General features: G+C 36.5%; 1 long non-coding RNA gene and 1 other non-coding gene across 2 annotated transcripts; both read left to right on the plus strand.

Moving 5' to 3' along the window:
* Positions 1 to 1,579: 1,579 nt before the first annotated feature.
* Positions 1,580 to 44,971, plus strand: LOC112786841 (uncharacterized). The gene is made up of 4 exons (XR_003194349.3): positions 1,580 to 1,825; positions 1,908 to 2,046; positions 2,221 to 2,389; positions 44,480 to 44,971. It is a non-coding gene; the product is annotated as an uncharacterized lncRNA (long non-coding RNA).
* LOC112787164 (small nucleolar RNA R71) lies at positions 28,088 to 28,195 on the plus strand. The gene has a single exon (XR_003194593.1). It is a non-coding gene; the product is annotated as a small nucleolar RNA R71 (small nucleolar RNA).
* Positions 44,972 to 72,089: the final 27,118 nt, after the last annotated feature.

Here is a 72,089-nt window from a genome sequence, read left to right on the forward strand (position 1 = left end):
AAACGGTAAAAATTTAGATGCACATGTTTTTGTGTGAAATTTACATATAAAAATTTTTAAATAATAATTTAGTTAAATATATTAAATTATTTAATAATTTTTAACTATAACTTTATATGAAAATGATGTATTTGTATGTAAGTTTTCACCTTTTAAAATATAATAAATTAAATAATACATATTTTAGTCTATTTAATCACATTTTGATAGTTATTATAATTATATATAAAGTAGTGATAATTATCAGATTGATTAAAATAATAATATAAAATATATTTTAATTTTTTAAAAATATTTAATTTTTTATATATTTTATGATTAATAATAAAATATTAAAAATAAATAAAATTTATTACATTAACAATAAATATATATTTTATATTATTATCAATATTATTATAATAGGTAAAGCCGTAACATAACATATGATTATTATTATTATTATTATTATTATTATTATTATTATTATTATTATTATTATTATTGGTACTTTACTAATCAAGAAATATATAAAAATTTTAAATTGAATTTTTTGTAACAAGTTAAAATATTTTATATTACGTGATATTCATATAAAATATATATCTTTATTGTTATGGTAAAAAAGTTTATTTATTTTTAATATTTTATCTTTAATCGTCGTGAAATATATAAAAAAAATTTTAAATTGAATATTTTTTCTATAAGTTAAAAATAAAAATCAAATAAAAATGAATAAACTAAAAATGAATATATATTTTATACTATTATTATTATTATTATTATTAATATTATAAATAATTATAATAATTATTAAATAGTATTTTAATCAAATAGAGTAAAGTGTATATTATTTATTTTTGTAGGGGAGAAAAAGTATAGAAAAGAGTCATTTAGCCATTTCATTAAAAAAAAGTGTCATTCTTGTTAGATACTCCAAAAATATTTATATATGAAAAAGTAAACCATTAATAATGTCTTTGAATTGTCAAATTTTAAATAGGAATATCCTCCAAATTTATTAACAATAAATATATATTTAAAATATTTTAAAATATTATAAAAATAATTAAAAATATAATAAGTATCAAAATACTTTTATATTTGGTAAATCACTCGTTCATTTGATCTGAAATTTTGAAAATATATTTTAATAATAATTTAAAAAGTTTACACAAAAAACAAAATGGATGAAATTTGATCTTTAAATTTTTTATTTTTTAAAAATATTTTTGCTCATTTAAAAATATATAAAAAATATAGTTAGCACAAAATAATTAATTTTAAATATAAATATTTTATTTTTCTAATTATATTTATAAAAAATATATCAAAATTTAATCTCTAAAATTATTTTTAAGAATATATATATTTAATAGTTGAAGATTTTTATGGCGTTTTATAATATTTTGGACATATTTTGTAGTTAATAAATTTGGAAGATCATTAACCAATTTAATCATTTAGAAAATCTTTAGTAGTTTATTTTATATAAAATATGTTTTTTTTAACCTGGACCATGCCCAACAACCTGACCCTACCCGCTTATAAGCCCCTGATTAGCTTCTTAATCTAATCACACACCTAAGCCTATCTCCCTCACTTCTGCTGCGTCACTGTCTCACTGAACCAGTACCCAAAGCCACCAAGCATTCCTCCTAGTTGATGTAGAAACTAGAAACCCATCCTTTGTGTGGAAAGCTTCGGCAAGGATGTCGAGATATAGGTGCAATGTATCAATGTCCGATTAGGCCTCCTCCATCGACAAAGAGCTCCACCATTCTTCCATCTAGGAGGAAGAAGAAGATATCCGGCAACGACCGACAGTGTTTTCAACTGTTATCAGGTGCTCTATTATCTTTTGACTTCTTGTGATATGAAACTCTGTAATTTTCTTCTGTTTTACCAGCATTTTTTTCTAATACTAGGTACTCTCTGAATTGCATCCTTTTGAGGACGGTTGTAATATTTGCTGGCGGTTTAGTGCACAATTTATTACCAAGGTTGTTAGAAACTGCCAAGGATGCTACTCAATGAGCAAGTTGATTCCCTTCAAGTGGAGCTCAGGTAAATCCACATTCTTAGATTCTTTCTTCTAAGTGAAAAATATCTTGAAAAATGACGTTAATCTCTGCCATTAATCCTTTAGATTTGATTGCATGCACCAACATAAGAGAATTTGGTTCAATTAGTACTTTATTCAATTGTAAATTATGGGCTAATACAAAGCATTTCTAATAGCCAATGCTTCTGCTACCTGGATGGACAAGGTTTGAATATTGTTAACAGTCCCAGCAAGAAACTTTTCAAAATTATCTCTAACAACTGTCGCAGTGGCTCCTATCTCCTGTCCTTAAAGAATGCTGCGTCAACACTGATCTTAATCAATCCCCTAGGATGAAGTTGCCAGGTAACCCTTGGAACTCTAGCTCTATTCTCCTTTGAGTTGTTGTTGGCTACTTGTTCTATTGCATGAAAGAATTTTTTTTCTAGAGTCTTAGCCTTTATGATTGTAGTTGTGGGATTAACCTCATAGTTCTTATAGATTGCTTGGTTCTCAAAACTCCTATATTAAGATACAAATACTGCTAATTATCCTTCCTATATCCCTTCCTTCTTCCCTCTTTAATTCTCTAAATTTTTTTAAAAAGTCAATTTTTAAAATTAGAGATTGATTCATGTGTAGGACAGCATTGCCATTGCATTCCAAACCAAGTTGTCCTTGTCTGTTGACATAGCATGAGAACATGTTCTATTGTCTCTATATCCCTTTCACATATTTGGAAAATAGGAGATTTCACAATATTTTTCTTGAAAATATTTTCATTTACCAGAAGGATGTTATTTACTGCCCTCCAAATAAAATTTTTTATCTTCTGAGGAGTTTGAAGCCTCTAAATCTTCTTCCATAGGTCCCTAAAATTCGCACTAGACGAGGGGTTATCGGAATCTTTTGCGAAACTTTCTTTTTCTTTTGCCACTTGATATTCTGTCATCACATTATATACTCTATCCTTAAATAGAGTCAAACCAAACTATTCTCCTTGTTAAGAATTCTGGTTGGGGTTCTAATAATATTTTCTATTAACTCTTCTGAGAAAGTCTTTCGTATCTTTTTAATGTCACACCTTTCATTTTCTCTCATTAACGCACTAACTCTGGTCAATGATGTCTGACTTGTTTCTTAATTAATCTTTCACTCATGATCCATTGATCCTTCCATATCTTGATATTCTTCCCATTTTCTATACTCCACCTTCCATTTCTTCGAATAAAATCTCTTCCCTGTAAAATACTATTCTAAATAAGTAGTTTTCTTTTTCTCTTTAGCTTCTCGAAAATCACAATCTGAAAAATATAATGCTTTTAAGATCTGAACACATAATGCATTAGAATTTTCCTTTATCCTCCAAGTTTGCTTAGCTAAAAAAGTTAAAATTTGATTATGAAAATCCTTAAATCCTAATCCTCCATCTTTTTTATTGACGCACAATTTGTTCCAACTCTTCTAATAAATCCCCCTTTCTTTTCTTGAGCATGCCCAGCAGAATCTCACAATTCGTGAATTTAGCTGCTGACAAAAGATTTTTGAAAATTTTACGGCATTCATGGCTTAACTCGGGATCACCTGGATAACTTCTTTGATAAGGATCTCTTTACCTGTTTGGTTCAACAATTTTCCTTCCACCCTTCTACTTTCTCCATACCTTTTCCTTTATCCATTATAATGCCTTAACCTTAGATCTTCCCCATTGATAAGCTAGCCCTAGATACTTACCTGGATTATCCTAGGTTTTGATGCCAAAGATATCTTTAATATTAACTCTTGTCTATTAAGGCATCCAATTTTCAAACGTTATACCCGATCTCTCAAGGTTCATCATCTGTCTTGGATGCTTTAGTGTAATTAATTAAAATTAAATCTCTAAAAAATAATACAATCATCATAAATAGAAACTAAGTTATAGGAGGTGCATTTAGAGCCATCTTTAGACTTGAAATCTCTTCCTTCACTCTAGCCTCCTCCATTAATACATTGAAAACTTCAGCCACAATGATATTGTTAGACAGACTTCCATTAATTTTCACCTTATAGTTAGCACTCCTAACACAGCTCTATGTAACTGCACCCAATACTGATTAAAGCTAATATTTTTATGAATTATTCTCCACATACAAGCGTTTTTACCATACAAGTCTTTACAAGTCATTTATATTCACGCGCTTTGTGCTGTTACTGCACGTTCTTCTTCTTCTTCTTCTTCTTCTTCTTTTTCGTTATCGTCGTCATCAATACCACCTCTTCCTCCTTCTCCTCTTCCTCCTTCTTTTTTTATTGGAATTTATTCTCCTCCTTTTATTGTTTTGAATCTAATCAAGTGGTTGAGGTGTGGTTCAATTCATAAGAAAAAAATGTAGCATTAAAGGAAACATTTTTCTGTATTTGCAGCAAATTTGGATGTAACACTGAGATATTTGGTTATAACACGAAGATATTTGGGTATATTTTTAAGAATTTTGGGTGTATTTTTATTCCGATAAGTTCTGCATAATTCAAAACTCTTCCTCTTCCTCTTCCTCATCTTCTACTGCTTTTTTCTATCATCATCACCATATTCTTCTTTTTTTCTTATTCATCTTTTCCTTTTTGTTTTACTTTCTCAAGTTTCTTCTTGGTTTACTCTCTTAATAAAAATAAAAACAAAAAAATCAAACAAATAAGAAGAAACACATAATACTACAAAATTACTTGGAAGAGGATGGACTTACATTAATTTAACTAAAAAAAAGAAAGAAATAAGGAAAAAAAGAAAAAAAAATGCAGCATTAGAGGAAACATTTTTCTGTATTTGCAGTAAATTTGGGTATAACACGAAGATATTTGAGTGTATTTTTATTCTGATAAGTTCTGCATAATTCAAAACTCTTCCTCTTCCTCTTCCTCCTCCTCATCTTCTACTGCTTCTTCTTTTTATTTTTATCATCATTACCATCTTTTTTCTTTTTCTTATTCATTTTTTCCTTTTTTTTACCTTATCAAGTTTCTTCTTGTTTTATTTTCTTAACAACGATAAAAACAAAAAAATCAAACAAAGAAGAAGAAGAAACATATAATGCTGCAAAATTACTTGGAAGAGAATGAACTCACATTCATTTAACTAAAAGAAAGAAAGAAATAAGGAAAAAAAGAAGAAAAAATGTAGCATTAGAGGAAACATTTTTCTGTATTTGCAGCAAATTTGGGTGTAACATGAAGATATTCGAGTGTATTTTTATTCTGATAAGTTTTGCATAATTCAAAACTCTTCCTCTTCCTCTTTTTTATCTTCTACTGCTGCTTCCTCATATTTTTATTTCATTTTCTTATAATTCTTCTTGGGAGAAAAAATCAATCAAAGAATAAAAAAATACATAATGTTGCAAAATCAATAGAAAGAGGAGGAGGAAAAAGATGCAGCAACAATAACAACAATAAAAAGAACCACGATAAGGATAAAAACACGAAGGAGAAGAAGGAATGCAAAAAAAATGAGGAGGAATGCAAAGAAGAAGAAGAAGAAGAAGAAGAAGAAGAAGAAGAAGAAGAAGAAGAAGGAGAAGAAGAAGAAGAAGAACGTAGAATACAAACGTTGAAGAAGAACCGTTTCTCATTTTGCGCTATTCAAAGTTGAGAAAATGCGTGTTTACACGCTCTTTAAATTGAGAGTTGTTTTTGTTGGAGTTAGGCTGACTTGTATAAACTTGAATGCCGAAAAGACTTGTATGCGTAGCAAGTCTCTATTTTTATTATTAGATTATTAGAACAATTTTTTTCAATGCTATGAAAGATTTTCTAGACAATAATAATATTATCCTGGATCCTCTTTGTTATTGCATGCTCTCCTTGCCACTAAACTATGTTATTCTTTGTTACTTTATATGCTAATTATTAATTATATAGTAAAAACATACAATAATTTTGTTAATATTATTTTAATTTTATATTCATCTATATTTAAATTAAAAATATTTTTTATTATTCATAATTATTAATATAAATGTTATTAAATATGTATAAATAAAAATATCAAATATTTTTATTAATTACAATATCATTATTCTTTTTATAATTATATGATATTTATTAAATATTATTTTTCGATTGACTTCAAAAATCAGAAATGGTCACCAAGACAGTTTGATTGACTTCAAAAATCGCTTGACAAATAACCAGTCGAACCGGTGATTAACCGGTGAACGGCAGAACCAGCCCGTTTTTTAGAGGTGTTCCGATTTAGTGACCCTCCAAAACGGCATCGTTTTGACCCTTAAAAAAAAGCACCTAGATGGCTACCCAACACCCGTCCCCAGTCCCATTCATCTCCTCTCCTCTCTGAAAATTAAAAGTAAAGAACAAACTTAACAAAAAAAAAAAACCCTAGTGGCGTAGCCCCCAGCCCTGGAGCCCGCAGCCACCGCAGTCCCACAGCCCCATCTCCTCTCTTCTGTTCGAGCTCTCTCTGTGTTTGCCGGTGTCACCATCTTTTGCCGCGATCACTCCCCCTCCTCTTCGCCGCTGTGTCCCCTTCCTCCCTTGTTTGAGCTCCCTTTGATAATAGTTAATTTTGTTTGCTAAGTTAATTTTATTCATAATTTTATGTGATAATAGTTAATTAGTTTGCTGAGTTAATTTTGTTGCTGATTTTTTGTGGAGTTTGTTGATATTACTGCGGAGTTTGCTGAGTTAATTTTGTTTAAATTTTCATTGGAGTTTGCTGATTTTATCGTAGAGTTTGCTGATTTTAGTTTTACTGTGGAGTTTGCTGATTTTTTTGTTGATTTTAATTTTTCTTTATTGTATGTTAAAGATGGAATAATCACAAAGGATTAATTATATAAATTAATCATTCTGTTTTGAATTTTGAATTATATGAATTAATCATTCTGAATATTGGATTCTGGATTTTAGATTTTGTTATATATAATTTGTAATTTAGATTTTTGGATTTTGGATTCGGATCCACTTCTGAAGCCATGGCAAATCTTTCACCCGATTTAATCAATCATGGCATCTTCAGACATGTTCCTGCATTGTTCGGCCATAAGCATCCTAAGCTTAATGATGGTTTTTAGTGGCTAAGAGAAGGGGGGGAGTTGAATCTTAACCCCCTTTTTTTCTTGACAACACTTGCTGGTTTTTGAAACAACTTCTAGATACTTTTTGTCTTTTTGTCTCGTAACCAGCCACGAGACTTTTTCTTTTGTCTTGTACCCAGCCACGAGACTTTTCTTTTTGTCTCATCGAACAGCACGAGATATTTTTCAGTTTTATCTCCTGTGTAGCAGAAACAGAAATGGAGTAGAGGAGAGAGAAAATTACATCCAGATATATCCTGGTTCAGCTGCTAAGTGCAGTGCAACCTACATCCAGTCTCCATCACAAAGATGATGGAATTTCACTATAATCATTCTTGATTACAAACACCAATTCTCCCTAGGAACTACCATTCCAATCCGGGACAAGTCCAGAACCTAAACCCAATCCTGAACTTGACTTGGTTACTGCCAAGCTTTCACTGCTAAGTGCTAACACAACTTGTAAGGGGATTTCCACAGAATCATGAAACACAACACAGATGTACAAAGGACCTCTAAGGACATCTATGGCTTTTTCTTTTAATTTTGCACTCTCTGCCTTTTTCCGCTCTATGGCTTTTTCTTACAAACCTCACTGTTTGCCTTTTTCCATGAGACTCAAGATAGAAAAAATTAAACAGAAAAATTACAAAACAAAATACATTGAAGGAGAAGAAATTCTGTTAGCTTAGGTAGCTCTGAGAATCCTGTACTTAGCACTCTCACTCTTTTCTCCTTAAATCAAACCCTGACTGTTCACCCTTACTTATAGGGAGAAGCCTCCAAGGTTGAAACCAAACAAACCAAGCTAATCTTCTTCTTCTTCAAAATAGAACCGGTTCAGCCAGAGAGAGAGAAGAGATAACCCATGCAAAACCCAACATGCAATTACCTCTAGTCCTTCCTTGGTCACCAATCTTCATCAATCCGAGCCCTTTATCTTGCCTTGCTCTCCAAGATGAACTCCTGGCCCTTGATGCTTCATGATGATGATAGCTTCATCTGCTCCAATCTCTGCCTCCTCCATCACGTAGCCACTGTAGCTACCTCCTGTGGTGGTTGAGCAGAATCAGAGACAAGCCATCCCTCCAAGGATCTTCTTCTCTGACCAAAATCTTCTTCTACCATTTTTGATATGGAGAGGCCAAGATCTCTTCACCAAATCTTACCACAAGTGATGAGAATCTTAGCCATAGCATACTTTTAGTTTTCTTTTTCTTGCCATCATTGTGATGATCTTGTGGTGTGCTTCTTCTTTTCTTCGGTGGCTAGCTTTAGCTTCCATGGTTGCTGCTGTGATATGACCGAATAGAGAAGAGAGATGAGAGAGAATAGAGAGTTTGAAAGAAAAGCAATTAAATGAAATAGAAAAAATTAATTAAAGTGAGTTGATTTTACTTCCCTCTATGCTGAGTAGCGTGTAGCATTAATGCAATCAATCATATCAATTAAACTTTCTCTCTCATGGTTCCCAATGTAAGTTAAATTCAAATTAATTGAATTTGAGATCCATCACATGATGAAAGGTGGGATCCATTGGAAGTAATGAAGCAAAACATTTTGCTTTCTTTCTCAATTAGATTCGGACCAAGCATTGCCTTCAAGCAATTTAATTTTGGGCTTAGTAAAACATGGTTCTGGCCCAATTAATAACAAATTACTTCAGCCACTTAGTATACCATACTTTGAACAGAGCTAGATACTTAAAAGCACATTGGGCTTGCAGTAATAAATCAAACTGACCCAATAAAATAATCCAGCCAAAATAATCATATTTAACATCAAGGCTGAAGGTAAGATACATATATGGGCTTGCAACAGTTTTCCTTTATTTTTGGCCAAACAGAACCTGCATAGCAAAAATTAATTTAATCAACATATATGAATTAATATTTTTGCAATTAATCAAATTAATAATGTTTAGTCATCACAAATGTTAACTTAGAGTTTTCCAAAGTCATCACTTAAAAATGGAAGCTAGTAAACAAACAAAACTGATTGTGTGCCCTTCCTCTCAACGCATTCAAATTTTGTCACCAATGCCAGTTTTATTTGAATGGTAAATGATAGTGCTTTTTAATATGTTATTCGAATTTGAAATTTGGCAAAGACCAAATAGTAGATGGAAATTTTAAGAGTTTAAGTGGTGTATGTGAATGAGTAATATGCATGAATTTGTGATATTATAATATTTAGGATTAAGAGTTGTCCAATTTATTTGACAAAAACAAATTTGGTCACCAATTAATTTCAGAGTCAAAACTTTTGTCACATGTTGGGTCTAGTAGGTGGGTCTATGTAACCACCCTTAACATGGGATAAATGTTTTGCTAATGAAGAGATTGAAGGATCTTATGCTGGGATTAAGGAAAAACGTGAATTGAGACATTGAGGTGCATGGGAGCTTACAATGGGATAAAATAGTAATGGCTAAATCAGTTTTTGAAAGCAACATTGGACAATGTTAGGAGAAACATTGGGAGTGTTCAACTCTGCTCAAAGAGTGCATTAATATAATAAAGTGTCATATGTTTTTAGTTGTGATTCATACATGTTTCGGTGTGTTTTTAATTGGTTGTTAAAATTTGTAATTTCTATTGCTGTGACTTTGTACTTTGCATAATTTCTGACTATTTTTGATGACCATGTAGAAAAGAGTAGCTTACAAATAAAAAACTGGAAGCAGTTATGGTATTGTGCTGTACGGAAACGGAACTTTGTTGTTTCGTTCAAGATAGCCATTAAGATATATTATAAATTAGGTGGGAGATGTCTTTTGTGTCGAGATGGACAAGAAGCTGGCTCGCCCTTTGTTACTTGTCTCATTGTGTTGGTATAAATTTTGACTTACCAAGTAATTCAATTACAATTCGTCGAAATTTAAGGTCGATAGATCAAGTCTTTGCCTATTAGGGAACAACACTTTCGACTACAATAAGAAAGATAGTCAAGGTCAAGGGTATAAACGATAAGAAATGGGTCGAAACTAGGGTAAATATGGACACAGTGCAATAACGTAGGGCTTGAAGGACAAGGCAAGATAGAATGTGGGGGTACCACGATGAAGATTCTTCAGGGTCAAAGCAAGGTCATGTCCTGAGAAAAAGGAAGAATCAGGTCGTGGTCAGATTGTTTAGGGACAAGTCCATTCTTGCAACCTATAAATAGGGTAAAATAAGAAGGACTCAGGGACTTCAATCAACAACACTAGATAATCACGTAAGCTCTATAAAAATATTAGTCTTAGCAACACAACAAAAGAAGCATGGAGTGATAAGATGCCATATCCATGAAGCTACCTAAAAAGATGCCAGATTCAGGAAGCTTCCTGGTTTTATATACCATTGGGAATATTACTTTTGAGAAAGCACTGTGTGACCTTGGTTCAAGCATAAATCTGATGCCTCTGTCCGTAATGAAGAAGTTGGGAATCCAAAAGGCACAGGCAATAAGAATAGCACTGGAGATGGCTGACAAATCTCGGAAGTAGGTGTGTGGGCTAGTGGAGAACGTATTGGTCAAGGTTGGAGAGCTCTTCCTCCCTGCTAATTTTGTGATACTTGACATGGGAGAGGATACTGATGACTCCATCATCGTAGGAAGGCCATTCTTAGCCACTGGAAAAGTCCTAATTGACGTAGAGAGATGTGAATTAGTGTTGAGGTTATATGAGGATTGGATGGTTTTTAAGGTTTTCAAACCTCCACCACTCTCTGACAAAAGAGGTACCTGCTACAGAGCTCAATGCTTAAGCCTTCTCACTTGGTGGAAAGCCATACAGTCCCCCTTGACATCAAATCTAAGTTTGGTGTTGGGCATTCACTACCACCCACCAAAGATGGAGGATGTTCCGAGAAGAAGGTATCCAAAGGTTAGAGGAACAAGAAGATTCCTACTGAGGACTTCTCATCTGGTATGAAGGTGGTGTTCACTAGAAGTCCAGTCGTACCACATACTGTGAACAGAATCATGTCTCTAGTGCATGTTGAGCTGATTCATGAGAGCACAGGAAAGAAGTTCACAATGAGGGGTAAAGATCTGAGCCCCTATGACCCTCCTCCTTAGAGGAGCTGACCGTCAAGCTAGTGACGGTAAATAAGCGCTTATTGGGAGGTAACCCAACCATAAGTATCCTTTAGTTTTTTGTTTTATATCATTTTCGTTTTAGTTTGATTTCATTTTATTTCCATTGATCTTCATAGTTTTCCTAGGTTTTCTAATGTTTGTGATCATGTACAGCACTTAGAACAGCGATAGAAAGACTTAGACAGAAAAACATAACACCTTGGAGAAAACATGCTGGGGCGCTAAATGCCAGGGAGGGCGTTTAGCGCCATGCGGGGAGTAGGAGCTTGGGCGTTTAACGCCCACTTTGGGCGTTTTCAAGTGTTTTTAGCCCCTCCCCCCTTTGGGGCGCTAAACGCCAGGGATGCCCATCCCAATACAAAAAAAAAAGAGAGGATGATCTCCTCCTAGTGTTAAACGCCAGAACCGGCGTTTAATGCCCAGGGAGCAGATTTCAAGTTTCGAAGGAGGTCTTTTTACCATTAGTTAAACACCAACTACCACCTACTTCCCCTTTCAATCCTATCCATTCTCTCTCCTCCCTACCCACTTTTCCATCCACATTCAACCATCTCATCACTTCCCTTGATTCTCTCAACTCACCTCCCACTCTACTCAATCCACTCTCATCTATCCAATCAATCTCTCCTCCCAACAACCCAAAATTCAAATTCAATTTCCGCCACCCATACCCTATAACCGAACCTTCCCCCTCTCCACCTATAAATACCCCACTTCACTTCCATGTTCACCACACCTCACACTACTCTCCTTTCTAATTTTTCCTTCACCATACACACTCCCCCTTTTCCCCTCCTTCTTAGCCAAGGCCAAAGCCCCTTCCCCATTCTCCTCTATCTCTTTATTTCTTTTCATTTTTCCTTTTCTTAGTTCTATTTTCATTTTGGTCGGGGATGAGCAACTTTTTAAGTTTGGTGTTGGGCACTCCACTTTTTTTTCTCATATTACTATCCCCAAAGCACACAAGATTGGAGAATCCTCCTTAAGAAAGAGGAAAGAGAAGGCTCCTACTTTCGACCCATAGGACTTCACCTAGTTCTCCTCTAAGACACATACAGATCATTTTTATGAGGTGGTCCACAAGAAGAAGGTGATTCTCGAGGTCCGCTTCGATCTGAAGCCGGATGAGTACCCGGAGATCTAGTACCAGATTCTGAGACGAGGTTGGGAAGTTCTGGCCAACCCCATAACCGAGGTTGGAGCATTGATGGTGCGAGAGTTCTACGCCAATGCTTGGGTGACTTACAAGCATGTTAGAGGCGTGAACCCAGAGCCAAAGAACTGGCGCACCATGGTCAGAGAGCATATCATGGATTTCATCCTAGAGAGTGTGAGGGTGGCAGTGCAATTACCACCATCCGGAGAAGACCCTCATTCATACACTCGGAAGGTCAACACTGACCAGAGCTTGGATCAGATTCCTGCTAAAATTTGTTGGTGCACGAAATTAGAACTCGCACAACTTAACCGGCAAGTGCACTAGGTCATCCAAGTAATACCTCAGGTGAGTGAGGGTCGATCCTACGAGGATTGTCGGATGAGCAAGCAATAGTTATCATGTGGGACTTAGTCAGGCAAACAGTAAAAGGTAGTTGTTGCTGTAAACGCATAAACAGTAAAATAGCAAGTAAAGAGAGCAAATAAAACAGGTTTGGTGTAAAATAATGATGAGAAAATAGTTAAGGTCTCGGAGATGTTTACTTTTTTGGATTAAAATGTCTTACCAACTATTTTAACAATGAGTGATTGATTCTATGAAAAACCATAAGTGATTAAACCCTAATCTCTTAGTGATTTAAACTCCTCTAATCCTCATCAAAAGCCACTCTCGTGGTCATTCAATTCAGATCAGAGGGTGAAGTTCATAAAACTAGTTTAGCTCCACAAAAATCTCAATTACCCAAAGCTAACAGGATTTTATGTCACATATCCCAATTAGTCCAGGTAATTCACAATTTAGGAGGAGTGTTTTCAAGTTGTAGCCCAAGGGAGATAGCTCTCTCGAGAATTGGTGCGGTAATTTACAACCACACTTACTAACCGGCAAGTGCACTGGGTCGTACCAAGTAATACCTTACGTGAGTAAGGGTCGATCCCACGAGGATTGATGGATTAAGCAACAATAGCGTTTGATAGGCTTAGTTAGACAAACAGAAAAGAGTATTTGAATATTCAATCGTGTAGAAAATAAAATAGTAAAATAAATAAGTTGGAAATAAAATATGGAGAAGGCAGTTAAGGTTTCAGAGTTATCTATTTTCCCGGATTAATTTTTCTTACTAACTATTTTAATCATGTAGGATTTAATTTATGAAAAACTATATGTGACTAGACCCTAATTCCTTAGACCTTCCTAGTCTTCTCTAAAATTCATCAACAGCCAATTCCTTGGTCAATTAATTCCAATTAGAGGGTGATAATCAAATTCCAGTTTATATGCCACAAAAACTCTAATTACCCAAAAATAAAAAGATTATATGTCACGTATCCCGTTAAGTCCAAATAATTAAAATTTAGGAGAATATGTTTTCAAGCTGTTGTTCAAGTAAAGAGCTTTTCCAAGTTTTACAGGAACTCAAATAGAAAGAGGGTCATACTTCCGTTCCACCCAAATTTATAAAATAAAGAGCGAAAACAATTCTTAAATTATAAATCCATACATGAATTAAAATAGAAAAAACAATAAAATTAATCCATAGACAGAGCTCCTAACCTTAACAGTGGAGGTTTAGTTGCTCATAGAAAAGAGAGAAAATTAGGATTGTCAATTATGTTTCCCTGATGGGATGAGGTGGAATCTCCCCCAGACCTCTCCAAAGGAAGGAAAGCTTCCTCCTTTTATAACTAATCATAATAAATTTAAAATCTAATATCTAAAACCAAAAATTAAAATAATATCTTTTCCTAGAATTAAAATTTGAATTTAAATTTGAATTAATTTAAATAATCAAATATTCAATGGATGGATGGGGACCACTTGAATTGTCCATGCTGCAGCTTCTAATATGTATTTTCTAGGCTGGAAACTGGGTCAAAATAGATCAGAAATCGCCCCCAGCATTTTTTTGCACGTGGCACATGTGACGCGTCCGCGTCGTCCACGCGTTCGCGTCATTTGTGCAGATTCCAGTCCACGCGTTCGCGTCAGGCACGCGATCGCGTCAGGCACGCGATCGCGTCATTGCGATTTCCTCTATTCTGCGCGGTTGCATGAGCCATGCGTCCACGTCGGTATTCGCTGGTCATCTCCTTGACTTCTTCTCTTTCTCTGCAGAAACTCCATCAAATTCCGCCAAATGCTACCTAAAATAAATAGTATTGTACAAAACTCAAAATAGCATCCATAGTGGCTAAAATATAATTAATTCTTAATTAAATTCAACAACTTAGATGCAAATTCACTAGGAAAAGATAGACAAGATGCTCACGCATCACAACACCAAACTTAAACTGTTGCTTGTCCTCAAGCAACCAATACTAATATAAGCTTAGGACGTGAATTTGCATGAGAATGAGAGTTCGATTAAGCTCATGTCTCTTCTTATAGTGGGGTTTACAACTACAATCCTGAATAGTTTTGGCATCTCATTTTATCCTTTGAAGTTCAGAATGATTGGCATCCATAGGAACTCAGAATTCAGATAGTGTTATTGACTCTCCTTTTTCAGTATGTTGATTTTTGAACACAGCTACTTTATGAGTCTTGGCCGTGACCCTAAGTATTTTGTTTTCTAGTATTACCACCGGATACATAAATGCCACAAACACATAACTGGGTGAACCTTTTCAGATTGTGACTCAGCTTTGCTAGAGTCCCCAGTTAGAGGTGCCCAGAGTTCTTAAGCACACTCTTTTTGCTTTGAATCACGACTTTAACCACTCAGTCTCAAGCTTTTCACTTGACACCTTCACGCCACAAGCACATGGTTAGGGACAGCTTGATTTAGCCGCTTAGGCCAGGATTTTATTCCTTTTGGCCCTCCTATCCATTAATGCTCAAAAGCCTTGGATCCTTTTTACCCTTGCCTTTTAGTTTAAAGGATTATTGGTTTTTTCTGCTTGCTTTCTCTTTGTATTTTTTTTTCTATATTTTTTTTCGCAAGCTTTGTGTTTTTCACTGCTTTTTCTTGCTTCAAAAATCAATTTTATGGTTTTTCAGATTATCAATAACATTTCTCTTTTTTTTTCATCATTCTTTCAAGAGCCAACAATTTTAACATTCATAAACTTCACTATAAAAAATATGCACTGTTCAAGCATTCATTCAGAATCACAGAAAATACCACCACATCTAAGTAAATGAGACTACTCTAAAAATTAAACTCAAATTCTCATGCACTACATCTGTTCTTCTTTCTTTTTGATTTCAAGCTTAGTGGACAATACATGAGGCATCTTTTAGAATTAAAGCAATAGAAAAACTAAACTAGTCCTAGGATTCTAACTGATAAAGGATCATGCAACAAACAAAGCAAAATAACAGGAAACCGGAACATAACATAGAAAAAGAAGGGAGGAATAAAAAATGAAAGGAACTCAACCACCTTAATTATCCTAGCGGTCTCTTTATTCTTCAGGTTGTGCTCCTTCGCGAAGATGATTCACCTCCCTTTTGTACTAGAAAACCTATAAGCGCAGCGTCAACACCAAACTTAAAGGTTTGCTTGTCCTCAAGCAAATAAGAACTGAAAATAGAAGAGACAAATATTAAAATGAAAGAAAAAATAAAAGGATAAGAAAATAAGAGAGAATTAGGATTGGGAGAGAAGGAACGAAAACTGGGCGGCGCAAGCGACGCGGCCGCTTGGGGCACGCGGTCGCGCAAATTGCGCGTATACTGATTGACGCGATCGCGTTGGTCACGCGGTCGCGTGACCCGTTTCATGCTACTGGCGTGAGGGAAGCCTCGCGCTTGCACAACTCTCTGTTTGAATTTTTATTTTTTTCCAAATCTTGGGTGACGCGATCGCGTGGGGCATGCGATCGCGTGAGTGACCATTAGAAGGATATGACGCGAACGCGTGAGCCATGCATCCGCATGGGAAGAATTGTGCGTTCAGCGTCCATCCAGCACCACTCTAGCACAACTTTCGGTCGTGCACCCTTTTCACGTCGAATTCCAGGGCACGCGACCGCGTGAGTGACGCGGTCGCGTAGGAGGCCAATGTTCCCACCTGACGTGGACACGTCAGCAACGCGATCGCGTGGGGCGATTTGTGCCACGGGCACGCCTCCAGCCACGCTCTCGCGTGACTCTCTGTTCGTTTTATTATTTTCTCCAATTACCTGCGGCGCGGACGTGTCAATGAGGCGGTCGCGTCGTTTTTTTTTTTTTTTTTAAATATAGCTTGAGGTGTTCGGTTCCTGGAAGAACATAGCTGCATGTTCAGAAAATTAGTAAGAACTCAATAAAAATAAAATAACTAAGAAAACTAATACTACGAAAAATAGCTAAGGATACGAATTTATCGGGTTGCCTCCCGACAAGTGCTTCTTTAACGTCACTAGCTTGACGGTCAGTTCTGCTAGTTCAGCAGATGAGTAGACTTCTGGCGGTCAATCTCGCCTCCAAGATAGTGCTTCAACCTCTGGCCATTCACTGTAAATTTTCTGTCAGAATTCACTTCCTGTATCTCCACATGACCATATGGTGAAGCTCTGGTAACCACAAATGGTCCTGACCACCGGGATTTCAGCTTCCCGGGAAAGAATTTGAGCCTTGAATTATATAGAAGCACTCTCTGTCCTGGCTCAAATATTCTGATGGCGATCTTCTTGTCATGCAGTAGCTTGGTTCTCTCCTTATAGAGCTTGGCATTCTCATAAGCCGAATATCTGAATTCATCAAGCTCGTTCAATTGAAGCATCCACTTTATTCCTGCAGCTTCTGAATTAAGATTCAGGTACCTGATTGCCCAGTAAGCCTTGTGCTCCAGCTCAATTGGCAAGTGACAGGCTTTGCCATAAACTAACTGATATGGGGACATGCCAATGGAAGTCTTGTATGCTGTCCGGTATGCCCAGAGAGCATCATCAAGCTTCCAAGACCAGTCATTTCTTGAAACACTGACGGTCTTCTCTAGAATCCTTTTGAGTTCCCTGTTGGAAACTTCAACCTGTCCACTTGTCTGAGGGTGATAGGGGGTTGCCACTTTATGACGGACTCCATATCTATGCAGAAGAGAGTCCAGCTGTCTGTTACAGAAGTGGCTTCCACTATCACTAATGAGTGTCCTTGGGACACCAAACCGGCTAAAGATATATCTCTGAAGAAAGCTCATTACCACCTTGGCATCATTGGTGGGTAGAGCTACAGCTTCCACCCACTTGGACACATAATCAACCGCCACTAGAATATAGTTGTTTGAATGTGAGGGTGGAAAAGGTCCCATGAAATCAATACCCCACACATCTAACAACTCAACCTTAAGAATCCCCTGCTGTGGCATTTCGTGATTGGCAGGGAGATTTGTGGCTTTTGCACATCTGTCACAGTGCTTCACAAAATTTCTTGAATCTCTGAAGAGAGTAGGCCAGTAGAACCCGCTCTGAAGGACCTTTGTAGCTGTCCTTTCACCACAAAAGTGGCCCCCATATTTAGAACCATGACAGTGCCAAAGAATTTGCTGTGTTTCTTCATCTGGGACACATCTCCTGATTATACCATCTGAACATCTTTTAAAAAGGCATGGTTTCTCCCAGATGTAATACTTGGCATCTGTTAATAGCTTCTTTACTTGTTGCCTGCTGTACTCTCTTGGGATAAAATTCATGGCCTTATAATTTGTAATGTCTGCAAACCATGGAGCCTGTTGAATGAGGAACAATTGCTCATCCGGAAATATCTCAGTCAAAGCTGTGGGTGGTTGCACTCTTGCTTCAGGCTCAATTCTAGAGAGATGGTCAGCCACTTGATTTTCTGACCCTTTCCTGTCTTTTATTTCAATATCAAACTCCTGAAGGAGCAACACCCATTTGATTAATCTTGGTTTAGAATCCTGCTTGGTTAGAAGGTACTTCAAAGCAGCATGGTCAGTATAAACAATAACCTTAGAACCAAGTAAATAGGATCTAAACTTATCAACAGCATACACAACAGCTAATAATTCCTTTTCTGTAGTTGTGTAATTCTTTTGAGCATCATTTAACACACGACTGGCATAATAAATGACATGTACAAGCTTACCATGCCTTTGTCCTAAAATAGCTCCTATAGCAAAATCACTAGCATCACACATTAATTCAAATGGTAAATCCCAGTCAGGGGGAGCTATAATGGGAGCAGAGGTAAGGTTTGCCTTCAGAGTTTCAAAAGCATGCAGATAATCAGAATCAAAAACAAAAGGAACATCAACAACCAACAGGTTGCTCAATAGTTTAGCAATTTTAGAAAAATCCTTTATAAATCTTCCATAAAATCCTGCATGACCCAAAAAACTCCTAATTACCTTAACATTAGTTGGTGGTGGTAATTTTTCAATTACCTCCACCTTTGCTCTGTCAACCTCAATTCCCTTACTTGAAATCCAGTGTCCAAGAACAATGCCTTCTGTAACCATAAAATGGCATTTTTTCCAATTTAAAACAAAGTTTGATTCTTGACACCGTTTCAAGACAAGAGATAAATGTTTAAGGTAGGATTTAAAAGAATTTCCAAAAACAGAAAAGTCATCCATAAATATCTCAATAAACTTTTCAACCATATCAGAAAAAATTGAAAGCATACACCTCTGAAAAGTTGCTGGAGTATTGCAGAGTCCGAATGGCATTCTCCTATAGGCAAATACGGTAAAGGGGCATGTGAATGCTGTCTTCTCTTAATCTTGAGGGTCCACTGTAATTTGATTATATCCAGAATATCCATCTAGAAAACAATAAAAAGCATGACCGGCTAACCTCTCAAGCATCTGATCAATGAAAGGGAGGGGGAAATGATCGTTCCTTGTAGCAGTGTTGAGCCTCCTGTAATCTATGCACATTCTCCATCCTGTGACTGTTCTTGTAGGAATAAGCTCATTCTTTTCATTCTTGATCACTGTCATCCCTCCTTTCTTGGGAACTACCTGCACAGGACTTACCCAAGGACTGTCAGAAATAGGGTAAATAATACCTGCTTCCCATAACTTCATTACCTCTTTTTGGACCACCTCTTTCATAGTTGGATTGAGTCTCCTTTGTGGTTGTACAACTGGTTTAGCATCATCTTCAAGACGGATTTTGTGCATACACTTGGTTGGACTAATCCCCTTCAAATCACTAATGGTCCACCCAAGAACTGTTTTATGACTCTTGAGCACTGAAACAGGTGCCTCTTCTTCTTCAGGCTTTAGAGAAGAGCTAATAATCACTGGGTATGAATCATTTTCACCCAAGAACACATATTTCAGAGAAGGAGGTAAATGTTTGAGCTCAAGCTTGGGGGCTTCCTTCTCTTTTATAGGCGTGTTCATCAGCTCCTTTTGGGGTGGTGAATTATCAACTTCAACTAATTCACACTCAGAAATAGGATCCAGAACATCATTAAGTACCTCAGTTTCCAGTACTTCTTGAACAAGTGGTTCAATAACATCTATTTTCATACACCCCTCAGAATCATTGGGATGCTTGAGGTCTTCAAAAACATTTAAGACCACTTGTTCTTCATTGACCCTCAGGGTTAATTCACCTTTTTGCACATTTATCAGAGCTCTACCTGTAGCTAAAAAGGGTCTACCAAGTATAATAGAGGGTTTTACCTCCTCTTCTATGTCTAATAGAACAAAATCAACAGGGAAAATAAATGGTCCTACTTTAACAAGTAAATCTTCAACCACACCCACAGGTAATTTAATAGAAAGATCAGCAAGTTGAAGAGAAATACGAGTGGGTTTTACCTCCTCAATTTGAAGCTTTTTCATCACTGAAAGTGGCATGAGGTTGATGCTAGCTCCAAGATCACATAAAGCTCTCTGAATGCCGACTTCTCCAATGGTGCAAGGAATGATAAAGCTCCCTGGGTCTGGCATCTTCTCAGGAAGGGTGTGTTGAATAATAGCACTGCATTCCTTGGTTAGCACCACTGTTTCTTGTTCCTTCCAATTCCTCTTGTGGGTCAACAATTCTTTCATAAATTTAGCATAGAGAGGCATTTGCTCCAGAGCCTCTGCAAAAAGGATGTTGATCTGCAGCTTCTTGAAGACATCTAAAAATTTAGAGAATTATTTTTCTTTGGACGCCTTCTGAAGCCTCTGAGGATATGGAATTTTTGGCTTGTATTCTGGGGCCTTTGGTAAAGTGGGATAAGTGTCAAGAGAGTCAGGAAATGGGTTGTCTGCACGTTTAGGAGGGGCGTGCTCTATTTCTTCCTTCTTCTCCTCTGGAGCTTCCTTTTCAACTAGATCTTCATTGACCTTAGTCTCAGAACCAGCTACCTTACCACTTCTCAATTGAATGGCCTTGCAATCTTCTCTTGGGTTCACCACTGTATCACCAGGGAATGTATTTGAAGACCTTTCAGGTAATTGCTTGCTCATTTGACCCATTTACACCTCCAAGTTTCTAATGGAGGCTCTAGTTTCTTGTATGAAATTCATCATCATCTCCCATTTAGAATCTTCTTGGGATTTTGAATTTGTTTGCTGAGGTGGTTGTTGTTGCTGTGACTGAAATTGGCGGTTATTATAGTTGTTCTGTTGAAAACCGCCCTGAGAACTATTGTTGAAGTTCTGAGGTCTCTGAGGTTGATCTCTCCACCCAAAATTTGGGTGATTCCTCCATCCCTGGTTGTATGTCTTAGAATATGGATCATTGTTAGGATTTCTAGGAGCACTTCCCATGTAATTCACCTGTTCAGAAGAAGGTTGAGCATAATCATAATTATCATTTTGCATAATGTTACCTGTCATGTCATAGGAGGTATCTTGGGGTGGATTTTGAGTGTTGATAGCTGAGACTTGCATGCCACCCATCTGTTGAGTAAGTAGATTTATCTGCTGAGACATAAGCTTGTTCTGAGCAAGAAGAGCATTAATAGCGTCTACTTCCAACACGCCTCTCTTCTGAGTGGCCCCAGAGTTCACAGGATTCCTGTTAGATGTGTATAAATATTGGTTGCTTGCAACCAATTCAATCAGCTCAATAGTCTCTTCTAGTGTCTTCTTCTTATGCAATGAACTGCCTGCAGAAGTGTCTAGGCTCATCTTTGACATCTCTCCTAAGCCTTCATAAAAGATATCCAGTTGGGTCCACTTGGAGAACATGTCAGGAGGGCATTGCCTAGTCAGTAGCTTGTATCTCTCCCAAGCTTCATGGTGCGCAGAAATTGTGATTACACCTTGATTATGTAAATTTCATTGCTCTTTCTTTCCCTGGTAATGGCACCAAAAATATGATGCCAATACCATGGTTCACAACTTCGCACAACTAACCAGCAAGTGCACTGGGTCGTCCAAGTAATACCTTACGTGAGTAAGGGTCGAATCCCACGGAGATTGTTGGTATGAAGCAAGCTATGGTCACCTTGTAAATCTTAGTCAGGCAGAAATAAAATAGTAATGGGGTTTTCGAAATGTATTAATAAAATAAGGATAGAAATACTTATGTAAATCATTGGTGAGAATTTCAGATAAGCGTATGGAGATGCAATCGTTCCTCTGAACCTCTGCTTTCCCGCTGTCTTCATCCAATCAGTCTTACTCCTTTCCATGGCTGGCTTTAAGCAAGGGCATCACCGTTGTCAGTGGCTACATCCTCTCCTCTTGTGAAAATGGTCCAAATGCTCTGTCATAGCACGGCTAATCATCTGAGGTTCTCGATCATGCTGGAATAGGATTCACCCTCCTTTTGCGTCTGTCACTACGCCCAGCACTCGCGAGTTTGAAGCTCGTCACAGTCATTCAATCATTGAATCCTACTCGGAATACCACAGACAATGTTTAGACTTTCCGGATTCTCTTGAATGCCGCCATCATTCTAGCTTACACCACGAAGATTCTGATTAAGAGATCTAAGAGATACTCATTCAATCTAATGTAGAGCAGAAGTGGTTGTCAGGCACGCGTTCATAGGGAATGATGATGATTGTCACGTTCATCACATTCAGATTGAAGTGCGAATGAATATCTTAGAAGCGAAATAAGATGAATTGAATAGAAGAACAGTAGTACTTTGCATTAATCTTTGAGGAACAGCAGAGCTCCACACCTTAATCTAGGGAGTGTAGAAACTCTACCGTTGAAAATACATAAGTGAAAGGTCCAGGCATGGCCGAATGGCCAGCCCCTCTGATCTAAGAACCAGGCGTCCAAAGATGATTCCAAAGATTCCAAGATGTCTAGTACAATAGTAAAAAGTCCTATTTATAATAAACTAGCTACTAGGGTTTACAGAAGTAAGTAATTGATGCATAAATCCACTTCCGGGGCCCACATGGTGTGTGCTTGGGCTGAGCTTGAGTGTTACACGTGTAGAGGTCATTCCTGGAGTTGAACGCCAGTTTTGGTGCTAGTTTGGGCGTTGAACACCACTTTGCAACTTGTTTCTGGCGCTGGACGCCAGAATTGGGCAGAGAGCTGGCGTTGAACGCCAGTTTGCGTCGTCTAAACTTGGGCAAAGTATGGACTATTACATATTGCTGGAAAGCCCTAGATGTCTACTTTCTAAAGAAATTAGAAGCGCGCCATTTTGAGTTCTGTAGCTCCAGAAAATCCATTTTGAGTGCAGGGAGGTCAGAATCCAACAACATCAGCAGTCCTTCTTCAACCTCTGAATCTGATTTTTGCTCAAGTCCCTCAATTTCAGCCAGAAAATACCTGAAATCACAGAAAAACACACAAACTCATAGTAAAGTCCAGAAATGTGAATTTAACATAAAAACTAATGAAAACATCCCTGAAAGTAACTAGATTCTACTAAAAACAGACTAAAAACAATGCCAAAAAGCGTATAAATTATCCGCTCATCACAACACCAAACTTAAATTGTTGCTTGTCCCCAAGCAACTGAAAATCAAATAGGATAAAAAGAAGAGAATATACTATAAATTCCAAACTATCAATGAAACATAGCTCCAATTAAATGAGCGGGACTTATAGCTTTTTGCCTCTTGAATAGTTTTGGCGTCTCACTTTATCCATTGAAGTTCAGAATGATTGGCATCTATAGGAACTCAGAGTTCAGATAGTGTTATTGATTCTCCTAGTTCAGTATGATGATTCTTGAACACAGCTATTTTATGAGTCTTGGCCGTGGCCCTAAGCACTTTGTTTTCCAGTATTACCACCGGATACATAAATGCCACAGACACATAATTGGGTGAACCTTTTCAGATTGTGACTCAGCTTTGCTAAAGTCCCCAATTAGAGGTGTCCAGGGTTCTTAAGCACACTCTTTTTTTGCTTTGGACCTTGACTTTAACCGCTCAGTCTCAAGTTTTCACTTGACACCTACACGCCACAAGCACATGGTTAGGGACAGCTTGGTTTAGCCGCTTAGACCAGGATTTTATTCCTTTAGGCCCTCCTATCCACTGATGCTCAAAGCCTTGGGATCCTTTTTATTTGCCCTTGACTTTTGGTTTTAAGGGTTATTGGCTTTTTGCTCTTGCCTCTTGGTTTTAAGAGCTTTTGGCTTTTTCTGCTTGCTTTTTCTTTTTCTTTCTATTTTTTTTCTGCAAGCTTTGTTCTTTGCTGCTTTTTCTTGCTTCAAGAATCATTTTTATGATTTTCAGATTATCAAATAACATATCTCCTAGTCATCATTCTTTCAAGAGCCAACATATTTAACATTCTTAAACAACAACTTCAAAAGACATATGCACTGTTCAAGCATTCATTCAGAAAACAAGAAGCATTGTCACCACATCAATATAATTAAACTAAGTTCAAGGATAAATTCGAAACTCATGTACTTCTTGTTCTTTTGAATTAAAACAATTTTTATTTAAAAGAGGTGATGGATTTATAGGACATTCATAACTTTAAGACAAAGTTACTAACTACTAATGATCATGTAGTGAAGGCACAAACATAGATAAGCACATAACATAGAAAACGAAAAACAGAAGAAATAAGAACAAGGAATGAATCCACCTTAGTGATGGTGGCGTTTCCTTCTTGAGGAACCAATGATGTCTTTGAGCTCTTCTATGTCTCTTCCTTGTCTTTGTTGTTCCTCCCTCATTGCTTTTTGATCTTCTCTTATTTCATGAAGGATGATGGAGTGCTCTTGATGTTCCACCCTTAGTTGTCCCATATGGGAACTTAATTCTCCTAGGGAGGTGTTGATTTGCTCCCAATAGTTTTGTGGAGGAAAATGCATTTGAGGCATCTCCGGGATCTCATGGTGATGAGCTTCATACTCCTCTTGAGTTCCATGAATGGGCTCTCTTGCTTGCTCCATCTTTTTCTTAGTGATGGGCTTCTGTTCCTTAATGGGAATGTCTCCTTCTATGAAAGCTCCAGCTAAGTAACATAGATGGCAAATAAGATGAGGAAATGCTAGCCTTGCCATGGGGGATAACTTTTCGGCTATTTTGTAGAGTTTATTAGAGATGGCTTCATGAACTTCTATTTCCTCTCCAATCATGATGCTATGAATCATGATGGCCCGATCCACAGTAACTTCAGATCGGTTGCAAGTGGGAATGATGGAGCATTGGATGAATTCCAACCATCCTCTAGCCACAGGCTTGAGGTCCAATCTTCTTAGTTGAACCGACTTGCCTTTGGAGTCAATCTTCCATTGAGCTCCTTCCACACATATGTCCATAAGGACGTGGTCCAACCTTTGATCAAAGTTGACTCTTCTTGTGTAGGGGCATGCGTTCTCTTCCATGTTTGGCAAGTTGAACGCCAACCTCACATTCTCCGGACTAAAATCTAAGTATTTTCCCCGAACCATTGTAACATAGTTCTTTGGATCCGGGTTCTTACTTTGATCATGGTTCTTGGTGATCCATGCATTGGCATAGAACTCTTGAACTATTAGGATGCCGACTTGTTGGATGGGATTTGTTAGAACTTCCCAACCTCTTCTTTGAATTTCATGTCGGATCTCTGGATACTCATTTCTTTTGAGTTTGAAAGGGACCTCGGGGATCACCTTCTTCTTGGCCACAACATCATAGAAGTGGTCTTGATGGGCTTTGGAGATGAACCTTTCCATCTCCCATGACTCGGAGGTGGAAGCTTTTGTCTTCCCTTTTCCTTTTCTAGAGGATTCTCCGGTCTTAGGTGGCATCAATGGTAATGGAAAAACAAAAAGCTTATGCTTTTACCACACCAAACTTATAATTTTGCTCGCCCTCGAGCAAGAGAAGAAAGAATAGATGAAGAAGAAGAAGAAATAGAGGAGAGGAAGAAGGGGTTGTGTTTCGGCCAAGAAGAGAAGAGAGGGTTGTGTTGTGTTAAAATGAGGAAGAATGGAGGGCTATATATAGGGAAGGGAGGGGGGTGAAGGTTCGGCCATTTAGGGTGGGTTTGGGTGGGAAATTGATTTTGAATTTCGAAGGTAGGTGGAGTTTATGAGGTAGGTTTATGGGGAAGAGTGGATGGATGTGAGTGGTAAAGAGGTGATGGGGAAGAGAGATTGAGGTGATTGGTGAAGGGTTTTGGGGAAGAGTGTTTATGGGATTGTGTGAAAGAGGGGTAAGAAGAAGTGAGTGGAGGTAGGTGGCGATCCTGTGGGGTCCACAGATCCTGAGGTGATTCTGTGGGGTCCACAGATCCTGAGGTGTTCAAGGATTTACAACCTTGCACCAAATTAGGCATGTAAAATGCCCTTGCACACAACTCTGGGCGTTCAGCGCCAGGTTGGTGCCCATTTTGGGCGTTCAACGCCCATTTGTTGCCCATTTCTGGCGTTGAACGCCAGAACCATGCTTGTTCTGGGCGTTCAGCGCCAGCTCTTCTCCAGGGTGCAATTCTGGTGTTCAGCGCCCAGATGATGCCCATTTTGGGAGTTCAGCGCCCAGATACTGCCCATTTTGGGCGTTCAGCGCCAGAGCCATGCTCTGTTCTGATGTTGAACGCCAGGCAGATGCTTTCTCCAGGGTGTGATTTTTGTTCTGCTGTTTTTGATTCCGTTTTCAATTTTTATATTTATTTTGTGACTCCTCATGATCATGAACCTATAAAGACATATAACTAAGAAAAATATAGTTAGATAAATAAAAATTAGGTTGCCTCCCAACAAGCGCTTCTTTAATGTCAATAGCTTGACAGTGGGCTCTCATGGAGCCTCACAGATGTGCAGAGCTTTGTTGAGACCTCCCGACACCAAACTTAGAGTTTGGATATGGGGGTTTGATACCAAACTTAGAGTTTGGTTGTGGCCTCCCAACACCAAACTTAGAGTTTGACTGTGGGGGCTTTGGTTGACTCTGCTTTGAGAGAAGCTTTTTCTGCTTCCTCTCCATGGATGCAGAGAGAGATCCTTGAGTTGTAAACACAAGGTTGTCCTTATTTAATTGAAGGATCAATTCTCCTCTGTCCACATCAATCACAGCTCTTGTTGTGGCTAGGAAAGGTCTTCCTAGGATGATGGATTCATTATCTTCCTTTCCAGTATCCAGGACTATGAAATCAGTAGGGATGTAAAGGCCTTCAACCTTTACTAACACATCCTCTACTTGTCCATAAGCCTGTTTTCTTGAATTGTCTGCCATCTCTAATGAGATTTTAGCAGCTTGCACCCCATAGATTCCCAGTTTCTCTATTACAGAGAGGGGCATGAGGTTTATTCCTGAACCAAGGTCACACAGAGCCTTAAAGATCATGGTGCCTATGGTACAAGGTATTATGAACTTTCCAGGATCCTGTCTCTTCTGAGGCAGTGTCAGTTGATCCAGATCACTTAGTTCATTGGTGAACAAGGGAGGTTCATCTTCCCAAGTTTCAATGCCAAATAATTTGGAATTTAGCTTCATGATTGCACCAAGAAACTTGGCAGTTTGCTCTTCAGTGGCATCCTCATTCTCTTCAGAAGAGGAATACTCATCAGAGCTCATGAATGGCATAAGGAGGTTCAATGGAATCTCTATGGTCTCTAGATGAGTCTCAGATTCCTTTGGTTCCTCAGAGGAAAACTCCTTATTGAGCACTGGACGTCCCAGGAGGTCTTCCTCCTTGGGATTCACGTCCTCTCCTTCCCTTACAGGTTCGTCCATGGTGCTTATGTCAATGGCTTTGCACTCTCCTTTTGGCTTCTCTTCTGTATTGCTTGGGAGAGTACTAGGAGGGATTTCAGTGATCCTTTTACTCAGCTGGCCCACTTGTGCTTCCAAATTTCTAATGGAAGACCTTGTTTCATTCATGAAACTCACAGTGGCCTTAGATAGATCAGAGACTAAATTTGCTAAGCTAGATGGATTCTGCTCAGAATTCTCTGTCTGTTGCTGAGTGGATGATGGAAAAGGCTTGCTATTGCTAAACCTGTATCTTCCACTATTATTAAAGCCTTGTTGAGGCTTTTGTTGATCCTTCCATGAGAGATTTGGATGATTTCTCCATGATGGATTATAGGTGTTTCCATAAGGTTTACCTAAGTAATTCACCTCTGCTATTGCAGGGTTTTCAGGATCATAGGCCTCTTCTTCAGAAGGTGCCTCTTGAGTACTGTTGGATGCAGCTTGCATTCCATTCAGACTCTGAGAAATCATATTGACTTGCTGAGTCAATATTTTGTTCTGAGCCAATATGGCATTCAGAGTATCAACTTCAAGAACTCCCTTCTTCATAGGCGTCCCATTACTCACAGGATTCCTCTCAGAAGTGTACATGAACTGGTTATTAGCAACCATGTCAATGAGTTCTTGAGCTTCTGCAGGCGTTTTCTTTAGGTGAATGGATCCACCTGCAGAAGTATCCAATGACATCTTTGATAGCTCATATAAACCATCATAGAATATATCCAGGATGGTCCATTCTGAAAGCATGTCAGAAGGACACTTTTTGGTCAACTGTTTGTATCTTTCCCAAGCTTCATAGAGGGATTCACCATCTTTTTGTTTGAAGGTTTGAACATCCACTCTAAGCTTGCTCAGCTTTTGAGGAGGAAAGAACTTGGCTAAGAAAGCCGTGACCAGCTTATCCCAAGAGTTCAGGCTGTCTTTAGGTTGAGAGTCCAACCATATTCTAGCTCTGTCTCTTACAGCAAAAGGGAAAAGTATGAGCCTGTAGACTTTAGGATCTACTCCATTAGTCTTAACAGTATCACAGATCTGCAAGAATTCAGTTAAGAACTGAAAAGGATCTTCAGATGGAAGTCCATGAAACTTGCAGTTCTGCTGCATCAGAGAAACTAGCTGAGGTTTCAGCTCAAAATTGTTTCCTCCAATGGTAGGAATGGAGATGCTTCTTCCATGTAAATTGGAATTAGGTGCAGTAAAGTCACCAAGCATCCTCCTTGCATTATTGTTGTTGGGTTCGGCTGCCATCTCCTTTACTTGTTCGAAATTTTCAATAAGGTTGTCTCTAGATTGTTGTAATTTAGCTTCTTTTAGTTTCCTCTTAAGAGTCCTTTCAGGTTCTGGATCAGCTTCAACAAGAATGCCTTTTTCCTTGTTCCTGCTCATAAGAAAGAGAAGAGAACAAGAAAAGAAGAGGAATCCTCTATGTCACAGTAAAGAGGTTCCTTATTGTTAGTAGAAGAAAAGAAGAAGAGAAAAATCTGAACTCAGAAAGAGAGAGAGAGGGTTCGGATTTTTGGTGGGTGAGGGAGAGATGTTAGTAGATGAATAAATAAATAGAATAAGATGAGAGAGGAAAATTTCGAAAATAATTTTTGAAAAAGAGTTAATGATTTTCGAAAATAGTTTTAGAAAAAGGTTAGTAATTTTCGAAAATTTTTAAAATGAAAGATTAAAATAATTAGTTAATTAAAAAGAATTTTTGAAAAAGAGGGAGATATTTTCGAAAATTAGAGAGAGAGAGGGAGTTAGTTAGGTGGTTTTGAAAAAGATAAAAAACAAACAAAAAGTTAGTTAGTTAGTTGAAACAAATTTTGAAAAGAGAAGAAGTTAGGAAGTTAGAAAAGATATTTTGAAATCAAATTTTTGAAAAAGGTAAGATAAGAAGATATTTTTGAAAAGATATGATAGAAATTAGTTTTTAAAAAGATTTGATTTTTAAAATCACAATTAATGACTTGATTCACAAGAAATCACAAGATATGATTCTAGAACTTAAAGTTTGAATCTTTCTTAATAAGTAAGTAACAAACTTGAAATTTTTGAATCAAAACATTAATTGATGATGTTATTTTCGAAAATTAGGAGATAAAGATAAGAAAAAGATTTTTGAAAAATATTTTTAAAATTTTCGAAAATAACTAAGAAAATGAAAAAGATTTGATTTTTGAAAAAGATAAGATTTTTAAATTGAAAATTTGATTTGACTCATAAAAACAACTAGATTTTAAAAATTTTTAAAAAAGTCAAATCTAATTTTCGAAATTTTAAGAGAGAAAAAGGGAAAGATATTTTTTTGATTTTTGAATTTTTTTATGATGAGAGAGAAAAACACTAAAATGATGCAATGCATGAAATTTTTAGATCAAAACAATGAATGCATGCAAGAATGCTATGAATGTCAAGATGAACATCAAGAACACTATGAAGATCATGATGAACATCAAGAACACATTTTTGAAAAATTTTTAATGCAAAGAAAACATGCAAGACACCAAACTTAGAATTCTTTAATGCTTAGGCACTAAGAATTGAAGAATGCATATGAAAAACAAGAAAAGACACAAAATATGCAAATGCAAAGATCAAACAAGAAGACTTACCAAGAACAACTTGAAGATCATGAAGAACACTATGAATGCAAGAAAATTTTCGAAAAAATGCAAGATGAAGATGCAATTGTCACCAAACTTATAACATGACTCAAGACTCAAACAAGAAATATTTTTTATTTTTATGATTTTATGATTTTTTTTTCGAAAATCATTTTGAAAAAAAAAGAAAAATAGGGATTCAAAATTTTTAATATGAATTCCAGGAATCTTATGCTCTAAAGCTCCAATCTGAGGGTTAGACATGGCTTAATAGCCAGTCAAGCTTTAGAATGGATTTACATCCATTGAGGTGATTAGTTGAAGACCAATCCCAAAGGAGTTTGGGTATGGCTTTTCAGCCAGATAGGATTCAACATGTTACCATGAAACTCTAGAATTCATTCTTGAAAGTTTTGAAGCTATAGAATAATTTATTTTTGAAAACATTATTTTTATTATTGTTTTTTTTCGAAAACAAAAGAAAAATTTTTGAAAGATTTTTGAAAAATTTTTTTGAAAACAAAACAAAAAGAAAATTACCTAATCTGAGCAACAAGATAAACCGTCAGTTGTCCAAACTCGAACAATCCCCGGCAATGGCGCCAAAAACTTGGTGCGCAGAAATTGTGATTACACCTTGATTATGTAAATTTCATTGCTCTTTCTTTCCCTGGTAATGGAGCCAAAAACATGATGCCAATACCATGGTTCACAACTTCGCACAACTAACCAGCAAGTGCACTGGGTCGTCCAAGTAATACCTTACGTGAGTAAGGGTCGAATCCCACGGAGATTGTTGGTATGAAGCAAGCTATGGTCACCTTGTAAATCTCAGTCAGGAAGAAATAAAATAGTAATGGGGTTTTCGAAATGTATTAATAAAATAAGGATAGAAATACTTATGTAAATCATTGGTGAGAATTTCAGATAAGCGTATGGAGATGGAATCGTTCCTCTGAACCTCTGCTTTCCTGCTGTCTTCATCCAATCAGTCTTACTCCTTTCTATGGCTGGCTTTATGCAAGGGCATCACCGTTGTCAGTGGCTACATCCCCTTCTCTTGTGAAAATGGTCCAAATGCTCTGTCACAGCACGGCTAATCATCTGAGGTTCCCGATCATACTGGAATAGGATTCACCCTCCTTTTGCGTCTGTCACTACGCCCAGCACTCGCGAGTTTGAAGCTCGTCACAGTCATTCAATCATTGAATCCTACTCGGAATACCACAGACAAAGTTTAGACTTTCCGGATTCTCTTGAATGCCGCCATCATTCTAGCTTACACCACGAAGATTCTGATTAAGAGATCTAAGAGATACTCATTCAATCTAATGTAGAACGAAAGTGGTTGTCAGGCACGCGTTCATAGGGAATGATGATGATTGTCACGTTCATCACATTCAGATTGAAGTGCGAATGAATATCTTAGAAGCGAAATAAGATGAATTGAATAGAAGAACAGTAGTACTTTGCATTAATCTTTGAGGAACAGCAGAGCTCCACACCTTAATCTAGGAAGTGTAGAAACTCTACCGTTGAAAATACATAAGTGAAAGGTCCAGGCATGGCCGAATGGCCAGCCCCTCTGATCTAAGAACCAGCTGTCCAAAGATGATTCCAAAGATTCCAAGATGTCTAGTACAATAGTAAAAAGTCCTATTTATAATAAACTAGCTACTAGGGTTTACAGAAGTAAGTAATTGATGCATAAATCCACTTCCGGGTCCCACTTGGTGTGTGCTTGGGCTGAGCTTGAGTGTTACACGTGTAGAGGTCATTCCTGGAGTTGAACGCCAGTTTTGGTGCCAGTTTGGGCGTTGAACTCCACTTTGCAACTTGTTTCTGGCGCTGGACGCCAGAATTGGACATAGAGCTGGCGTTGAACACCAGTTTGCGTCATCTAAACTTGAGCAAAGTATGGACTATTATATATTGTTGGAAAGCCCTGGATGTCTACTTTCCAATGCAATTGAAAGCGCGCCATTTTGAGTTCTGTAGCTCCAGAAAATCCATTTTGAGTGCAGGGAGGTCAGAATCCAACAGCATCAGCAGTCCTTCTTCAACCTCTGAATTTGATTTTGCTCAAGTCCCTCAATTTCAGCCAGAAAATACCTGAAATCACAGAAAAACACACAAACTCATAGTAAAGTCCAGAAATATTAATTTAACATAAAAACTAATGAAAACATGCCTGAAAGTAACTAGATTCTACTAAAAACATACTAAAAACAATGCTAAAAAGCGTATAAATTATCCGCTCATCACTTCATAAAGAGTTTCACCGTCCTTCTGCCTGAAGGTCTGAACCTCAAACCTAAGCTTAGTCAGCTTCTTTGGTGGAAAAAATTTAGTGAGAAACTCTGTAACAACCTTTTTCCAAGTATTCAAACTCTCTTTTGATTGAGAATCTAGCCATAGCTTTGCTTTATCCCTCAGAGCAAATGGGAAAAGCATGAGTTTGTACACCTCTGGGTTTACTCCATTTATCTTCATAGTATCACATATCTGCAGAAAATTAGAAATAAATTGATTTGGATCTTCATGAGGAAGTCCATGATACTAGCAGTTTTGTTGCACCAGGGTGACCAATTGTGGCTTCAACTCAAAGTTGTTTGCAGTTATAGGAGGCACCACAATGCTTTTTCCATAGAGATCTGCAGTAGGGGCAGAATAAGAGCCAAGCACTCTTCTCTGCTGATCATCCCCATTCGGATTTACCATATTGGCATTATCATTATTATTTGCCATAGTGGATTCTGCAGCCTTGCAAAGTCTTGCTTGTTGTAAACGTCACCTGAAAGTTCTTTCAGGTTCAGGATCAAAGTCTAAGAGATGTTATTTGTCTCTATTTCTGCGCATACACAAGCAGGAAACAAGAAAAAATGGGACTCTCTATGTCAGAGTGTAGAGAAGTCCCTGTGAGGTAACCTGTGTAAAATAATAAAATAAAAAATACTAAATAAATAAATAACGAAAATTCGAAAATTTAAAAAGAAAAATAAACAGAAAAATTTAAAATAAAATTAACTGAGTGACACCAAACTTAAATTCAGAAATTAAGAAAATAAATCAAAATATATATTTTTATTTTTATTTATTTATTTATTTATTTTTATTTTTTTTAATTAATAAAAATAAAAAAATGAAAAACAAAATAGGGGAGGGGGGATATAAACGAGAAGGAAAAGAAAGTAAATAACGTAAAGGAAAAAAATTAACGTAAAAGAAAAGAAAAAAATTAACTTAAAAAAATGCAAAATAAAAAATAATAAAATAAAATAAAATAAAAAATATAATAATAAAAAAATTATCTAATCTAAGCAATCAAACAACAAATAGTTGTTAATCACAGTCAATCCCTGGCAACGGCGCCAAAAACTTGGAGCGGTAATTTACAACCACACTTACTAACCGGCAAGTGCACCGAGTCGTACCAAGTAATACCCTATGTGAGTAAGGGTCGATCCCACGAGGATTGATGGATTAAGCAACAATAGCGTTTGATAGGCTTAGTTAGACAAACAGAAAAAAGTATTTGAATATTCAATCGTGTAGAAAATAAAATAGTAAAATAAATAAGTTGGGAATAAAATATGGAGAAGGCAGTTAAGGTTTCAGAGTTATCTATTTTCCCGGATTAATTTTTCTTACTAACTATTTTAATCATGTAGGATTTAATTTATGGCAAACTATATGTGACTAGACCCTAATTCCTTAGACCTTCCTAGTCTCCTCTAAAATTCATCAACAGCCAATTCCTTGGTCAATTAATTCCAATTAGAGGGTGATAATCAAATTCCAGTTTATATGCCACAAAAATTCTAATTACACAAAAATAAAAGGATTATATGTCACGTATTCCGTTAAGTCCAAATAATTAAAATTTAGGAGAATATGTTTTCAAGCTGTTGTTCAAGTAAAGAGCTTTTCCAAGTTTTACAGGAACTCAAATAGAAAGAGGGTCATACTTCCGTTCCACCCAAATTTATAAAATAAAGAGCGAAAACAATTCTTAAATTATAAATTCATACATGAATTAAAATAGAAAAAGCAATAAAATTAATCCATAGACAGAGCTCCTAACCTTAACAGTGGAGGTTTAGTTACTCATAGAAAAGAGAGAAAATTAGGATTGTCAATTATGTTCCCCTGATGGGATGAGGTGGAATCTCCCCTGGACCTCTCCAAAGGAAGGAAAGCTTCCTCCTTTTATAACTAATCATAATAAATTTAAAATCTAATATCTAAAACTAAAAATTAAAATAATATCTTTTCCTAGAATTAAAATTTGAATTTAAATTTGAATTAATTTAAATAATCAAATCTTCAATGGATGGATGGGGACCACTTGAATTGTCCATGCTGCAGCTTCTAATCTGTGTTTTATGGGCTAGAAACTGGGTCAAAATAGCCCAGAAATCGCCCCCAGCATTTTTCTGCACGTGGCGCATGTGACGCGTCCGCGTCGTCCACACGTTCGCGTCATTTGTGCAGATTCCAGTCCACGCGTTCGCGTCGGGCACGCGATCGTGTCATTGCGATGTCCTCCATTCTGCGCGGTCGCGTGAGCCATGTGTCCGCGTCGGTATTCGCTGGTCATCTCTTTGACTTCTTCTCTTTCTCTGCAGAAACTCCATCAAATTCCGCTAAATGCTACCTAAAATAAACAGTATTGTACAAAACTCAAAATAGCATCCATAGTGGCTAAAATATAATTAATTCTTAATTAAATTCAATAATTTAGATGCAAATTCACTAGGAAAAGATTGACAAGATGCTCACGCATCAAGAATCACAAGAGCTCATGTAGAATAAGGCTCATATTCTCCTTCCACCCAGATTCATAAGATTAAGAACGAGAACAACACCTTAGAATTGAATCAAATATTAATTAAAATAGAAGAATAATAATTTTAATCCATAGAAATAAACAGAGCTCCTAACCTTAACCAGGAGGTTTAGTTGGTCATGACTTACAAAGAAAATAGGGTTTTGAAAAGATGCGGGAGGATGAAGATCCTAAAGCTAATTAATCTTCTCCTTTAAGTACTAACCTAATAATAAATGTTAGCCTAAAATATATTATTTTAAAATAAAGATTACAAAGATAAAATAAGATAGAACTAATAAGTGCTAAATCCACTTGGAGGCCAAATTGATTGTGAAACGGACTGTGAAGAACGGATTTCTGCCGGTAAAGAATTTTATGAAAATAATCGCATTGTAAATATAGTTTCTAAACTAACAGAGAATCCTTTCATACAAAAAATTTGGTTGTCACAAGTAACAAAACCCAATAAAATTTTATAACCGAAGTATTTAAACCTCGGGTCGTCTTCTCAAGGAATTGCAGGGAGGTATGATTTATTATTGACTATGGAAAAGGTAGAATTTTGGGTTTTTAAAAGGTTTGAATAAGTAATTTAATTGACAAGAAAAATAAATTAATAATTAATAAAACTCTTGGCAAGGTATGAGAACTGGAATTCCTACCTAGTTATCCTTATCAATGGTGATGAGAATTGGATTTTAATCCCACTTAGTTAAGTCAAGTGGACTAATTAATTTCATCCTCAAGTCCTAGTCTTTCCTTTGGAAAGGCTAGAGTTATTGGAACTCAAATTAATCAGCAACTCCCAATTTCAACCACTGCTTTATTTGATAACTCAAGCGTCACCAATTACTTAACCAGAGCCAAAAGGGAGAAAATATCTAAATTAAATTAAAAGCATTCATATAAATAAAGCAAAGCAAAGTCAAATCTGAAATACCTCAAATTATATTAAATAAAACATTCAAATCTAAATACGAAGAATTCATAAGCCAAATTGGTAACATGAGTCAGATACAAATAAAAGCATTAGAATAAATAAAAATATAAAAGAAATATTGAACCTGAGAAGAAGTTGAAATCCTAAATCCTAATATAAATCCTAATCCTAATCCTATGAGAGAGGAGAGAACCTCTCTCTCTAAAAACTACATCTAAAACCTAAAATTGTGTATTTGAAAGTATGATGTATATGAGTTGTATGGATGCATTCCCCCACTTTATAGCCTCTAATATGAGTTTTCTGAGCCAAAAACTGGGTCAAAAACAGCCCAGAAATCACCCCCAGCGATTTCTGTTACGTTCAGGTGAAGAGGAATGGTAGAATGTATGAAATGCAACCTATCTATATGAATGCAACTACATGATAAGATGTTTCTACCTACTTGGTTAAAAGTAAATAAATCTTTCAAGAACAAATATGAACTGGATTTCACTAATTCAAATCACAAAATAAAGTACAAGTGAACTTGCGGAAGAAAATAGCTCGTGAAAGCCGGGAACAAAGAATCGAGCATCGAACCCTCACTGGAAGTGTATACACTCTAATCACTCATATGTTTAAGGTTCGATTCTCTCAATTCTCTACTAACCTTGCTTTCTAAGGCTTGCTTTTCATCTAACAATCAACAAAAATTTAATGCATAGATACATATATCAAGAGGTCTTTTAAGGGTTGTAATGGGGTTAGGGTCAAGGTAGGATTGTATTTGGCCAAGTGGACTAAAATCTGAATCCTTAATTAACTTAAACTTTTCCAGCTAACTTTAGACAATTCATGTAATCATAATACCACATCTAACTATCCATTAACCATGTTTTCCACATATTCATGCATCCGATTTTGAGTACAGTACATATGCATTGCTTTCACCATTTACTTTTGGGCATTTTGTCCCCTTTTTATTGTTTGCTCTTTTTCTTTTCTTTTTTTCTCTCTTTTATTTTATTTTATTTTATTTTTTTATTTTTTTTATTTTTTTGTTTTGTTTTTCTCAATGCATATGATTAAATTATTGAATGCATGAACATGTCCTAAACATTTCTTTCACATTTCCAGAAAATTCTAACATACTCAATTCTCAAACCAAATGTTTCCAAATCCACTTTTCCCCACACTTAATTCATGAGCACTCTCACTAGTCTAAGCTAACCAAAGATTCAAATTAAGGACATTATTATTTTTCGCTTAGAGTTAATGATGTGCTAAAATAAAGAACAAAGGGGTATAATAGGCTCAAAATTGGTTTGCAAAGGATAATGAAAGGTAAGGCCATATGGGTATGTAAGCTCAGTGAAATAAAGGCCTCAATCATATAAGTGCATGCATACATCAAACCATGAAAATATAGAATCAAGCAAGACAAAGATCACAATTTTAGAGAGAAAAACACACACCAAATAAATAAAATATTGGTTGATAAAATGCAACCAATCAAATAAGCTCAAAATCTCACTGGTTTTATGTGTTCGAGCTTTAAACCATGTTCTAGTATAATATTTCTTCAAACAAGTTTAATAAAAAGTTTTAATTCAAATTAGTGAAATGCTATAAAAAGTTTCTTGAAAAAGAAATTATTACTTTAACCAAGTAGTGGTTAAATGCACAAAATCAAGCAAACATGCAATCAAACATGTAAATGCAACAATGAACTACTATGAAAATTAAAACATTGGTGTTGAGACAGGAAGGTACTAACCCACAGAGATCGGTATCGACCTCCCCACACTTAAAGATTGCACCGTCCTCGGTGCATGCTAAGATGTGCAAGTGGACGGGTTGCTCCAACTGACGCTTTTCTCCAAAGATTGTACAGATGGACTTGTCTGTTACCCCATGTAAAAGTTTTCTATTTCCCTTCCTCGGTGGCCAGCCTGAAAGAAAAGGAAAAAAAAGAAAAAATAACCTAAAAATAAAGATAAGAAAATAAATAAAGTCTGGGTGGGTTAATGCCAAATAATGAGGGTCTCAATTACATGGTAGCTACAACATGCAAGTGAGAAAACAGTAGAAGCATACGGCATATCAATAGTGCAAGAATTGCAACAATGGGGAAGAGGGTGTGGGTAATGCAAAATAGTGTAAGTGCATATCAATGCAAAAGGAATATCAGTATTATAAAAATTAGCATTGACTTATGAATAATAATACCCAATTAGAATAAAACAAGTCATGAAGCACCAGAATAATTCAAAAAGATGTAACAGTTGAATGAGAAAATTGTAACACCAATGAAAAAATAATAATTTTAGAAAAGAAAAGAAAAATATACCCAAAATTAAAATACAATGGATGAAAGTATGAAAATAAATTAAATAAAATAGAATGGAAGTGAAGAGGGATGAGAAGTTAAAAAGTTGAAGTAAGAAAGAAAGAAGAAAGAAGAAAAGATAGAAAAAAAATTAGGATTAGAAAAGAAAAGATAAGATAATTGGCGCTGATCAGGATAAGTTGTGCGACGCGGGCGACGCGGATGCGTGGGTGACGCGGTCGCGTGGTGTGCGATAAGTTCAGGTGACACGGACGTGTGGGGCACGCGGACGCGTGACTCGAGTTGTGCTAGTGGCGCGAGAGCAGCCTCGCGTACGCACAACTCTCTGTTTAAATGCATTTTTGCCAAAAATCTAGGGTGACGCGATCACGTGGATGACCATATTTGCAAAACGACGCAGACGCATGAGGCACGCGTTCGGGTGGTAAGGCTTGTGCTTCTAGCACCGTTCCAGCCCCACTCCATCATAACTTACTGCCATACACCCATTTACGTCAATTTCACAGGGCCACGCATTCGCGTGGGTGACGCGGACGCGTGGGGAGGCTATTTCGCAAACGACGTGAACGTGTCAGCGACACGGTCGCGTGATCATATTTGTGCCGAAGGCACGCCTCCAGCCACGCTTTTCGCGTGACTTTCTGTTCAATCTTGTTTTGTTCCCAACGCACATATGACGCGGACGCGTCAGCGACGCTGTCGCGTCGTGTGCCTTTTTTTTTAAATGCAAAATACAGAATGCAGTATGCAGATGCTGATGCAGATATTATGAATAATTCCAGGTTCAATAAAATAAAATAAAACTCAAAAATAAACAAAACGAAATAGAATTAAATTGAAAAAGGGACGATCATACTATGGTGGGTTGTCTCCCACCTAGCACTTTTGGTTAAAGTCCTTAAGTTGGACATTTGATGAGCTCCTTATTATGGTGGCTTGTGCTTGTATTCATCCAAAAATCTCCACCAATGTTTGGAATTCCAATGGCCTCCAGGATCCCAAACTAGGCGCAGAAAGCCTTCAAGCAAGTTAAAGCAAGTGACAAGGCCCCAAGAGTATTGATTGCTAGACTGAATTCCGGGGTCCCAAACCTTGCTTTTGCACCCGTCTTCTTATTGATTATCATGATTCCATCCGGGTGGCACGCAATTGAAATTATCACTAAGGAATCCAAACAGCTTCCTAGACCCATTCAATTGAGCTTTACACCAAACCTTGCATTTCAACTTGGAGCATACAACCATGTTGAACCTTGCTTGACAACTCCAACCACTAATCATCTTCCTCTTACTCTTAATGCCACAACGAGCTCTAAGTTGACCATCCGTCTCCAGTAGCCCATATTCAAGTGGGAAAGTAAAGGATAGGGATAGGAATTTTACTCACTTGAACGTTGTGTTGGACGATAATGGCTTTGGGAGAGGTATTTCTAATGAATTTGCAAGCTCCACTCCCTTGTGTCCTTCTCTGACAACTTCCACCTCTTTGCAAGCTTCTTCAATTTCAATCTCTTCCTCTTGGTAGCTTTCTTCCAAATTAATCTCTTCTTTATTACTTACCAAGGGCATGAGAGGTTGTGCTTTGTCTTCTTTAATCTCCATCTCTTGATCAACCTCTTCCAAGTCTTCAACCAGGATATGCCTTGGAGGTTGTACACCCTCCTCAACAACAAATTCAAACTCCTTAGAAGGGGGTTCTATGACTGAGCTTTCCCATGGAGGTTCCGCATCTCCTAAGTCTTCGACCACTTCTTCCGCTTTAACGATTACGGCTTCCTCCAATTGTTCCAATACAAAGTCATGCTGCTCATTGTCCACCAGAGTTTCTAGCTTCTCCTTCATGCTGCGTTCTTCAGTAGATTCTCCATATGAAGCCATGGGAATTCCTTGAGTGTCCAGATGTCGGGAGTCTAGTCGGCTTATTGCTTGGCCTAGTTGTTGAATGGTTGCATTGAGTCGATCCATTGTCTCCTTGAAACGATCCTTTGACTCTTGTTGCGCTCGGCTATCATAAGTAGGATCATAGTGCTCTTGGATTGATGGATATGGAGATGCTGAATATTGAGGTGGTAGTTCTTGGGAGTAATTGGGTTGGAATTGGGGTGGTTTTATATATGGTTCATATGGCTCATAAGGTGGTTGGTATGGTGGTTGAGGGTTAGGGTCATATGGAGGTAAATGGCGGAAAGGGGCTTGTGAGTATGGTGGTCCAAAGTCATGTTGAGGAGGCAGTTCATTGGCATATGGTGGTGATTGTTGGTAATCAAAAGGTTGCTCACCATAGCCATTGCCTTGATATGCATCACAGAATGGCTGTTGATAGTCCATTGGAGGTGGTTGTTGCCATGAGGGTTGATCAAGTCCTTGTGGCTCCGCCTATCTTTGATTGTCCCATCCTTGATGCAAGTTGTCATTATAATATCCTCTTCCCGCAACATAATTGTAACCAGACTCATAGCCAAAGGGGTGAGAGTTCATAGTAGTAAGGGAAAATAAAAACAAAAACTAACAAAAAGAAAAATATTTGAAAAAGATATGATTTTTGAAAAAAGATAAGATAAGATTTTGAAAAAGATATGATTTTTGAAAAAAAAAATAAGATAAGAATTTGAAAAAGATATGATTTTTGAAAAAAAAGATTTGATTTTTGAAATTTAAAACTAAGATAAGATAAGATAAAAAATTTTAAAATAAAAATCTGAAATTTTTTTTTTTTGAAAAAAATATTTACAATAACCAATAATAAGGCACACGTTTATAATTCCCCGGCAACGGTGCCATTTTGAAAGAGCGGATTTCTGTCGGTAAAGAATTTTATGAAAATAATCGCATTGTAGATATAGTTTCTAAACCAACAGAGAATCCTTTCATACAAAAAATTTGGTTGTCACAAGTAACAAAACCCAATAAAATTTTATAACCGAAGTATTTAAACCTCGGGTCGTCTTCTCAAAGAATTACAGGGAGGTATGATTTATTATTGGCTATGAAAAAGGTAGAATTTTGGGTTTTTAAAAGGTTTGAATAAGTAATTTAATTGATAAGAAAAATAAATGAATAATTAATAAAACTCTTGGCAAGGTATGAGAACTGGAATTCCTATCGTAGTTATCCTTATCAATGGTGATGAGAATTGGGTTTTAATCCCACTTAGTTAAGTCAAGTGGACTAATTAATTTCATCCTCAAGTCCTAGTCTTTCCTTTGGAAAGGCTAGAGTTATTGGAACTCAAATTAATCAGCAACTCCCAATTTCAACCACTGCTTTATTTGATAACTCAAGCGTCACCAATTACTTAACCAGAGCCAAAAGGGAGAAAATATCTAAATTACATTAAAAGCATTCATATAAATAAAGCAAAGCAAAGTCAAATCTGAAATACCTCAAATTATATTAAATAAAACATTCAAATCTAAATACGAAGAATTCATAAGCCAAATTGGTAACATGAGTCAGATACGAATAAAAGCATTAGAATAAATAAAAATATAAAAGAAATATTGAACCTGAGAAGAAGTTGAAATCCTAAATCCCAATATAAATCCTAATCCTAATCCTAAGAGAGAGGAGAGAACCTCTCTCTCTAAAAACTACATCTAAAACCTAAAATTGTGTATTTGAAGTATGTTGTATATGAGTTATATGGATGCATTCTCCCACTTTATAGCCTCTAATCTAAGTTTTCTAGGCTGAAAACTGGGTCAAAAACATTCCAAAAATCGCCCCCAGCGATTTCTGTTATGTTCAGGTCGCGACAAAGTGACGCGGAGGCGTCGTCCACGCGTTTGCGTGGATTGCATTTTTGCCAAGTCACGCGTTCGTGTTGCCTGGCGTCAAGGAAGCTATGGTAAATTATATATTGTTGCGAAGCCCTGGATGTTAGCTTTCCAACACAACTGGAACCACATCATTTGGACCTTTGTAGCTCAAGTTATGGTAGATTTAGTACCAGAAGGTCAGGCTGGACAGCTTTAGCAGTTCCTTCAGTTTCTTGTATTCCTTCCACTTTTGCATGCTTTCTTTCCATCTTCTAAGTCATTCCTGCCCTGTAATCTCTGAAAACACTTAACACACATATCATGGCATCGAATAGTAATAAAGGATAATTAAAATTGACAGTTTAAAGGCCTAGGAAACATATTTTCAATCATAGCACAAGATTAGGAAGGAAAATGTAAAACCATGCAAATCATATGAATAAGTGGGTAAAGAATTGATAAAAACCACTCAAATGAGCACAAGATAAACCATAAAATAGTGGTTTATCAGACTGCATGCTGGCGTTCAGCGCCAGGATTGGACGTTGAACGCCAGAGAGGGGGAAGCACTTCTGATCTCATGCCCCCTGCTGGCGTTGAACTCCAGGTGGGCGTTCAGCGCCCAGGGGGGAGCTGCCAGCATTTTTCGTTCTTAATCTAGGCTTCTCAAAACTGCCTTGAATTTCACCTAAAACCATAAAAACACAAGAAAAACTTAAAGTAGCATCCAAAAGTGATTTTTGCACTAAAATATAACAAAACTTAATAAAATCTAAGTAAAGACAATATAAAAATAACTAAAAAAAGGGGTATAAGATGCTCATGCATCATTTGTCTCCCCGGAGCTCAATGGAGGAGGGATTCTAGAGGTCAGCCATACCAGATGGGTAGGCATATTTTCAAGCCAGTTGCTCGAGGATGGTTGGAGTTCATCCAACGTTCCATCCTCCCTATGAGTAACCATTTTGAGGTTACAGTAGAATGAGCAGTGATTATTCACTGTATCATGCTCGGCAATGAGGTGTGGAGGTGCATGAGGTGATCCCTCAGGAGTTCTATAGGATAGCTAACAAGACCTCCACCTCTGTGAGACTGGCTTTCCCTCACCTTATCTGCCACCTATGTGTAGCAACTGGAGCTCACATTGTGGAAGATACCCTGATCGATGTTGATAGGCCGATCACAAAAAAGGGTATGGAGCACGTTCAAACTAGAGAGTTCGGGCATGGATCACAGTAGGAGCCAGTTCTACCGCATCCACAAAATCTACCGGAGATGCCTTAGGGAGTTTATTTCTCTCCCCGTGACTACTGGAACCAGTTGACCACATCCATAGGGGAGTTGACATTATCTGTTGATCAGCTAAGGATAGAGCATCAGGATCACTCTGCTCTCCGCCACCAACTGATGGAAGAACAGAGGAGGCAAGGGCGCGATATAGAGGAGCTGAAGCGCTAGAGATGATTCTCCGGAGGGAGCAGCAGCCACCATGATTGAGGTGGTTGAGTTTCATTCTCCTCTCCCTTATCTTATTTCTATTTTTCAATATTTTATTCTAATTTCTGTTTTCTGTTTTTTGTTGCATGATCACTAGTAGGATTTCCTTGCTTTCTAGTTAGTTATTTATTTTAGTACTTTATGTTTATGTTTAAAGGATATCTATCATCCACTGAGCTTAAAGATTTATCAAAAGAAAAAGGAAGTAGTATAATGCATGAGATTTTGAGTTATATATTATGAGTTTTCTAGTTACTTTGATGTAGTGGCACTATCTCTATTTTTGAATGTATGAATTAACTGTGCATACTTGATTTTGGAGTTAAGAATATTAGTTCTTGAGGAACAGAAACTTAAATAAGTATTATTCATTCTATGAAATAAGAAAAAAGTTGATTCTTGAAGCAAAACAAACAGTAAAAGAATAGAAAAAGAAAAGAAAAATCAAAAGAAAAAGGTTCAAGGCTTTGAGCATCAATGGTTAGGAGGATCGAAATTGATCTAAAAGCTCAAAAGAGTGATTTTCTCTAACCATATGCTTGTGGTGTAATATATCAAGTAACCCTTGAGACTGAACACTTAAAGTCGTGAGCAATTGCTGTTACAGAGTATGCTTAAGGCTCTAAGCTCCACTCTCTGGGAGAAAAAGAAAGAGAAATTTAAACTCAAGGAGTTCTCCAGTTAAGTACTTGTGGTGTTTGTGTATCAAGTTAGGCTTGAAAACAAAACACTTAGAGTCACGGCTAAGTTCAAGGTGCAAAGCACCAAAGAAAAGAAAGAAAAAGCTGTGTTCAAGAATCAATTAGAGCCTAAAGAAGAGAATCTATAATATCATCTGAGTTCTAGTTTTGAAGGATACCAATGCTTCTGAGTTTCAAAGGATAGTAAGATGCCAAACCTATCCAGAATCAGAGTATCATTAGCCCCATTTAGTAACTAGACCTGAGCTTAAATGACAACTCAAGTCTCAGACATTTTCTCTTCTTGGTCCTACATTGTTTTTGGTTGCTTGAGGACAAGCAACAGTTTAAGTTTGGTGTTGTGATACATGAGCATCTTGTACCCTTTTTCTTATCATTTTCTAGTTGTTTTTAGTTAGATTTTATTTAGTTTTACTTAATTTTAGTTCAAAAATCTTCTTTGGATGCTGCTTTGAGTTGTTTTAGTGTTTTATGATTTCAGGTGAAATTCGAAGCAGTTTGACAGAGTTTGGAGCTAAAAATAGAAAAGCTGGCAGCACACCCCTGGGTTGGGTTTAGCGCTAGCAAGGGACTCAAACATGCATGAGCTCACTCCCTTTAGCGCGTTAAACGCCCAATACAATGTTTAACGCCAGCAGCGCTGACCGAATTCCCCTTCTTTGGACTTCTTTAGTGGATTTAGTATTTATTAGTTATATTTTATTTTCTTTTTATAATTTTTGTTTACAAATAATATCTTTTAGTTTTAGGGTTTATTATTTTATTTTATTTTCTGTATCAAATTAGGTTAGTATAAAAGGGAAAAGGTCTTTTGTATCTGGGATCTTTTCTCTTCCGCACTTTTCAGAACCCTAGTTTTCTCTGTAAGTCATGAGCCGCTAAACTTCTTCGGTTAAGGTTAGGAACTTTGTTTATTTCTATGGGTTAGAACTATTACTTTTCTATTTTAATTAATGTATTGATTTAATTTTAAGGATTGTTTTTGTTCTTAATCTTATGAATCTGGGTGGAACGAGAGTATGACCTTTATTCTACTTGAGTTCTTGTGATTCTCAAGAGAGTTATCTCGCTTGAACAATAGGTTGAAAATAAATTCCTCATAAATTGCTAATTACATGAACTAATTGAAATATATGAGATATAATCTTGTTAGTTTTGGGTAATTAGGGTTTTTGGGGCCATAAACTAGTTTTTGAACTTAACCTTCTAATCGGAATTAAGTGACCACGAGAGTGGCGGTTAATAAAGGTTAGAGGAAACTAAATCACTAAGAGATTAGGGTTTAGTTCATTATAGTTTGCCATGGAATGAATCATACATTGTTAAAATAGTTGGTAAGAACTTTTAATCTAGAAAAAGTTAAAAGTTTTGAATCCTTAACTGTTTTCTCTTATTATTTTACGCCAAACCCTTTAATTGCATTCTTTAATTTCTTGTCTATTGTTTATGCAAATTTCAACCATCAAAACCTCTTTTTGTTTGCCTAACTAAGCCAATTGGATAGTCATTGTTGCTCAGTCTGACAATCCTCGTGGGATCGACTCTCACTCACCTGAGGTATTACTTGGATGACCCGGTGCACTTGCCAGTTAAGCTGTGTGAAATCCTAATTCGTGTGCCAGGTAGCCATAACTATTTTAGGGGTTGTGCCTGTAATGGATAAAGAAATCCTAGAAAAATTTCGACTTAAGTACCCGATCTACTTTAAACAGGAGGATGAAGAGAAACATACTTTAGAGTCTTTCGAACCCAAGGAATGGGTTTGTTATGCCCGCTCAGACATGTCAAAAACCCACTTCCTTTTATGTTGAATGTCTTTTTTGTTAGGCTTGGTGTTAGGATTCCTTTTACTGGCTTCAAGCAGGATGTACTGTTGTCTTGTCGAGTTACTCCTACTTAGCTACACCCTAACTTGTGGGGTTTTATGAAAAAATTTCAACTCGTTTGCTAAACTCTTGAGCTCCCAATTTCTTTGAAAGTATTTTTCTACTTTTTTTACCTTACTAAACCTTTTATTAGCAAAAGATAATAGTAGACTTCCTTCCGACCCATAGAAGGTACCCAATCTTTCTATATGAATGAGAAGTCTCAATATATATTCTACTTATACTGAAAAGAAGAATCCACAATAGTAAAGCATGATCTTAAGGTTCTGGATGATGAAGATTAATTGATCGTGTTCTCTTCCAAGAGTGTTGGAGTCAAACTCCAAACTTTCCCAAAAAGAAAATTTTGGTAGCAAAGCCAAGCTATGTTCATACTGAGGTAGTTAATTTTTTGTAGATGAACTTCTTTATATAATTTTTTATTGCTAAATTTTTATTTTTTTTGTAGAAAAGATGGTAAATAACTCTGACAACTACAAGTTGAGGCAAGCAAAGAAGAATAGGACTACTTGACAACTAGCTCAGCTCGAGGCTGAGAGAGCGGCCCCTGCCTCACTGTTGACCTGACCTTGACCTCGACCTCCACTCTTCTTGAACTAACTTTGGAAACCTTTCCTACCCCTCTATCTAAGACAGTTACTGCTCAACTGCCGCCAATACCTTGGTTTTCGGAGTCGACCTCTAGGCCTTCTCGGAAGAGGAAACTCCCTCCAATAAGTTTGAGAGCGTCTTTGGCCCGAACTTTGACGCGCTTGGATTCATTGAGGAGTACATTCTTTTAGGCAGCAAAATTGCCATGGATGACCCCACTATGTTAAAGAATATTGAAATGCTTGTTAATGGGGACATTCAAACTATTGGGGTGTACACTGCCTTAATCATGAAGTTGAAGGAAGCACCTCTAAATGCACTCAAGTCGGAGGTGTCCAAGCTGAAGAGGGAAGTGGAGGAGCTAAAGAAGGCCAACGCTTTGTAGGAGGCCAAGACAGTGGCTATAAATTCGGACGATGCCAAGCTGAGGGACATGGTGAACTCGGCCGATGAAGAGTGCGCTAAGGCTTTCAACGAGAGGAAGCAATTCCTGGCGAAAAGTACCTAACTTTACCAAGAGAAGATGGGTTTGACAAAGGACCTCACAAAGCTCAAACAAAAGTAAGAGAAGTTGGAAGATGCCTCCACCAAGGTCTTAGACGAGGTTGTAGAGAATGTGAAAACCCAAGTCTATGTTTTTGCTCTGACCTCGACCTCTTTATCATTCATCTAGACAAGAGAATTGTTAATGATCATATTGTTTACATTCCTGAGGATGACGATGATGCTCCTACTTTTGAGAGTTTGAATGTGTCTTTACTTTTCCTTTTTTGGCCAAGCCAACTTCTTCCTCTTTTGAGGCCGAGCTTTTTGCAACCCAGCTAAGGATCCTGGTTGTTGTTGTTAGGAGTATAAGAATTAATTAGGAAAGTTCTCCTTAATAGAAGTTAGTTATAAGTTTGTTAGAAGATTAATCATTCAGTTAGAGTTAGTGTTAAACTCTGCAGCACCAATATATATATTTGTATTTTTCTTACCAAAGAAAAAAAATAGAATATTTGTTTTCTCATTATTTACTTTCTACATTCAACTTCTACTTTCTTTCAACTTCTCTCTATCATCTTCAATATTCGAACATGGTATCAAGAGCTCAATTGATCCATGTGGCTGACCTTAATTCCTCAAGCTCATTAAGTTTTGCTAAAAGCACGCTAGAAGATTCTTCAACATTGGTACAAAATTCACCCACAATGCTCAATACAACTACATTCAAAACTTTTTTTAGTGCTTCTTGGTGAAAAACTCAATGGCAATAATTTTTTGACATGGAGACATCTTGCTACACTCACTATCTGTGGCCAAGAACTACAAGAACATCTAGAAAAAGAAAAGATCCCTAAGAGATATAATTCCCTTGAAGATTAAGTTAATAAGTCAGAATTAAAAACCTACAAGAAATGGCATATAGATGATTATAATGTTAATTCTTGGTTATATGCTTCCATGCTTCTTTCCAGCATCGTGTAATTAGATGTCACTTTGCTCATAAAATTTGGTCAAGAATTGATACTCATTTTGTATCCAAAACAAAAGCAAGAGCTCGACAACTACAACTTCAATTAAAGACTATCAAAAAGGATGGTTTAATTGCTGATTATCTCTTGAAGATAAAGAAAACTGTTAATTCTTTAGCAACTGTAAAAGCTCCACTAAGAGATTTAGAGTACATGAATATGATTCTTGATAAATTAGGTGAAGACCATCATTCCTTCTTCACTCTTGTCACTGCTAAAGACCCTCACTATGCTATACTAGATTTAGAAGCTCTTTTGATGACCCAAGAATAGATTATTGACAAGTACAAGAAACCTAAACCTTCTATGGTTAAAGTTTACTTCACCAACACTACAACTACTCAATCCATAAATAAAAAAACTTTTTTACTTGAAAATCCTGGAAGGACTACTAACCTTGGTCTTGGTAGAGGCACTCAATTCGGTAGAAGAGGAAGAGGAGGAAGAAACATGCGTGGAGACATATTTTCATAGAATTCTGAAATTCGTCTACAGTGCGAGATTTATGATAAGTTTGGTCATGTTGCTTCATACTAATATTTCATATTTGATCAGATATATCAACCCTCTCCTCAGCAATCTACAATCAATAATCAATTAAGAGCTTTACCACCACCCTCCTCCTTTCACAACCTAAAAGCAATGATTGCAACCCCCTTATCTATTGGTAACAATTCATGGTATGATAATTTTGGTGCTACTAATCATTGCATAAATGATGCATCTAACCTTCAGAATTACATAGAATATCAAGGATAATCTAATCACCCCTTTAAAAAATGTAAGTTATATGACTTACTACGTGTACCTTCCATTACTCAAAATTTAATAAGTGTATCACGTTTTGCAAGGAATAATCACATTTATTTCTCCCAGGATACCAAGAGGGTTCTTCTCCAAGGCAAGGCTGACAAAGGCTTAAATTATACAAATTTGAAAGAATTTACATCCATAAACATAAATCTCTGTCTAACTTTTTCACTGTTTTAGTTGCTTCTTGTGTTTCATTAGATGTGTGTCATAAATGCTTTGGCCATCCTTCCCTATCAATAGTCAAATCAATATTTGGGAGGTGTAATTTTTCTATTCAAAAAGATATTAATGATAATTCACTCTGTCAATTTTGCTGTATGGCTAAATCTCATTCCCTTCCTTATAATGCATCCTCTCATGATTATGATTATCCTCTTGCAATAGTAGTTTCTTATATGTGGGGTCATGCCCCAATCACAGCACATAATAGATACAGATTTTATGTATCATTTATAGATGTTTCTCTAGGCTACTAGTATGTACTTGCTTACACATAAATTTTAGATTTTTTTAAGTGTTTAAATAATATAAAAGCTTCATAGAAAAGTAAATTGGCTATTCCATTCAACCACTCCAGACTGATAATAGAGGAAAGTATCTCTCTAATGAATTTAAATCATTTCTTCACGAGAAGGCATTCTGCATCGATTATCATACCCTCATATACCATAACAAAATGGTCTAGCCAAAAGAAAGCACATGCATATTGCTGAGACTGGCTTAGCATTGCTAGAAATAGCCTCTCTGCCTTTGTCCTTTTGGGATGAAGCGTTCTCAACATCTATTTTTTTCATTAATAGAATGATATTTGCTGTCATTTCACATATTTTTTCATATGAACTTATCTCTAATGAAGTTCCAGATTATGCCTTTTTCAAAATATTTGGATGGTTGTGTTTTTCACATTTAAGATCTTATAATACTCACAAATTGGAATTCAAGTTTAATCCTTTCATATTTCTTGGTTATGCTACTAATCAAAAAGGTTATAAGTGTATGTCACAGGATCGTAAGCTATATGTCTCTAGAGATGTTGTCTTTGATAAGACAGAATTCCTAGGTTATGATTTTTTTAACTATACTTCTCTTGTATCTGCATCTTCTTCTGATTATGCTAATACACTGCTACCTTTAATTCTTATTATCCCATCCTCTTTTGTCAATCCTACTAACTCTGCTTTATCTAATCTTGATTCTTCTAATCAAACTTCTTCTTCACACTATAGTACTCAAAACACTTCTAATCTAGATCTTCATTCCATCAGCTCTAATTCTAATTCTAATCATATGAGTAACAACTAACCTAACCTTATTCTAATATCATCTATAGCTATTAATTTTCCCTCTTCATCATCTAATACTACAACATCAGTTATTAACAACTATCCTATACTAACACATCCCAAAACAGGTAACTTGAGACCAAAAACACTGCCTGCATCACTTTCTTCCTCTCAAATTGACCTTGCAGCAATTCTCCCTAACTCCATTAGGACAACTTTTTACATTCCTCAGTGGAACGAGGCTATGCTTCTTGAATATAGGGCTCTTGTTTATCCCCAAACTTAGACTCTTATTCCACCTCCTCCAAATGAAAAAGTGATTAGGTGTAAGTGGGTATTTTCACTCAAGAAAAACTCTAAAGGAGAGATTGTTAATATATATGACTCAACCTTATCATAAAGCTCTTGTTTCCTCCCCTTAGCATAAAGCTCTTGTTGCTAAGGAGTTCAATCAACCACCAGGTATTGATTTTGATAAAGTGTTTTCACCTGTCATCAAACCTGTTACAATTCGGGTGATGTTGACTATTGCTTTTACTGAAAGATGAAAAATAAAACAATTCAATCTTTACAATGCTTTTCTAAATGAAAAATTACAAGAAATAATATATATGACTCAACCTGCAGGATTTTAACACACTAATCCTCATTTGGTCTGCAAGCTGAAGACATCTATATATGGTCTCAAACAAGTTCCAAGAGTAACATTTACTATCACTTTACAGAAATTTGGTTTTACTTGTACTAGAAGTTATCCTTCATTATTTCTGAAAATCACAACAAATTTCTCTCACTTAAATTCTCATATATGTTAATGATATGTTAGACTGGTAATGATGATATTGAAATGGCTTCTACAATTAAATAGCTGCATTCAATTTTTTTGTTAAAAGAGTTAGGGGATTTGAATTACTTTCTTGGTATTGAGGTTGTTCATCATTCTTCTTCCCTAATTTCTCATAATCAATCCAAATATATTAGTGAGTTATTAAATAAGGCATGCATGTAACAGTCCAAAGGAGTCATTACTCTTATGGTAAGTTCAATCAAGCTTTAATCCAACAACAACTAAGCTTTTAAAGATTCCATTTTATTTAGGTCTATCATTGGAGGCCTGCAATATGCAACCATTACTAAACCAAATATTATATACTCAATTAATAAATTGAGTCAATACATGGCTTCACTACAGCAAGATCATTGGAATGCAGTAAAAATGGTACTAAGGTACCTAGCAGGTAGTATCAATATGATCCTCTATTTTCACAAAAATTCTGATTTAAGATTGATTACTTTTGCAAACTCTGATTGGGCATCCGACTTAGATGATAGGAAGTCTACTTCTAGGTTTTGTGTATATTTTGGTGCAAATATCATATCTTGGAAGCGTAGCAAACAACCTATAGTTAGTAGAAGCTCTACAGAAGCAGAATTCAGAGCCTTGGCCATTATTTTTGCAGAGCTTACTTGGATTCAAACACTCTTAGCTGAAATGAGATAACCTTGCAAAATTTTCCCTATTATGTATTGTGACAACATGTCAATGGTTCTCCTTGCCTATAATCCAATATTACATCATCGAACTAAATATTTTGAAATTAATCTATATTTTGTTAAAGACAAAGTCACCAAGGGGCTGGTTATAGTCACTCATATTCCAGGCATTGAACAAGTTGCAGATGTCTTCACCAAACCAGTATCTTCTGTTTTGACAAATTTTTGAGCAAACAAAGGTTGGCAATAAAGCCACCATGAGTTTGAGGGAGGTTATTAAGAGTATAAGAATCAGTTAGAAAATTTCTCCTTAATAGAAGTTAGTTACAAATTTGTTAGAAGATTAATCATTCAGTTAAAGTTGGTGTTAAACTCTGCAGCACCAATATATATATTTGTATTCTTGTTACCAAAGAAAAAAATAGAATATTCATTTTCTCATTCTTTACTTTCTGCATTCAACTTCTACTTTCTTTCAACTTCTCTCTATCATCTACAATATTCGAACAGTTGCTTCGGAGCCTGAAGTCGTTGCCTCCGAGCCCGAGCCCGAGCCCGAGGTCATAGCTCCTGAACTTGAGCCCAATATACCTGCCAGTGATGACTAGTCTGCCGCTACTTTATGATATTTCTTTTTATCTTTTCTTTGTATTTGGAAGTATGGTGCCCAAATTGTGGGCTGATAAATAATTTTTTATTTTTGTAATAATTGTTGGATGATTTTACCCTTCTTGGAATTTTTTGAATTGCATTATGCTTTCCTCTACTACCTCTGTGTTATATATACTTTTGTGTCTTACATGCTTATTGCTTTCATAAAAAGTTAGTCATTTTGTAATCTGATACTACTCAACTTGTAGACTCTGTACGACTTGTTTTAGTGCAAATCATTTAACTTGAAACTTGTTTTTTGTTGAATTAATTTGTACAAGTCCTTCATTTGTTTAAAGTTTGTAGATTTTTATTTGATTTGCTTTAGTCATTTTACGACTTATTTAATGAAAATCACTGTATAGCTTGTTCTATCTGAGCTATGTTGGTGGCTTGTTTTAACACAAATTGTTTGCTTTGAAATTATTATTTCTTGATCTAGTTTCGTACAACTCATTTATCTTGAGTTGTTTAATGCCTTATGACTTGTTCAATACAAATCGCTTAAGACTTGAAACTTATGGTCATTTCTTAATCTAACTTCATATAACTCATACCATTCGAGTTGTTTTTTAGGCTTTTCGACTTTATAGTCATCAGATCATTCTCATAAACATTGAACACCATTTTAAACCTCGTCGCTCTATCAGGCTGACCATCTAAGAGGTCAGCTCGTGATTTTTGCGTTTTGTTGAGCATGAATTGGTGCCATTTGAGAAATAGTCTAAGAAATGTAACATTTATTGATGAAAATGAATAAATTACATATTTGCTAGTTGCTACTAAGAGTTTTTGACATGTTTGTACTTTTAGCCAAAATTATAATGCCTCATTACACCCCCTTCAGAAAAATCCTTTAGGACAAAACCACGAAGTCGAAAAAAAAGTACATCAGGGAGCAAGGTGCGCTTTTCTTGCTATAGTGTCTCTTAATGTTACAAGCATGCCACGACCTAGGTAACTTGCCACCCTTCAAATCAGACACTTTGTAGTAACCTCTTCCCAAGACTTCAATGATCTTGTAAGATCCTTTCTAATTTGCTATCAATTTCTCTTCGCCCGATCTCTGCATTCCAATGTCATTTCTGATTAGAACAAGGTTGTTCATGACGAAGTTTCTTCTTATGACCTTTTTGTTGTACCTTGTAGCTATTCTTTGCTTCAGTACTTCCTCTCGCACCCGAGCTTATTCTTGGACCTCTGGTAGAAGGTCGAGTTCTTCTTTTTGCACTTGAATGTTGCTGACTTTATTGTAAAATCTTGCCCTTGGGCTTTCTTTATAGATTTCAACCGAAATCATGGCTTCTCTGCCACATGCAAGTCGGAATGGAGATTCTTCAATTGTTGTTTGGGGAGTTATCAGATATAATCATAGAACTTATGGAAGTTCCTCAGCCCAAGCCCCATTTCCTTCTTGTAGTCTCTTTTTAAGTCTTGATAGTATGACTTTTTTGCAGCTTCTTCTTGTTTGTTGGCTTGGTGATGCTCTACTAATGTGAACTGGTGCTTAATTTTCAACCTTGCTACCAAATTTTGAAATGTTGAGTTGGTGAATCGGGTACCATTGTTGATAGTGATTGAAAATAGTACTCCAAATCTTATCTCAATGTTCTTGTAGAAAATTTTCTAACTTTTTTGAGATGTAATAGATGCCAAAGGTTCTGTTTCAATCGATTTAGTAAAGTAGTCAATCCCATTATGAGGTATTACACCTGTCTAGGCACTTGAGAAAACGGCCTAAGCAGGTCTAAACCCCTCTTTGCAAAAGACCATAGAGAGGTGATACTAATGATCTCTTTAGAAGGTGCTACATGGAAATTTGCATGTAACTAGCAGGGCAGACAATTTTTGACAAAGTCGGTCGCATCTCTTTGCAAGGTCAACCAATTGAAGCCATGTCATAGTACTTTCTTTGTCAGTGACCTTGCTCCTAGATGATTTTCACAGATGCTACTATGGACTTCATCTAACAATTATTTTATCTTCAAGGTCGGGACTCACTTCAACAGTACTTTGCTGGTGAAGTAAACAAGCCTTTGCTTGACTTCATATTCTCTAACTAACACAGAGGCTACCGCTTTACTAGCCACAGCTAAATACAGGGCGAGCTCTTATGCATCTTAGGCCGAATAAGAATTAGAGGTTAGGATAATAATTTCTTGAATTCTTGAAAGGCTTGATCACATTTCTGAGTCCGCGTGAAGTCCTACCCCTTTCGTTGTAGGGAAAACAGTGGTAACAACTTTAAGGTTGATCTTACAAAAAATTTGGACAAGGCTACCAACCTTCCATTTAGTTGTTTGATCTCTTTTATGTAATTAGGGCTTTTCATATCTAGGACGACCTTGCACTTATCTGGGTTAGCTTTAATTCCTTTCTGAGTAAGCATGAAATCTAGGAATTTCCTAGCTTCTACTGCAAAGGCATATTTAGTTAGATTTAGTCCCATCGCATGTTGTCTTATGGTCTGGAATGCTTTTAATAAATTGAACAGTAGACTGTCCTTACTCTAAGTTTTGACGAGCATCTCATCTACGTAGATTTTCATTAACTTTTCAAGTTAGGTGCAAACACCTTGTTCATTAACTTTTAATATGTGGCTCCTGTATTTTTCAACCCAAAGGACATAACCACATAACAATAGTTAACCCAAGGAGTGATGAAGGATGTTTTTTTCTTTATCTGACCTATACATCGGGATTTAATTATATCCCGAGTAAGCATCTATGAAGGAAAGAAACTTGTACCCTGAAGCTGAATCTACCAAAGCATCAATGCTAGTTAGAGGATAATGATCCTTTAGGAAGGCTTTGTTGAGGTCGATATAGTCCATGCACATCGTCTAATTTCCATTTTGCTTCCTTACTAGCACTACATTAGCTAGCCATAAGGGATATTTCACCTCCATTATGAACCCATCTTTCAAGAGTGCTTGGACTTGTTCTTTCATGACTTGCGCTCTTTTGAGGTTGATCTTTTGTCACCTCTGTTATACAAGTCTTGCTCTTAGCTAGACAGCTAGCTTATGGATCATGAGGTTGGAGTTATCTTTTAGCATCTAGATGAGGTCTTCCTTTACTTTTTGCTCTAGCTAGCTCCTATATTAGTGGTTTTCCCATCTACGTTTTCTATCTAGTCTTCCTCCATCTGCCTTCCAACTTAGGGACACATGTCTTCTTGGACTCAGACCCCTCTGAGTTTAATTGTGTTGAACTTATTCCCTCGAAGACAACTTCATAGATTTAAGTTTTTATTATAGTATTTACGTTCGAGATTTTGATCTCTTCTTATAGTAGTTATTCTCTCGTAAGTAGAAAATTTCATGTAAAGGTGAGGAGTTGACACTACTACAGTAAGTCAGTTTAGTGTTGCCTGGCCTATCAAAGCATTGTAGGTTGAAGCAACATCTACTACGATGTAATCAACACTTATTGTTTGTGTTCTCATACTTTTGCCAAAAGTAGTGTGGAGTGTGATGAATCTAAGAGGTCGAATTGGGAAATCTCCTAACCCAAAGAGGGCATCTAGATACTCCATTAGATCTTTTTCTTCCAAACTAAGCTTATTGATGAGCGGATAATTTATACCCTTTTTGGCATTGTTTTTACATAGTTTTTAGTATGATTTAATTACTTTTTATTATATTTTTTTTAGTTTTTATTCAAAAATCAAATTTCTTGACTTTGCCATGAGTTTATGTATTTTTCTGTGATTTCAGATATTTTTTGGCAGAAATTGAGGGACCTGAGCAAAAATCTGATTCAGAGGCTGAAAAAGGACTACAGATGCTGTTGGATTCTGACCCTCCTGCACTAGAAGTGGATTTTCTGGAGCTACAGAAGCCCAATTAGCACACTCTCAATTTTGTTGGAAAGTAGACATCTTGGGCTTTCCAGCAATATATAATAGTCTATACTTTTTCCAAGATTTGATGGCTCAAACTGGCGCTAAAATCCAGCCTAAAACTTTCTGGCGTAAAACGCCAGAACTGGCATAATTCTTGGCGTTAAACGCCCATTTTGGCACCCAAGGTGGCGTTTAACTCCAACTTTGGGAATATGCACGTGAAAGCTTGAAAGCTCAGCACAGACACACACCAAGTGGTTCCTGGAAGTGGATTTCTGCACTATCTGCACTTAGTTACTCATTTTCTGAAAACTGAAGTTACTAGTTTAGTATAAAAACTACTTTTAGAGATTCATTTTTGGTACCTTATGACATTTTACACTTCATATTGTATCTTCTACAGCATGAGTCTCAAAACCCAATAGGTGGCGGTAAGGAGCTCTGCTGTGTTTCAATGGATTAATGCAATTACTACTATTTTCTATTCAATCACGCTTGATTCTATTCTAAGATACTCACTCGTACTTCAATTTAGAGAATGAGATGATCCGTGACACTCATCATTATTCTCTATTCTATGAACGCGTGCCTGAAAACCACTTCCGTTCTATCTGAGCTCAACGTAGTCATTGGGCGACAACTTGAGTGCGTATCTCTTGGGTTTCCAATCCACGGACCGTGTCCAGAGGTTAGAACCTTCGTGGTAGAGGCTAGAACCAATTGGCAGCATTCCTGGGATCCAGAAAGTCTAAACCTTATCTGTGATATTTCGAGTAGGATCTAAGAAGGGATGACTGTGACGAGCTTCAAACTCACGAATGTTGGGCGCAGTGACAGTGTGCAAAAGGATAGAGAGATCCTATTCCGACGCTAGTGAGAACCGATAGATGATTAGCCGTGCGGTAGCTGTATCTGGTATTTTTCATCTGAGACGAGAAATCTGACAGTTGACTAGCCGTGCAGAGATCGTACCTGGTATTTTTCATCCGAGAGGATCATACAGCTTGCCATTGAAGGAAGCCATGCGTGTTTGGAGAAGAAGACAGTAGGAAAGTAGAGATTCAGATGACAGAGCATCTCCGGAACCTCAACCTGTTCCTCATTACTGAATCACAAATACCATTTATTTCATGTTATTTACTTTTCATAAACAAAATCATTTTTATCATTAATCTCCTGACTAAGATTTACAAGATAACCATAGCTTGCTTCAAGTCGACAATCTCCGTGGGATCGACCCTTACTCATGTAAGGTATTACTTGGACGACCTAGTACACTTGCTGGTTAGTTGTGCGGAGTTGTGAAAAGTGTAATCACAATTTCGTGTACCAAGTTTTTAGCACCGTTGCCAGGGATTGTTCGAGTTTGGACAACTGACGGTTTATTTTGTTGCTTAGATTAGGAAAAATTTATCTTTTTGGTTTAGAGTCACTAAAATTGCGTCTTCTATTATTGTTTTTGGTTAAAATTTCAAAATCCTTGTTTTCCTTTTTTAGATTTTTTCCGAAATTTTCTATATAAATAAATAAAAACCAATAAACTAATAATTGAGTCTTCTGTTTGAGTTTAGTTTCATGTTTTAAGTTTGGTGTCAATTGCATGATTTTATTTTTCTTTCAATTTTTCGAATTACATGTTCTTAGTTCTTTCTTAATCTTCAAGTTGTTCTTATTTATTTTCCTTGTTTGATCTTTAGTTTTTCCTGTTTTGTGTCTTTCCGTGTTTTTCTTGTACATTTTCGAATTATTAGTGTCCAAAGTATAAAAATTTTTAAGTTTGGTGTCCTTTGTATTCTTATTTTCTTAAAAATTTTCAAAATTTATTCTTGGTGTTCATCTTGATCTTCAAAGTGTTCTTGGTGTTCATCTTGACATTCAACGTTTTTCGGTTTATTTTCTTTGTGTTGATCTAAAAATTCTAAGTTTGGTGTGATTTCATTGTTTTTCTCTTTCCTCATTAAATTCAAAAAAAAAAAAATCTTTTCCTTTAATTACTCATCATTTTCGAATTACCTAGGTTGACTTAGTCAAAATTTTTAAAATTTGGTAGTTTCTTGTTAGTCAAGTTAAAATTTCAATTTTAAAATTTATCTTTTTAAATATTTTTCAATTTTCTTTTTTTTTATATTTTTCGAAAATCCTTTATAAAATTTTTCAAAATATTTTTCTTTTCTTATTCATAATTTTCGAATTACTTGTACTATTTTATTATTTTGATTGAAAAATTTTAAGTTTGGTGTTTCCTTGTTGAGAAAGTTTCAATTTTCAAATTTTAAAATCATATCTTTTTCAAATATTTTCTTTTATTTATTTATTTTTACAAGTATCTTTAATTTTAAGACATATCTTTTTCAAAACTCCCTAACCACTTTCTCTCTCTCCAATTTTCGAAAATTATATCCAAAATTTTTCAAATCTTTTTAATTAATTAGCCATTTTAGTATTCGAAATTTTTATTTTAACTTATTTTATTTTATTTTTTTTTTTAAGTTTTCGAAGCTTATTTTCTAGTTTCCAATTATTTCATTTTGTCTTATTTCCTTCTTATTCGGTTTATCCTTAATTAAATTAAATAAAAATAAAAATACAATTTATTTGCAATCCACATCATCTCCCTTTCTCCAGCATAGACCTAAGTGGAAGTGAAAAGTCCAGAAGGACTTTGGGGTCATATGCTAACCCCACTACTGCTGCATATGGGAGTAGTATCTGTATACCCCCATAAGAGCCAGCAATTTTGAGCTAAACCCTCATCTCATTATCCTGGTATAGCAAAATTGCCAGTATTTCGGTCTTCCACAGGAAGAACCTACTGAGTTTCTGGCACAGTTCTTACAAATTGCTGGCATAGTACATGATAAGAAAGTAGATCAGGATGTTTACAGATTATTACTGTTTTCATTTGCTATAAAAGATCAAGCTAAGAGGTGGTTAAATAACCAACCTACAGCAAGCATAAGAACATGGAAATAGTTATCAAATAAATTCCTGAATCAGTATTTCCCTCCAAAAAGGATGACACAGCTAAGGCTTGGGAGAGGTACAGAGGGATGCTAAAGAAATGCCCCTCTGAAATATTTTTAGAATGGGTGCAGTTAGACATCTTCTACTACGGGCTTACAGAAAAGGCCCATATGTCTCTAGACCACTCAGCTGGTGGATCTATACACATGAGAAAGACAATTGAAAAGGCTCAAGAGCTCATTGATACAGTTGCTAGAAATCAATATCTATACTTAAGTAGTGGGCCCTCCATGAAAGAAGAAGCTAAAGCAGTATCCACTGAACTTAGTCCTCAAGAACAAGTTGTTGAACTCAATCAGCAATTGCTTATTATAACAAAACAGTTTACAGAATTTAAAGAGATGCTGCAAGAAACCAAAGATGCTAACCAGAGCAAGGAAAAACAATTAAATCAAACAAGACAGCAGTTATCTAAATAGATAATAGAAGAATGCCAAGCTGTTCAATTAAAGAGTGGGAAGACATTGAATGTCTCAACTCAAGGCAGCAGAAAGCCAAGAAAGGAACCGGAAAGAGGATGACCAAGCCATTGCCTAAATTCCCTCTGAGGACAGTAAGAGCCCAGAGAGGAATGATTCTAGCATTTGGGGGAAAAATTGGCATTAAACGCCCAATGGGTAGCCAAATCTGGCGTTCAAACGCCAGAAAAAAGTGGCAATCTGGCGTTAAACGCCCAAAAAGCACTCAATTCTGGCGTTCAAATGGAAATAGAGGATCAGACACCTGCAAGTGCTGATAACAACCCCCTTAAGCAGGCTTCTCCAACCCCTTCTGTAGGAAATAAACCTGCAGCAATTAAGGTTGAAGAATATAAAGCCAAGATGCCTTATCCTCAGAAAATCTGCTAAGCGGAACAGGATAAACAATTTTCCCGCTTTGCAGACTATCTCAGGACTCTTGAAATAAAGATTCCGTTTGTAGAGGCACTTGAGCAAATACCCTCTTATGCTAAGTTCATGAAAGAGATCTTAAGTTATAAGAAGGATTGGAGAGAAACTGAAAAAGTTTACCTCACTGAAGAATGCAGTGCAGTCATTCTAAAAAGCTTACCAGAGAAGCTTAAAGATCCCGCAAGCTTTATGATACCATGCACATTAGAGGGTGCTTGTACCAAGACAGCTCTATGTGATCTTGGAGCAAGTATCAACCTAATACCTGCATCCACTATCAAAAATCTTGGTTTGACTGATGAAGTTAAACCAACCCGGATATGCCTCCAACTTGCTGATGGCTCCATTAAGATTCCATCAGGCGTAATTGAGGACATGATTGTCAAGGTTGGGCCGTTTGCCTTTCCCACTGACTTTGTAGTGCTGAAAATAGAGGAGCACAAGAGTGCAACTCTCATTCTAGGAAGACCTTTCCTAGCAACTGGACAAACCCTTATTGACGTCCAAAGAGGGGAGATAACCCTGATAGTTAATGAGGATGAGTTCAAGTTGAATGCTGTCAAAGCTATGCAACATCCAGACACACCAAAAGACTGCATAAGCGCTAATATTATTGACCCCCTGGTGGAAGAAGTCAATATGACTGAGAGTCTCAAATCAGAGCTAGAGGATATTTTTATAGATGTTCAGCCTGATCTGGAGGAATCAGAGAAAACAGAAGAACCCTTGAAAACTCCTCAGGAAAGGGAGAAACCTCCTAAACCCAAGCTCAAGCCACTACCACCATCCCTGAAATATGCATTTCTGAGAGAAGATGATACTTTTCCAGTAATAATAAGCTCTACTTTAGAGCCACAGGAAGAGAAAGCACTAATTCAGGTGCTAAGGACACACAAGACAGCTCTTGGGTGGTCCATAAGTGATCTTAAGGGCATTAGCCCAGCCAGATGCATGCACAAGATCCTATTGGAGGATGATGCTAAGCCAGTGGTTCAACCACAGAGGCGGCTGAATCCAGCCATGAAGGAGGTGGTGCAGAAAGAGGTCACTAAGTTACTAGAGGCTAAGATTATTTATCCTATTTCTGATAGCTCCTGGGTGAGCCCTATCCAAGTTGTCCCCAAGAAGGGAGGCATGACAGTGGTTTATAATGAAAATAATGAACTGGTTCCTACAAGAACAGTTACAGGGTGGCGTATGTGTATTGACTACAGAAGACTCAATACAGCCACCACCAGAAAGGATCATTTTCCTTTACCATTCATAGACCAAATGCTAGAGAGACTAGCAGGTCATGAATACTACTATTTTTTGGATGGCTATTCAGGTTACAACCAAATTACAGTAGATCCTTAGGACCAAGAGAAAACAGCATTCACATTTCCTTCTGGAGTATTTGCCTACAGAAGGATGCCATTCGGTCTGTGTAATGCACCTGCAACCTTTCAGAGGTGCATGCTCTCTATCTTCTCTGATATGGTAGAGAAATTTTTGGAAGTCTTCCTGGATGACTTCTCAGTATTTGGAGACTCATTCAGCTCCTGTCTTGACCATCTAGCACTTGTTCTAAAAAGGTGCAAAAAGACTAACCTGGTTTTAAACTGGGAGAAATGTCACTTTATGGTGACTGAAGGAATTGTCCTTGGGCACAAAATTTCAAACAAGGGAATAGAGGTGGATCAAGCTAGGGTAGAGATAATTGAAAAATTACCACCACCTACCAATGTTAAGGAAATAAGAAGCTTTCTGGGGCATGTAGGATTCTATAGGAGGTTTATAAAGAATTTTTCAAAAATTGCAAAATCTCTAAGTAATTTGCTAGCTGCTGACACGCCATTTATCTTTGACACAGAGTGTCTGCAGGCGTTTGAGACTCTGAAAGCTAAGCTAGTCACAACACCAGTCATCTCTGCACCAGACTGGACATTACCATTTGAACTAATGTGTGATGCCAGTGACCATGCCATTGGTGCAGTATTGGGACAGAGGCATAACAAGCTTCTGCATGTCATTTATTATGCTAGCCATGTTTTAAATGACGCGCAGAAAAATTACACAACCACAGAAAAGGAGTTACTTGCAGTGGTTTATGCCATTGACAAGTTCAGATCTTATTTAGTAGGATCAAAAGTGATTGTGTACACTGACCATGCTGCTCTAAAATATCTCCTCACAAAGCAGAATTCAAAACCCAGACTTATAAGATGGGTGTTGCTTTTGCAAGAGTTTGATATAGAAATAAGAGACAGAAAAGGGACAGAGAACCAGGTAGCAGATCACTTGTCCCGGATCGAACTAGTAGAAGGGGCGTCCCTCCCTCCTACTGAGATCTCTGAAACCTTTCTGGATGAGCAACTCTTAGCCATTCAGGAATTACCATGGTTTGCAGACATTGTAAACTATAAAGCTATGAGATTCATACCCAAAGAGTACAGTAAGCAACAAATGAAAAAATTGATTTCTAATGCAAAGTACTACTTGTGGAATGAACCATTCTGAAAGCATGTCAGAAGAAAACTTTTTGGTCAGTTGCTTATATCTCTCCCAAGCTTCATAGAGGGATTCACCTTCATTCTGTCTGAAGGTTTGAACATCCACTCTAAGCTTACTCAGCTTTTGAGGAGGAAAGAACTTGGCTAAGAAAGTCGTGACCAACTTATCCAAAGAGTTCAGGCTATCTTTGGGTTGAGAGTCCAACCACACTCTAGCTCTGTCTCTTACAGCAAACGGGAAAAGCATAAGCCTGTAGACCTCGGGATCAACCCCATTGGTCTTAACAGTGTCACAGATCTACAAGAATTTAGTTAAGAACTGAAAAGGATCTTCAGATGGAAGTCCATGAAACTTGCAGTTCTGCTGCATCAGAGAAACTAATTGAGGTTTCAGCTCAAAATTGTTTGCTCCAATGGCAGGAATGGAGATGCTTCTTCCATGTAAATTGGAATTAGGTGTAGTAAAGTCACCAAGAATCCTCCATGCATTATTATTATTTTCGGCTGTCATCTCCTCTTCCTGTTCGAAACTTACTATAAGGTTATCTCTGGATTGTTGTATTTTAGCTTCTCTTAGTTTTCTTTTTAGAGTCCTTTCAGGTTCAGGATCTGCTTCAACAAGAATGTTCTTGTCCTTGCTCCTGCTCATATGAAAAAGAAGAAAACAGAAAATAATAGGAATCCTCTTTGCCTCAGTAGAGAGAGGTTCCTTTGTGTGAGTAGAAGAAGAAAAGAATGTAATGTAAGGAAGAGAAGAGGGAAAACTCGAACACAGAGAGGGAGGTGGTGTTCGAATTTTTGGATGGAAGAGAAGTGTTAGTAGATGAATAAATAAATAGAAGGAGATGAGAGAGAGAATTTTGAAATTTAATTAAAATAAAAATTAAAATTGAAAGTTAGATTTCGAAAATTAAAGTTGAAATTAAATTAAAATTAAAACAATTAGTTAATTAAAAAGGAATTTTGAAAAAGGAGAGAGGGAATTTTCAAAAATAAGAGAGAGAGGATTAGTTAGGTAGTTTTGAAAAAGATATGATTGAAACAAAAAGATAAGATTGACTGAAAAAGTTTTGAAATTTGTTTTTGAAAAAGATATGATTGAAATTTAAAAAGATATGATTGAAACAAAAAGATAAGATTTGAAAATCAATTTTAAAAAGATAAGAAGTTAGAAAAGATTTTGAAATTGAATTTGAAAAAGATATGATTGAAATTTTTAATTTGAAAAAGATTTGAAAAGAAAATTAAAAAGATTTGATTTTGAAAACTAAAGTTGATTACTTGACTAACAAGAACTAAAAAGATATGATTTTTAAAATTTAAAGATTGAACCTTTCTTAATAGGCAAGTAACAACTTGAAATTTTTTGAATCAATCACATTAAATGTTAGTAACTAATTCGAAAATCATGAACTAAAATTAAGAAAAAGATTTTTGAAAATTAATTTGAAAAATTTTCGAAAATATTAGAAAGAAATTTTGAAAAGGATTTGATTTTTGAAAAAGATTTGCAAAAGATAGAATTTTTAAATTGAAAATTTGATTTGATTCATAAGAAACAATTATATTTAAAAACTTTTTGACTAAATCAAATCATATTTTCGAAAATTTTGAGTAAAATAAGGAAAAGATATTTTTTTATTTTTGAATTTTTAATGAAGAAAGAGAAAAACATGAAAAAGACTCATAACATAAAAATTATGAATCAAAACACACAATGTATGCAAGAACACTATGAATGTCAAGATGAACACCAAGAACACTTTGAAGATCAAGATGAACATCAAGACTTATTTTTGAAAATTTTTAATGAAAGAAAAACATGCAAGACACCAAACTTAGAAATCTTTAATGCTTAGACACTATGAATGCAAAGATGCACATGAAAAACAACAAAAGACACAAAATAAGAAAACATCAAGATCAAACAAGAAGACTTACCAAGAACAACTTGAAGATCATGAAGAACACTATGAATGCATGAATTTTCGAAAAATGCATAAATTTTTAGAAAAAATACAATTGACACCAAACTTAAAAATTGACTCAAGACTCAAACAAGAAACACAAAATATTTTTGATTTTTATGATTTTATTAATGTTTTTTTTTTGGATTTTTGTATATATATATATTTTTTTCGAAAACATATAGAAAAAAGGAAGTAATGAATTCAAAGTCCTCAATCAAGATTCCAGGAATCATACCAGGTTAGTCTAAAGCTTGATGGCCAGCCAAACTTCAGCATACCATTTTGAAACTTTAGAATTCATTCTTAAAAATTTTAAAATAATTTTCGAAAACAAAGGGAAAAAAAATTTTTTTTTGAAAGATTTTTTGAAAATTAAATTAAAATAAAATGCTTAAACATAAAATAAAATTACCTAATCTGAGCAACAAGATGAACCGTCAGTTGTCCAAACTCGAACAATCCCCAGCAACGGCGCCAAAAACTTGGTGTGCGAAATCGTGATCATTCCATTCCTTGGTAACGGCGCTAAAAACTCAATACGCACGTTCATGATCTTATATCTGTTTCACAACTTCGTACAACTAACCAGCAAGTGCACTGGGTCGTCCAAGTAATAAACCTTACGTGAGTAAGGGTCGATCCCACGGAGATTGTCGGCTTGAAGCAAGCTATGGTCACCTTGTAAATCTCAGTCAGGCGGATTAAATTGTATTAAGAAATTATAGTGGATGAAAATAACTAAAATATAAAATAGGATAGTGGTACTTATGTAATTCATTGGTCAGAATTTCAGATAAGCGTATAGAGATGCTTTCGTTCCTCTGATCTCTGCTTTCCTGCTGTCTTCATCCAATCAATCATACTCCTTTCCATGGCAAGCTTTATGTAGGGCATCACCGTTGTCAATGGCTACATCCCATCCTCCTGTGAAAATGGTCCAATGCGCTGTCACTGCTTGGCTAATCATCTGTCGGTTCTCGATCAAACTGGAATAGGATTTACTATCCTTTTGCGTCTGTCACTACGCCCAGCACTCGCGAGTTTGAAGCTCGTCACAGCCATCCCTTCCCAGATCCTACTTGGAATACCACAGACAAGGTTTAGACTTTTCGGATCTCAGGAATGGCCATCCATGGGTTCTAACTTATACCACGAAGACACTAATAACTCGGACTCGGTCCCCTGTATTAGATATCCAAGAGATATCCATTCAATCTAAGGTAGAACAGAAGTGGTTGTTAGGCACGCGTTCATAAGTTGAGAATGATGATGACTGTCACGATCATCACATCCATCATATTGAAGTGCGAATGAATATCTTAGAAGCGGAATAAGTTGAATTGAATAGAAAAACAGTAGTACTTTGCATTAATCTTTGAGGAACAGCAGAGCTCCACACCTTAATCTATGGTGTGTAGAAGCTCTACCGTTGAAATACATAAGTGATAAGGTCCAGGTATGGCCGAATGGCCAGCCCCCAAGTCTAAGGAAAAACGTTCCAAAGATCATCTAAATACAATAGTAAAAAGTCCTATTTATACTAAACTAGTTACTAGGGTTTACAGAAATAAGTAATTGATGTAGAAATCCACTTCCGGGACCCACTTGGTGTGTGCTTGGGCTGAGCTTGAAGTTTAAACGTGGAGAGGTCATTCTTGGAGTTGAACGCCAGTATGTAGCCTGTTTCTGGCGTTGAACTCCACTTTGCAACCTGTTTCTGGCGTTTGACTCCAGAATGCATCATGGAACTCGCATTGAACGCCAGTTTGCATCCTTTAAAATCGGGCAAAGTATGGACTATTATATATTTCTGGAAAGCCCTGGATGTCTACTTTCCAACGCAATTGGAAGCGTACCATTTGGAGTTCTATAGCTCCAGAAAATCCACTTTGAGTGCAGGGAGGTCAGAATCCAACAGCATCTGCAGTCCTTCTTCAACCTCTGAATCTGATTTTTGCTCAGGTCCCTCAATTTCAGCCAGAAAATACTTGAAATCACAGAAAAACACACAAACTCATAGTAAAGTCCAGAAATATGATTTTTAATTAAAAACTAATAAAAGTATACTAAAAACTAACCAAATCATACTGAAAACTATGTAAAAATAATGCCAAAAAGCGTATAAATTATTCGCTCATCACTGGGTATGCATTGTAGAATGGTCGTTGTCCATGATATCTTGGAGGGTGTTGTTGCCTAAAGGGTTGATTAGATCCTCTTGGCTCCATCCATCCTTGATTGGTCTGACCTTGATGCATATTCCTACTGTGGCTTCTATTTCCTTCAACAAAGTTAGAACCAAACTCAAAGCGAGAGGGGTGAGAGTTCATAGTAGCAAATAAAATTAAAAAGAAAAAAAACAGAAATAAATAAACAAGTAAAAGAAAAATATTTACAATAACCAATAATAAGGCACACGTTAGCAGTTCCCCGGCAACGGCGCCATTTTGACGAATAGGTTTTTGCTAGTAAAGAAATTTAATAAAACAGTCGCGTTGTAGATATAGTTTCTAAACCAATAAAAATCCCTTCGTACAAACGTTTTGGTTGTCACAAGTAACAAACCCCTTTAAAATTGTTAACCGAAGTATTCAAACCTCGGGTCATCTTCTCAAGGAACTGCAGGGAAGTATGTTCTTATTATTGGCTATAAAGGTTGTAAATCGGGGTTGAGAGTGAGGAATAAATATGACAAATAATTTAAATTACAATTAAAATAAATAAATACTGTAAAGCAAACTTTTGGCAAGGTATGAGAAATTGGAAGTCCAAATTAGTTATCCTTCTCAATAATAAAGAAGATTGAATCTTAATTCCACTTAGTTAACCCTTGCTAAAGCAAAGGAAAGTCCAGGGACTAATTAGTTTGATCTTCGAATCCTATTTATTTCCTAAGAAAAGGTTGGGATTATTGAAGTTCAATTCAATTAGCAAAGATAACAGTTATCAATTATATTGAGCTAAGATAACTCCTGAGTTACTGATTTCTTAACCAAGACCAAAAGGGAAAAAGTAAATTTGCTGGAATAAAAATGTCTTCAGATTGAAAGCAATGGTGACATAAATAAAAGAAAGCAATAATAAACTGAAATACCTCAAATAACATTAATTCAAATAATCTGGAACATAGAAGAATTCATAAATTAAATGGCAAAAGTAAATAATCAACTAAAGGAATGAAATGAATAAAAGTGAAAGGGAAGCTTAAAGTAAAGGAACATTAAACCTGGGATTGAGAGTCACTCCTAAAACTAAGAGAAATCCTAAATCCTAAGAGATAGAGGAGAGAACCTCTCTCAAAACTAAATCTAAATCATGAGAAGTAACTAAATTGGCGAGCTCCCCCTGAATGGATGCATTCCCTCACTTCATAACCTCTGGTCTATGCCTTCTGGACTTGGATTTGGGCCAAAAAGGGCTTCAGAAATCGCTGGGAGCATTTTCTGTAATTTCTGGTGCGTGGCCTCTGTTACGCCTCCGCGTGGGTCATGCAGTCGTGTCATTCGGAGCTTTTCTTATCACGCGGTCGCGTTAGTCATGCGGCCGCGTCATATGTGTTTTGCTTAAGGCACGCAGTCGCGTCAGTCATGCGGCTGCGTCGCTGTTGATTCGCGCTTGGCATGCGTCCGCGTCGCCCATGCGATCGCGTGGATGCCAGTTTCTCCAAAATGCCATTTTGTGCATTTCTTCCATTTTTTGTATGTTTTTTTTCCATCCTTTGAGTCATTCCTGCCTTAGAAGATCTGAAACTACTCAACACACTAATCACGGCATCGAATGATAATAAGGGTAATTAAAATAATTAATTTTTAAGCATAGGAAACATGTTTTTCACATACATCACATAATAAGGAAGGAGAAGTAAAATCATGCAATTAATATGAATAAGTGGGTGAAGGATTGAATAAATCACTCAAATTAAGCACAAAATATATCATAAAATATAGGTTTATCAACCTCCCCATACTTAAACAATAGCATGTTCTCATGCTAAATCCAAGGTAAAAAGTAAGGTTAAAGTGGTGGAATGTCATGCAATGCAATCTAATCTAAATGCAACTACCTAGGTGAATGATGCATCATGCAATTCTAATTTTTATTCACTTGAATATAAAGCTTGCATGTAGTTAAATTAATTGACATTCTCAAGGAGTCATGTATATATATATAGCCAAGCCTTAGATAGTGATAAGGTGCCTTTACAATTGAGATGGGAGAGAAAAACATTTTAAAAACTTGTAAGACAATTAATAATTTAAGCAGAGATATATGTTAATGAGCTATTGAACCCTCACTGGATTTTGTGTTTACTCTCTAATCACTCAGTGTTTATTGGGTTAATCACTCTATTCTTCTTTTTTATTCTTTCTTTCTATAACTTTGTTCTTCATCTAACCAATCAACAATTATAGAATATAGACATACCAAAAATCATGAGGTCTTTAATTAAGGTTGTAATGGGGCCAAGGTAAAGGTAAGGGTATATGTATAAGGCTAAGTGAGCTAATAAGTGAATCCTTAATTAGTCTAAGATCTCACCTAACATACATACTTTCTAAAGCAAAGCTGCTTTACCTATTTTCTCATATTTTCCCACTTTTGATGTTACATGTTCATGCCTTAATGTTTATTTTTATCGCATGTGCATTGCTTTATTTGCATTTGGGGAATCCTTTGGTGTCCCCTTTATTCAAATATTGAAAATTAAATTTTTTTTAATGCACATGGTAATTTAATTTCTTTAACTTCACATGAGCATGTTTCCCAAAAATTCTTATTTTGAAACATCTTTATTCTTTTTCCACCTTCTACCCTTTGTTTCTATCATCCATGTTCCCAATAGGTTTCCCCACATTTAAACAATTACACAATTTCTATCTTAAGCTAACCAAGGATTCAACTTGGGACTTCTTTATTTGTTTTCCCGCTTAAGGCTAGTAATGTGGTTATAAAACAAGAGGGGATTTAAAGGCTCAAGGGGGCTAACAAGGGTGATGTAAAAGGTAGGCTATTTTGGGATAAGTGAGCTAAAATCAAATAATGGCCTCAATCACTCTCTTGGTATGTATCTACATTCTATAATCGGACATATAGATTAAAACAAAGTAAAGAACACCAGAATATAAAAGAAGGGCGGAACACACAGGAATAAGAATTATGGTTTGAATATAACCATACAATTAAGCTCAAAACTCACAGGCTATGTGTTCTCTAGCTAAAAAATCATTTATCACTTATGTATGTCATGCAGGTTTAGTTAAAAATTCCCATTATTCTCAATGTAAAACTTAAGGTGGCTTTAAAGTTCTAGTGTTTCTCCTTGATGAAATGTTGTTTAATTAACTAACATGTAATGCCATATATACAAGGTGTGGGTTGTTTTGATTCTGTTAAAGTCTCTAGTTTACTTCCTTTTTCTTTTCAATCTATTCCGAGTTATCTTATGCTAAAAAGGGTAAACTATACTAATCAATCCACAATTTCTATAACTAATAAGTTAGAATTGCAACTAAACTAAGTGGCTAAAATATGAACTAAAAAAAATGCAAAATGCAGAAATAGAGTATAAATACATGAAAGTAGCAATGTATAAGTACTCAGAAAAAAATAAAAATAAAGAGAAAAATACAGAAAAATATCCAAAATAAAAGAAAAAGAGTCTGTAGTGGTTCACCAAAATAATATGCCAGAGATGGCGACCTCCCCACACTTAAAAGGAAGTATCGTCCCTGATGCTCACTCAAGCAGGGTGTGAAGGGGTGTCATCATCGGAAGGGATGGTAGCTGGAGTCTCTGTGGTGGTGGGCTGAGGATCTGGCTGCTGCAGAGGAGGTGCTGACTGGATAGGGATCTCAGGATCTGCAGCCTGAATCTGATGTGGAACCTCTGCCTGTGGTGCAGCCTGCTCTGTCTCTCTCTGTGGATGGGTCGCAGCCTCAAGCGCATCCGTCTCCTCCTCAGATGCCTCGGATGGTGTGTCAGGCTCGGAGGGGATGTCGCCAGATCGTATCATCAGCTTCAGGTGCTCATAGCGTCGCTTGTTGCGACGCTCCATCTGGTCAAGCCGTCGAAACAGGCGGTGCACTAGATGATAGATGGGCTCTGAGGCAGGTGGAGGTGCAGTGGTGGTGGAAGGTGTAGCTGTGGAGGAAGAGGGGCCAGGAGATGGTGTGGCAGTGTCACCAGGAGCAGTGAGGACTGGAGGTCTGTAGCCCAAGGCCAGAAAGTTCCTGCTGTGCGGGATAATCTTCTTGCATTCTGCAGCAGGTGGCCTCTCATCAGCATCCTCCCAAAGCACGTCAGCTCGACGGCCTAGCTGTGTGATCAAATATGGAAAGGGAAGAGTGCCTCGGACGTGGACCCTGGCCATGTAGAACCAGATAAAGCGTGGCAGGTACAAGTCCTTACCCTCCATCACACACCATAGGAGGGTGATCATAGCGGCAGGTATATCTGTCTCGTGAGTACTCGGCATAATGAAGTTGCTAAGTATCTGATGCCATAGCCGAGCCTCATCATTCAAGTATGCCCGCTTGATTCCCTTGGGCATGGTGGTGTTCTGACCCATAATCCAAGGAACGGTCGGGTCAAGGGCTATCCGGACTTTGACTGCATCCCAATCAAACTTCAGAAAGCGCATGTCTTCCTCAGCTTTCTGATAACCATTTGGCTGATCAGATTTAGGCAGAAGCTTCAGAACATCTTCAATTGCCTCTTCAGTGACCAGAATCTGCTTCCCCCTAAGGTTCACTGCATCTAGGGAAGTCTTGAAGTAATTGCAGTAGAATTTCCTTACCCAAGATGCATTGACCTCAGACAGGTTTCTCTCTAGAAAGAACCAGCCTCTTTGTTTAATCTGATCAGAGGTGTATTGCTGGAGTTCTCCTGGGATCTTCAGAGTCTTCTCCAGGTATAGGTTCCTGGAGTTTACAAACACCGGATACTTCAGCTCACAGTATCAGTTTGCAAACTTCACTGGGTCATTAGCAGGGAGCAGCTGGTCGGCCTTCTCTTGCGGGGTGAAGTTTTTCTCCCGCCAGGAGGCATCATGCATGAGATCTATGATAGACATAGATGATTCTCCTCTTTTACGTTTGCCAGTGGTAGCCTTTCTTTTTCCCTTTCTCTGGGAATCTGACATCCTGAAAAAAGAAAATCAGGATATAATAAAAAGAGGAAAATAAATAGGCAATTAGTCAAAAGAAACACAAAGTGGCAAAGGAGAATTAGAATGAGGTAAATGAGTTAAGTAAATGTGCATTAAGGATTGTATAGGAGTTAAAAGTTCGAAAGGAAAAATACACAATCCAAAATGTAATAGAAGGCATGTTAAGTAGGAAGAATTATCAGTATGCCATGGTTAGAAGGTTAAAAGAAAGTGAGAAACCAGAAGAAAGATATTAAAAGGTTAGGTTGGTTAGAATTAAAAAAGAGTTCAGGAAATTAGAATTAGTGAGTTAGTGAAAAATGGGTTAAGGTAAGTGGCATAAGGATAAGTTTCTAAATAACAGGCATTCATAATTAGGAGCTATAGGTAACTCATAACCAAACAAGGAAAACCAGTTGATGAAGATTCAAATAGATATAGAAATAGCAAAAATTGGAATCAAACATCAAAAATGCAATATATGAACCAG

Source organism: Arachis hypogaea, chromosome 20, assembly GCF_003086295.3.
Source record: "Arachis hypogaea cultivar Tifrunner chromosome 20, arahy.Tifrunner.gnm2.J5K5, whole genome shotgun sequence".
NCBI lineage: Eukaryota > Viridiplantae > Streptophyta > Magnoliopsida > Fabales > Fabaceae > Arachis > Arachis hypogaea.